Below are 72,089 nucleotides of genomic sequence, written 5' to 3'. Positions count from 1 at the left end.
TGGGGTTTTTTTGGGGTGGGGAGGGGTTGTGTTGTATTTTTTTAGTAGTTTATTGGAGAGTCTCATGGACTTTCCTGCCCAGGCTGGCTTCGAACTGCAATCCTCATATCTTACCCTCCTGAGTAGCAAAGGTTACAGGCATGAGACACTAGCACCGGGCTTTCAAGCTCTTTTTAATGCAATGTTCATAATGTTTTCCCAAATAAGTGAAAAATAAATTAAAAATGCATTATGGAGATTTTTTCAGTACCTCATCTAAGTAAGCAATGCTTACAGCTTTTTAATTTTGTGTATTGATTTTTTTTTCATTTCCCTCATTTAATTCCAGGTCTATGTTTGAATCATAATTGCTTCTTAATTGCTACAAGTCTCCCTTCAAGATCGAGGTGTTACTGTCTTGTAACACAGTGATTCTTTCTAGTTGTCAAGGGAGGTGTACAGAGTAACTTAATACTTTCAACAAGGAACTGTGTAAAACTAGATGGAGAAAACACACTCATTCTTCCAGAAGTTTAGGTTTTGAATATTGCATAATAAAATGTCATAAAGCTACAACCTCAATGCTAAAGACCTACCATTTATTGAAATTTTCCTTTATCATATTTTTGTGGATCCTATAATTACTCCTTTCCAAAACAATCTTGTCAAATAGCAGTCACTCCATACTCCAGGATTTAATATGAATTTATTTTTCCACTATCACCATAAAGCAGATTTTTGTAATACTATTCATTTATATTCTTCTTCTTGCTTGCCTTGCATTTATGTTATTTATTCATATTACTTTTCTTGCTTACAAGCATTTATTCATCACACAGGATGCTATTTTTAATAATGATCTTCATTTATATTAGTTTTCTTACTTGCTTTTTAAATCACTGGAAAACTAGTAGGCATTTATTAAATTAAGTACATACAGTATGAAATGCATTGGACATTGTGTGTTTAAATATATATTTTATACACACACATTTATATACATATATGTATATACTTTTCTTCTAGATCTAAAAGTAATTTCAGAAAGTCTGCATTTACCCTGTATATAATCTGTTTGTAATTCACATGTACTTCTTTTTTCCATATCCTCTAACTTCATGATTATCCTCTAGTCCCATTATCCACTCTGGCTGGTCTTGATAAGAAACACAACTTAGTAACCCATGTCCTAATTTTCAGTTCTTTGTCCTGTTTTCTAGGGTAGGGAGTGGTGGTGGTTGTCTTTTGTTTGTTTTGTTTGAATTTTTTATTTTTGTTGTCAAGGTTAAGTACAGAGGGGTTACAGTTACATACATTTGTGACTACATTTCTTGTCCAACTTGCTAGCCCCTCCCTCATTTTTCTCCTACCTTCCCTCCTCAATTCCACACCCCACCCCAGTTGTACAGTTGGTTTACAACATATTGTCTTGTAAATATTGCTGTTGCATTGTTTTACCTTTTACCCTTTGTCTCACTGTTTTGATGTTCCCCTTCCCTTCCCTTCCCTAATTCAGACAGACATATATAAAATACTCAGGGTACCAGAATCACATACAGTGACAACAGAGGCTAAATCATAGGGAAGAAGAAAAAAGAATTTCACATAGTATGTTGAAAATAACCACCTCAATGATAAACCACTTGTTTCCACATTTTGGAGGTCATTTCTCTTAGCGTCATCTTATGTGATCATATGTACATAGCTATTGAGCGCACTGTTTACTACTACTAAGATATGGAACCAACTCTGATGCCCTTCAGTAGATGAATGGATAAAGAAAATGTGGTATATATACACAATGGAATCCTATACTTCTATCAGAAAGAATGGCATTGCCCCATCCATAATAAAATGGAAAGACACGGAAAAAAAATCATACTAAGTGAAGTGAGCCAGATCCAAAGAAACATAAACTCTATGGTCTCCCTTTATGGCAATAAATAGTATATGTCTTGGATAGTCCTAGCAGGTGGTGGTTTTATTGAAAATGCGCAATCCTCTGTGTTCTGATAACCATTCCTAGCTACGATTCTACTTATTTAAAGAACTCTTGGGTTTGATGAGATCCTCGTACATCTCTGTGTTCATTCTTGCTATCACTGTGATCACCTTATCCTGTTTTCAGTACCTCCCTGTCCCTTACACTCTTTCTCCCTCTCCCTTTCCCTGTCCTTCTCCCTTTCCCTCTCTCCCTCTCTCCCCTTCTCTCTTCTCCCTCCCTTCCCACCCTCCCTTTTCCTCTACCTCTCCCCCTTCCCCTGAATCCTAATGTAGCATATTATGCATGCCTCCAACTCTGCCAAATTACTTGTACTATAATAATATGAATCCTAGACTGAAGGAGGACTCTAATAAATATGTTCAATTTAATTAATGAAAGACTTCCTGGTATTTCACACTTCCCTGACTTTTCACATTCACTTTCTCTTGCATGGAACAAATCTGCCAGCTGACTGGCTAAAAATCCCAGTCTTGACTTCTTTGTGGAGTTAGAACCTCCTTTTCTCTCTGCCTTACATGATATTCCATTAATAGCATTACAGATGAGTACATTAAACACCTGAATTAAGGAAAGGAGTTATTTTCATATATTATAATATTCACTTTTAATCTAATGTACAAACTAAACATTCTTAAATCATTTTTGTTGCTGTTGTTTTGGTTTGGTTTGGTTTGGTTTTGGTTTTTTTCAGTCATGGCTTGAACTCAGGGCCTGGGTGCTGTCCTCGAGTTCTTTTTGCTCAAGGCTAACGCTCTACCACTGGAGTCACAGCTCCACTTCTGGGTTTTTGGTGGTTTATTGGAGATGAAAGTCTCACAGACTTTCCTGCCTGGTGGGCTTCAAACCACAATCTTCAGATCTCAGTGTCCTTGAGTAGCTAGGGTTATAGACATGAGTGACCAACACCTGGCTTAAATAAATCTTAAACTAAAGATAACGGTAGGCTAGGCATAATTTTGTTATTATCCACACATTGTTGACTTTTGTTTGTTTATAAAGTTCATGTGTGCCTGAGTGCAATGATATATTTCTTGTTTGTATTATATTTTTGTTATCTATGCATAGACAACAACCAGTACATAGAGGCTCTCAAGTTGCTTGAGGATTTGAATCAGGCCAAATCAAATCTGATTGGATATAAGAAGTTGATTCTTACAGTAACATCTAGAGGTAAATAAGACCAAAATATAATAACAAAACAGAAGTGAACTTGTAGGGAACAGGTAGAAAGCTATTGCATCTGATTAAAATGGTACTCCGTTGACTAAAATGGCACTCCAAAGAGGTGTTATGAGGCAGAGAGAAACTGGCAAGAGTTTGACTTAGAGTGAAGAAAGGGGAAGAATGGAGCATGATGGGAAATTTCCAGCTCTCTGCAACTTTGACAAAGGTTTGCAGCTAGGGGACTCCTGCTCTATACATATAAGCTCCTTGGGATGAAGAAAAAGATTCCCACCACGCATAGTGAGAGAATGACCCAGTTTACATTACTTAGCAGTAACAGTGATTAAAATGAGTAATGAGGGTTCTGATATTCCTCTCCGCTGGGTATGCCACACCCAGGAGATGCTTATAAAAACAATGATCTAGTTATTAACTCTACACATTTGGACAATGTCGCAACTACCATAATGCCTAATTATAAACAGTTTTCAGTTGCCTCATCATTTAGTCATCCTGGTATAACAGCAAGTAGGGCAAGCTAACAATGTATGCATGTGGCTAACCTGACTGTTGTTTTAGAAACGACCGTACCAGTTAGATAGGCAAGGATTCCTGGCTGAGTGTCCAGATCCCCAGCAGAAGGTAATTGGTTAACTGTCTGGGAAAACATAATTTTGGGTGGTAACTGGTCACTATTTCCTCAACCAAAGGAAAATGCAGAAACCAGTGCCGGGCTCTGCTCCTGATGGGTGTAGTCTCTAGCTGGGCGCTGTCTCCTGGCCTGAGTTGTGTGCAGGCTGACGTTAGAAAAGCTAGTGATGCTTCTTTCATAAGCATTAAGTCTGCATTTCCCACCACTGTCTTTCCAGACTCATGGTGAGATAAATGACCACGTGTTGACATTTTTTGTGCTCATTACGTAATTTTTCTGGACATTTCAAGAGAAAAGAACCACAGCATGAGATGTTGAATGAAAAAAGTAAGCCGCCTCAAATAAGATACAGCCGTGAAGCAACAGTTGATCTGAAACTCACACCCACACGTCAGCATCGGGACCCTTGCAAAGACCCACAGTGACCTGCCTTAAAAGTAGTTAGCAATGGCTGAATGTGAGCACACTCCTGTCACACCAACTCTGCAGGAGGCAGAGGTCGGGAAGATCAAGGACCAAAGCCAACCCACGAAAATGTGAGACCCTAACCTGAAAAGCAAAAAGGACTGCGGGCTTGGCTCAAGTAGCAGAGCATCAATATAGAAAGCTTAAGACCTGAGTTCAAACCTCAGTGCCACTGGAATTCATTAATCAAACCCAATAGCAAGAGGGTTAAGCATCAGCCTGTCTGAACTATTCATGCCATGTGGTAAACTAGCTCAATATTTTATTTCTCGGGCTGGGAATATGGCCTAGCCGTAGAGTGCTTGCCTCATATACATGAAGCCCTGGGTTCAATCCCTCAGCACCACATATATAGGAAAAGCCAGAAGTGGTGCTGTGGCTCAGGTGGCAGAGTGCTAGCCTTGAGCAAAAAGAAACCAGGGATGGTGCTCAGGCCCTGAGTTCAAGCCCCAGGACTGGCAAAACAAAAAAAAACAGAAAGAAAATATTTTATTTCTCATAAGGTTATAAGCCTGCAGCTCTTATGATCATATCCAATTTCAAAAGTAAAAATTATGTAAATGATAACAGCAGAGCAAAAGAAAAGCTCCAAAAGATTTTAAGACACAATAATTTCAAATATTTTCAGTAAGTTTCTTTCTGCAAGACTAGGAATTATACACACATACAGAAAGAGAGAGAGAGAGAGAGAGAGAGAGAGAGAGATGGTACAGCTACAGCTTGATACATTCTGTAGCATGTAATATAGTGCTTCCTAAATTTTTAGTCTAAAAGATTCATCGTAAATTTTCATCCTAAATTTTCAAAGGAGCTTCTGGTTGAGGAGTCATGAACACTTGATTCAGCTGCTCAAACCCCGAGCACCCTGAAGGATGGCCCTGTCCATTTGTCCATCTTTTGCATGTCTCTTCCTCAGGATTTCTTTCTCCAAAGATTATCCTTTCTCTAGTGTGGCTGAATAAAAATTGCAATTGTCCCTTCCTTAAAAAAAAAATAGACAAGATTTAATGCTTTCAGCTTTTCTCCTCAGCAGTAAGCTAGCATTCTTAGATCGCCCATATTGTCCAGAAAAGTCTAATCAACGGTAATGGTCTGGTACTCAATTGATTGCATTCTTCAATGGCCTGAGGGGCTCATCAGCAAGTGGGGGGTGTGAGGGCTGCTGTCACATGACATCCGCTGAATGAGACTTTTGAAAAATGAGAATTAGAAACATTTTTAAATGTAGGAACTTCTGTGTCAAAGAACTAGACAGTTAGAAGACTGAAAGTAGATCTCTGTATCTCGCCCTGTACTAAAATCAACTCAAAGTGCATTGAAGGCCTTGAGATGGGAGCTGGGCACTGAAACTACACATGAAAGCACCAGGGAGAGAGGTAGGGGCAAGCACTTCCGGAGGAGGACTCCATCCAGCAGCTTCAGGGGGAATAGAGCAAGAACTGACTTAACCTGATTGCATACCATTTAGAAGTTTCTGCATATCGAGGGAAACAATTTCCAGAACTGTGACAACCCAGAGAATGAGAGAAAACTCTTTGCAAGCTATTCATTGGGCAAAGATATATCATATATTCAGAATATAAGTGACTTGAAAATTAAAGATGAAGTGATAACAAATTAATTAAACCAATTAATTAATCAATAACCAATTCATAAATGGGCACGTAAATTGGACAATTTACAAAAGAATGCAGATAGCCAATAAATACATGAAGAAATGTTCAAGGTCTTAGCCATAAATGGAAAGTACACTCATATTTTATCTTACTTCAATCAGAATGGCAGTTATCAATTAAAAAAAAAAAAAGAAAGAAAACAGCCAGTACCGGTAGCTCATGCCTGTGATCCTAACAACTCAGGAGGCTGAGCTCTGAGGATTGTAGTTCAAAGCCAAGTCACGTAGGAAAGTCTGTGAGACTCATATCTCCAATAAGCTCCCAATAACAAAAATGGCCAGGAGTGAAACTGTAGTTCAAGTGGTAGAGTGTTAGCTTTGAGAAAACTTTCTAAGGGCCAACACTCAGATCCATCACATCATCATCATTATCATCATCATCATCATCATCATCATCATCATCATCATCATCATAATGCTGGCAAGGATGTGAGGGAATATAAATTAGTGCAGTCACCATGGAAATCACTAAGACACTAACAATAGAGCTCTGTGATCCTGCAATGCCGCTCTCGAGGACGTATCCAAAGGAATGTAAATCACCAACGTACAACAGCCACCTACAAGGGAGACGCCTGCACGCGTGTTCAGAGCATCCCGATTCCCGGCAGCCCAGCCATGCAACCAGCCTATGTGTCCACCAATGACTAGATAAAAACATTACGATTCATATAAAAAATGGAAGATTATTCAATCATAAAGAATAATGAAATTTGTAAGGAAATAGCACTGGAACTCATCATGTTAAGTGGGGAGAAGCCAAAGTAAGAGACTCATAGGTCACATGTGTACATTCCTGTGCAGAGCTAGACCTAAAGAATAATACAATGGCATGATTATTAAAGGGGGCTTTTATGACCTAGGGAGGAAGTTGGTGGGAAAAGGGAAGGAGCAAGTGACTGGTGCTGTTTTAAGAAGGGAATAGGTTGAGGGAGAGGAATGGAAGGGGTTGAATTGAAATATTTTGTCACAAGTGTGAAGAAAGTTTTCAAGTAATGTGCAAACTTGGATTTCCCCCAAGTGAATCTTAAGCTCAAAATAATTGTTTGGTGTTTGGTGTGTGTGTGTGTGTGTGTGTGTGTGTGTGTGTGTGTGTGTTATGTCTGGGTGTCTGTATCTATGTATGTGTATGTGCACACATACTGCTAGAAATTACACATAAAGCGTGATACTTGTGGAGCAGATATTTTTACCCCTTGAGCTGTATCTTCAGTCTTTTTGCCCTTAGTTTTGTTCATCAGTTAGGGTCCCTCCCTAACTTCCACTAAGATTGGCCATGAACCATAATCCTCCTATTTCTCTCTCCCAAGTAGCCAAAATTACAGGCCCGGTTCACCATACCCAGCAAGAAGTTATCTGTTACAAACCTAACCCATAGCTTTGTTTCGTGCATAACCAGCAGTGTAATATCTACTATGGAAGTGAGGTCCTACAATGTGTGAGAGCTACAACAGCAAACCCTTCTGCCTGTTTTGCCCTCGTGCTGTTGTAACCCAGACTGTAAACTTACTTCTTCCTTACTGAAAGTTAACATGCTCTGCTCCCACAAACGCATAAAACCTCAGGGGCACAATTATGTGTCTACTGCTTTCAAAACAACATGCAACTGGTATAAATAGGCCATTAACTGCCATCAAAGCTATAATTAATTGACAAAAAGTTACGTACTGGTAGCAATGTATTTATTTTATTCTCTGTGTTACATATCATCTGTCTAACTTTTTGCTATTAATAATATTTTGAGCACTTATACAGCCATTGTGTGATTTTTTTAACATTCTCTATTAGTTAAAATTCATTCTGAAGTCCAAGTCTAGTAAACAGAAATTTCATACTTATCTACATATCCTCCAACTTTCTGCCTTCTCTTCATTCTGTTTCTTTTTCAAGAAAAAAAAATCATCAATATTTTTCTTTGCTGAGTCAAGTAAAGAGATAACATAGACCATAAACAAAATACATGTGCTTAAAATACATTATTGTGTATATTAGCCTATACGATATGGTGGTGTTGGATATGTATAGCTAGTAAAAAAAAAAATGTTACTATAGCAAAGTAAATCAACCACCATTACACATAGCTAAGCCATTTTATTAGATTACTGTTATCAGAAAAACTAAAACCTGCTGAAAGCATGAATCCTAAATGCAGTGCAGGTTTATTTCCAGCAGCCTCATGATAACCATTAGATGTCCAGACTTGCTCATCATCTATATATCCCACATTTATGCCCTACTTGCATCCTTCTTTATTTCCTTCCATCCAACCAATTCTCCTGGCAACCACTGCCACATTCTCTATCTGCACATCTAATCGTTTTAGACCCCACATATAAGTAAGGCCATATGCTATGTCTCTTTCTGCATCTGGCTCATCCTCTACAATAATGTTCTCCAGCCTCACCCTCGCTGTGATGACCCCAAGTCCTGTGACTGAGAGATAGTGCGGTCACAGTGTTATCACGGGGGGCAGGGGGACAAATAAAAGAAAGCACGTTGCCAGCCTTAACTCCAAAGCCTATCAGCCTGGAGGATAAATTACATCCGAATTCTAGTATCCCTCACTCAAGTGCTAACCTGCCTCGGTTCAAATCCCAGCTCTGTCATTTACCATTTGTAGAATTTGCCAGACTTAACCCTCTCCAGGCCTCAGTCCCCTTATTTACTATAAAGAGCAATAATCGTGACTCAATGTTAAGCCTTAAAATGAGTTGAGATATGGAAAGTAGTGAGAGTGAGGTTGAGAATGACAGTTATTGTAGTATTATTAGATGTAAACCATGTTTTTACTGTGTAGATTAATACCAATAACATTCTAAAACAGAGACAACATGTCTGTCCTTATGGCACATAGCACTTTAGAAGTGAAACAAATATGGTCTACCAAAACAATTAAAACAATAGTATTTGGTTAAACAGCATTGAAAGAAAATGTTAATAAAGACATTTGGGATTTTGATGATTTGGAAGGAAATAGTTATTAACTTTGCTGTGTATCTACTGAGGCAAGAGTTATGCAAATATTCTGTTGAATGTTATCAGTTGGATTTGAATACTCTTTTTGGTTTAACAATCAGGGACTATAAGTAGATGCTTATAGAAACTTCCAAGGTTAAAGCAGATAGAAGTAAGCTACTGCTAATAAGAATAAGGCAATGTTTAATTAAATGTTTTGTGTATTATTTCAGTTTTGAAAGAAAAAATGGGAAAGATTTCTCCTCCAGGGTTATGAAAGCATTGTAGAAAGTAAGAGATAAAATGCATTCACTTCCCAGAAGTTTGCAGTTTAGAATAGGATAATATGATCCCCACAAATGTTCCTAGAATCTGAAGTATGGGCATTAAAGAATGTGATTTAGGAAGTCATATAGTATATTTTGGAAGGGGTTATTTAATTCTTTTAACATTTACATAATTTGCCTTTCTATAAGTAATACAGAAATAAGTCATCAGTAGAACATGCATTTTCAGCAATTATTTCTAAGAGCAACAAAACTGTGGTTTTGAAATTATTAGCTGAAATTATTAGTGATTTTGAAATGATTCCTTCATATTTGTCCCTTCAGAAATGTCAATGTAAATGCAAATTAAAGATTATTCTCCCCGATTGCAAGCCAAGCCATGAATACAACATGCATCCCACTCAAGATGCCCAAATCAGAGCGAGACTCAACACCTCCACATGACTGACAGAGCCATGGACAAGAATCACTAACTGAACAGGTGTGTTTCTATTCCATACTTTTCTGCAAAGCTGAGTTCTTTCCAGCAAACACCTCAATTGCACCAGGACATGCAACAGTCACAGTATAAATCAGAAAAATGCCCCAAATTCCTAAACTGATTTGCAGGTAGAGTATGAAAAAGAAGAGACTTTCTCAGAAGTGGTGGGTGTGCCTTAAATAGTAAAGCCCCAGCCTTAAGCAGAGAAAGGCAAGTGAGAACACAGGGCCCTCAGTTCAAGTCCTAGTATGGGCATGAAAAAATAAAAGACTTTCTTCTTCCAGTTAGCATTTAAAGGAAGATGTTTTTCCCATAAGAACCAAAAACCTTAAACAAATGAAAATCATACTCCTCCATGAGATCAGCAAAGAGCAGCATACATGAAGAACTTTTGTTGAACTGAATTGTTAGAGAATTCAGGTTTAAAGAAGAGGGAGCCAGCTGAATGAGGTTGTACACACCTGTAATCCCAGTACTTGAGAGTCTTCCACAGGAAGATCCTGAGTTCAAGGCCAGCGTAGACTACATGTGAGACTCTGTCTTAAAACAGTAAAATGTAAAAGACAGGAAGCCATGAGAGCTATTATTGCTAAAGGCAGCTATATTTAAGAATCATCTATATGTATTTCAAATATGAATGAGGCCTGATTTGTTCTCAGCTTTGTGAAGCGCTTGTGTTCTGATTCCCAATCAAGGATCCATCTAGCTCATGCCAGCTGAGCGGCTGAGCATGTAAGCTGGTGAGTGCCACAGGGAGGAAAACAAGCTCCAACTCTAGAATCCAACTTATAAGCTTCCCCATCTCATTAAAAGTCCAGTACTACTCTCTTTTAATCCACCGCTGACGTCATGGTGATATTTTGCTCTGAAGGGCTATAACTGACAACATATAAAATGTAATAGCAGCCAGGTAAAGCATTACAGTTCCTGAAATGAAAGATCTGCCATAAGAGAAACTCAATTGCCATATGCTACATCAACCGTAAGTGGCAGGCTGGAACACAGCACACTCTGGTCATAAACACACCTTATCTTCATACTCAACACCTAAGGCAGAGGCAGGTTGCTAATGTATGTCTCTCCAGATAGACCAATAATAATAGTATTTTACTTTTATAGTGTTTTAAAGTTTACGAAGTGTTTTCCTGTGTGTAATCTAGTGTGGCAATTTTTAAAAATATGAGCACTGGTTTACAGAAAAGAAAACCACAGCTTAGAGACATTAAACTATGTCCAGATGGTTAATCAAATAGTTAATGGAAGAGAAAATGGCAACCAATGTTTCCTTGTTCTAATTATAGGCCTCTTTCTATGTTCTTTCAAATAGTTCATGCCAGTAGAACAGCTTGTTGGATTATTGAATGAAAAATGTTTGTTCTCATTTTTTTAATAAATTTCCTTCTTCTAAGTACAGATTTCTTTCTAAAGTCATTCAAATAATGAATGCCATAGAAACAACCTGTTGGATCATCAAATTAAAAAAATCTCTGTTCTGATTTTTTAAATTATGGAACCATGTTAAGAAGATCTGGTATCTGAACAAATGCATGTATTCACATATGTAATACATACTGAATGACTTTAATGCATTACATCCTGGGCAGGCAAAATAGGCCTTGTCCTTAAGAACCAAACATGTGATAAACAGGTAACTAATCATCTCCGTGTTTGTGGGTTTCCCAGCACTGGAACAAAATGCTGAGTGAATTGGCTTCGAAGAAGGAAAGAGGCTTTCCTGTCTCAGAGTTTCACAGGCCTGGGTATGGTCACTTGCTTCCTTCACTTTGGGTCTATGCTGAGGTAGCACATCATGGCAGGGAGCATAGGGCAGAGGAAAGCAGTTCACCCCACAGTAATGCTAAGACCCTGACTGGTAAAATAAAAGAGGAGGCGGTACCTAGAAGGAAAATAACAATGAAGAAGGCAGGTGGGGGGGGGGGGAGGAAGAGAGAGGAAGGAGGTAGAGGAAGAGAGGGACAGAATGGGAGCAAGAGGATGAAGATGAGGAAGAAGAGGAAGCCCAAAAGGGGAAGTGATTTAGGGCTCGTATGGCCCTTCAAGAGCACTCTTCCCAGGGCCTTGTTCCTATCAGTAGTTCCTACATTCAAAAGTCTCCATCTGACCAGCTGCTGGTGGCTCCTTCCTATAAATCTAGGTACTCAGAAAGATGAGATCTAAGGATCCTAATTCAAAGCTAGCTCAGGGAGGGAGGGAGGAGAGAGAAAAAGAGAGAGGGAAAGAAAGAAAGAGACAGAATGGAGGGAAGGAGGGAGGGAGGGAGGGAGGAAGGAAGGAAGGAAGGAAGGAAGGGAGGGAGGGAGGGAGGGAGGGAGGGAGGGAGGGAGGGAGGGAGGGAGGGAGGGAGGGAGGGAGGGAGGGAGGGAGGAAGGAAGGAAGGAAGGAAGGAAGGAAGGAAGGAAGGAAGGAAGGAAGGAAGGAAGGAAGGAAGGAAGGAAGGAAAGAAGGAAGGAAAGAAGGAAGGAAGGGTTTCCATCATCTTCCAAGAGCATCAGCTAGGGACAAAGCCTTCAACACCTGAGCCAAGATCCAAACTATACCAAGTGCCAAGATAATCTGACCAAGTGTGGAGGGTACTAATTCAATTTTGATGTTTCCAGAAAGCTCTAGGAGATGAAAAAGGACTTTAAAATATGAGCTGTATCATTTAGGCATGGTGAGGCCAATAAGTCAGTAAACAACTGTACTGAGAAGACAGTTTGTTATCCTAACAGATCACACAAAGGAAAGGCCTGGCACCTGCCAAGCCCCCCCCCCCCCCCCCCGCTTCCAGCCCCCAGCCAGAGCAGCACTGCAGTCAATCAGAAGCAGGAGAAGATGGAAGAAGTGGAAGAAGGAGCCTCCATTGCACTGTCTGTGGGAAAGACAGAAAAGGCAGGGTAAGCAGGTTTAAGGGTGCCTAATTTGAACCCTTTCAATGAGTTCTGGCACATTGGCAATGCCTTGAGTTACCTGGGGATTGTCTTAGTGAGTGATCTAGAGTGTTAGAGCCCGAGGAGGTCAGTTATAAGTGTATATGAAAACAGAGACAGAGATGTATGTGCATACACAGAAAAATGTTCACTAAAAGATGTTATCTGCAAGGGAGGATCCCAATGGTGTAACTCCTTCCAACAACTAACCTAACAGTTTAACAAAAAGAATATCAGGAATCAGAGACGTGTTGCTGGGAGGGAGGATCTGGAGGTCAAGGAGAGAGAGAGAGAGAGAGAGAGAGATGTCAAATGGAGAGAGGGAAGGCGGGTGCATGAACTCATAACAATGTACATATGTGAAAATGGAACCCGGTGACTTGAGGGTCTGGATGGGGTGGGAGAGATGGAGGAGAAAGAAGGAAGGGGTGACATTGATCAAGATGTGTTGTAAGTACAAAGTGACAGGTTGAATACAAACTCCTTTGCACAACTACTTAGTGATCATTTCAAAAGATATATGAAGAACCATATGATTTTTGTAGGAGTACAGGAAACGCCATATTGTGAATATCATACTAAATACGATTTTTCTCAACACTAGCATTTGTGTCTTTACTCAGCCCTGCCTCTATGATCAGGTGGTAAAAGTTATTTATTGTTGCTTGCACATGAGGCAGAGTGTTTAACCTGTATGTTATGTTGCCCCGAATGTTGACCTCATCGTTTTACTGATTGACAAAACAATGTCTTGCTCAGCCAACCAGTTGTTTTAGGGGCAAGGTCACCACTATTTTATTACCTTCTCTTCTCACCTGATTGGCACTCATACTGGGTTTTTTTGTTGTTGTTTTCCATGCTATGAGTACTGGCAAGAATCTTTGAGGAGAAACTTTCGTAAAATAAAATAGATTTAATGTCAGAGTATACAATTCATAAATGCTATATTTTAAAAGGAAAATCATGAGCATCTATTCTTGAGGATTTTATTTAGTGATAAAACTATATCTCAAAAATTACTCCCACCAAATAGAGTGGCTCATACCTGTCATTCTTGCTACTTAGGAGGCTAATCTTCAGAGGATTGCATTTTCCCAACAGCCCAGGCAATAAGCTTACATGACCCCATCTCAACCAGAGAAAGCTCATCAGAGCATGCTTGTCATCTCAGTTATGGGGAGGATGATCACTTGATGCCAGCCCTGGGGTGGAGAGGGAAGTGATATCTTATCTCAAAAATAATGAAAGCAAAATGAGCCGGGCTAAGTTGGAAGAGTGCATCCCTGGTCAGCAAGAAACACTGGGTCCAAACAGCCTCTCCATAATAAAAAAAAAATGATTACCAAGCCAGTACCTATATAAAAAAGCATGCTGAAAGGCTCCACCAGTGGCTCTGTGCTTCTGATCATCCAAAATAATATTTATCCAAATGAACTCCAGGAAATGGAAACAAGAGGCTTTGCCTTTGTTGCTGTTCTTTTCTCTTCTTTGTGTCTTGCTTGTTCATTTATCTGTCTTCAGGAGTGCAAAGGGAGGCAGAGAAATGGAGAGACAAGGGGACGAATAAATCCAACAGTGGTATTCACTAGACACTATGTGGAAAATGAACTATACAACTTGAGTGGTGACAGGAGGGAAAATTGGGAGAGAGGGAGGGAAAGGGGGTGACATTGTCCAAAAAGAAATGTACTCCTTACCTGACTTGATAACTGTAACCCCTCTGTTATATCACCTTTATAATGACAAGTTTTAAAATTTTTAAAGGACTGCAAATTAGAACTGCATTAACTATCCATAGCAAACATGAAAAGCCCAAAGAAAATGAAGCCTAATTTTAATGAAACTGAAAGAAAATGATTGCCCAACCCAACAAGAGTGCCATCGATAACAAACTGTCAGGGTAAAATAATAGTATTCCCAACATAGGCAGGGTTTCAGATTGGCCTGAAGATCTGCGGTGAAGAAAACTGCAATCGGTTCTGCTCCTCCTGAAAGCAAGCCCCAACACACACACACACACACACACACACACACACACACACACACACACACACACACACACACACACACACGATGGCTACCAGAGAAGGGCAAAGGGGTTGAGTCCTGCACTGAGCCTAGAGGACAAGAGTTCACTGGGGACGAGGACAGGCCAGAAAGCTCCAAGAGGAACTTGATTGCGGGTAAAATGGAATGGATACATGTCATTAATTGGTATGGGGCTGTAGTGAGCCACTTTACAGTTCTAGCAACACATCTGGCGAGCATTTCACCATGGAAAATGGAAGCAGTTACTCATCCCTGGAAAGAAAGGGTAATTCTGCTCTGCCAGGGTTTTCCGATGAAGATGGCTCACACGGCTCACATTAGTGCGTGGAATTCCCACAGGGGAAGATAGGAGGGGGAAGACTGCATGTATCTGGGATGCACAACACATTGAAGAAGCTAGTTCCCTCTCTCACATGTAATAGAAGTCAAGAAGTTATGTGCAAAACTGAACAAAGAAGAAATGCAGTATGAAATTATCACAAAGTGATTGAGTATGGAAGGAATGATGGCTCTTGAAGGGGACTGCCACTGTGTAGAACAAAGAAAATATGATAAGGTTGTATTGCTCGTTCCTATTCGTTCATAGCAGTTACTTTTGAATCCATAAACACCTGGATCATTTTTTAAGTTAGCTACTAAATTCAGAAGAATTGTAATAAATACCATGAGAAGGGTCATAGAGGTAGAGGCTTATAACAAACAACTACAAAAGCAATACTTGCAAAACTGTTTGGTGTAAATGAACTGAACAACTCATGGGGGGGGTAGGGAAGGGGGAGGGGGGAGAGGGAATGAGGGATGAGGTAACTAACAGTACAAGAAATGTTTCCAATACCTAATGTATGAAACTGTAACCTCTCTGTAATTCAGTTTGATAATAAAAACTTAAAATAAAAAAATTAAAATAAAATAAAAAAAGACATCTCCAGAACCCAACAGGACCAAACACTTTATTTTTGTTTCAATGGACTGACATAGAGGATAACAAATGCTTTGAACCTTAAAATATTTTTAACCTTTGATTTCAGATCTTGCCTCTACATAGAATGTGAAATGGGGAAATGGTCAAATGTATGAATGCTGTTTATTCAGTGAAGTTCAATTCACCCAAACAGGAGTGATGGAAAACATTCTAAATAGGCAAAAACTGAGATTAAGTAAAATTGTAGGCTGGGTTTATAAAATATAATTTAATACCATCATTTTTAACTGATGTATAGTAATTATATTTATATGAGTGTTCAAAATACAGCATACATAAAAATGCCTTGTACATTTTTTATAATTACAATTTCACTAACACAATAAATTGTGAGTCATAATTATGTTCTTCCTAACTTTATTTTCCATTCTATGTGCAATAAGTAGGGAGAAAAAAATACAACTTTTTATATAAAACAAAGTCCAGGTTCCCGTCATCTTTCCCACTACCACTCACTTCCTTTTCTATGTAACTCCTAATGTTCTTCAATAAACTCATCTTCCTCTTTGCACATCCTGAGTAAAATCCAGATGATGAAACAGAACAATAGTCTAATAAGGGTGCTATATAGCGGAAGGATTAATTACTGCCTCCAGATGTCATACGTCTACTAACACATATACAGAATTCCTCATTAATTGTATATTAAATTGCTGATTCACTCCTAATGGTTACTGAACTAGTGTCCACAACAGTTTATTCAAGAAAGTATTTCTCTATTCTTCCCCTGGCCTTCTTTCTCCCTCTCCCTGCCAAGTTGCATGCTTCCTGGTTATGCTTTAAGGTTGCTTTTATATTTTTTTAATTTTTTAAAAATCTTAAAGTAGGCGCACAATATATTTTTATCCTTAACCTTCAAGGTTGGCTAATACCACTCAACTTAGCCACATTATCTGGGTCTCTATTTCTTTTTCTTTCTTTCATTCTTTCCTTTATTTTATTTTATTTATTTGTTGTTGCTGGTTGTGGACCTTAAACTCCGGTTTTGGGCTGAGCTCTTTTTGCTCAAGGCTAGTGCTCTACCACTTTGAGCCACAGAACCACTTTGGTGCTCTAGTGGTTAATTGGAGGTAAGAGTCTCACAGACTTTCCTGCCCAGGCTGACTTTGAACCATGATCCTCAGATCTGTTTCCTGAGTAGCTAGGACTACAGACATGAGCCTCTAGTACCTGGCTAGGTTTAAATTTCTTAAAAGGAGATTACTGATACCATCTACTTGGAGTGCATGTATCTTGTGTTGGTTTAAAATTCAGATGAAAAGGAGAGGTACCAACCTGTGAACTAGAATCTATGGTAGTACAATCCTGAAATGTGCAATTTCAAAACTGAGCTACCTGTATGATTGCTTTGTACTCAGTTGTCATCTGACATTGTCACCCAGGCTTACATTGAGGGAGATGACTAAAAATATACCTACAAAGCTGGGTATCAGTGCCCCATATTTGTAGTTCTAGTTACTCAAGAGACTGAGATGTGAGTATTATGGCTCAAAGACAGCCCAGGCAGGAAAGTTCATGAAACGTACCTAAATACCCATTGGCTGGCATCTTGTTAATAGTCTTTAATCCATAATCATTTGTGAATTAGAAGCCTAGTGTCTGTGCATTTTATTAACTGGGGTTGTAAAAGAACAGAAATGTAGTGTCTGCATTTTGTATGTTGCAGTTATGTGAGAACATCATATATGAAGTAGAGTTTCCTTCCCTACTTTACCATTAATAATTTCTCCTAAGAGCAAAACTATTATATGCATATTAGAGATAACTATTCTTAATTAAGTTGAAAAATTGAAGGACACAGTTTGAATTTCAAAAGTGTATTATTTACAGAAGAATGAGAGGAAAGTGGGTAGAGATGGAGAGAGAGAAGGGAGAAAGTGACTGGAGAGACTGTTTCTGTTTGTTCTAGTTTTTGTTTTTTTGGTTGTTTTTTGTTTTTGTGGGGCTTTTTTGCCAGTCCTGGGGCTTGAACTCAGGACCTGAGCACTGTCCCTGGCTTCTTTTTGCTCAAGGCTAGCACTCTGCCACTTGAGCCACAGCGCCACCTCTGGCCTCTTCTAAATATGTGGTGCTGAGGAATCGAACCCAGGGCTTCACGTATACAAGGCGAGCACTTTACCACTAGGCCATATTCCCAGCCCTGGAGAGACTGTTTCTGTTAACATTATTTTAGGTTGATTTTGAGGACTTCTTTTTCCTGGGTGGAAGGTAAGGCTACATAACATTTCTATATACTTTCTTGTGATAAAAGTTAGAACTAAGGATTGTGCTGATAGAATAACATTATACATCTCTCTCTTGAACTCAGAACAGGGTTATTTTTACTCTCCTTACTATTTTCTTAATGAGTTATTTTCATAACAATCTTGGTCTCATAAAGGGAAGATTTTGAATACTGAAGCTTTCATTAAATGTTTTTGATTGTTTGTTTGGGTGCCAGTTTTGGGGCTTGGATGCAGAGCCTGGGCTCTGTCTTTGAGCTTCTTTTGCTCCAGACTACCACTCTGCCATTTGAACCACAGCTTCACTTCTGGTTTTCTAGTGATTAACTGGAGGAAAGAGTCTCATCGCCTTTCTTACAAAGGCTGGTTTTGAACCATGATCCTCAGATCTCAGCCTCTTGAATAGCTAGGATTACATGTTGAACCAACAGCACCCAGATAAATATTCTTGTATTTTTTAACATTTTTATGCTTACATATTAAAAATTGTATTCTCCTGTCTTTCACTAATGTCTACCTTCTGCTTCAGGTTTTTAGGCCACCCTAGTAACACCATCAACTCTAATCATTATACCTCTCAATTCCTTGATTACCTAGACGTAATCTTTCACCAGGGGCAACTGGATATAAGAATGCTAATTTATATTTATCCATTTTGTTCACAGGGGAAGTCTAATATCCTAAAGAACTTTCCAAGGCTAATTGTGATAGAAAATCTGCTGCAGGATATCCTAGTAAACATTTCCCAAGTGTTCTCTGGAGGCTATTTTGAAAGCAGTTAACATCTGTCCTCTGTCACAGGTTGGTGAGAAAACATTCTCCAAATGATGCTCCATATGTGACTGGCATCTTTCATGACACTATCCAATATAAGTGTTCTCCATAAACTCATGGCACTAAGGGATATGAAGATGGGAGAGCCATAGTGAGTCTATTAATGGAGCAGATACCATATTTACCTTATTTGTGCATATAAGCAATGGATCAAGAAAAATGTAGTAAATATACACAACAGCATTCTATTCATCCAGTAGAAAGAATAGCGTACCATTTAGAAAGAAATGGGAAAAAAAAAAACAGAGGGAAAAATGTTAAGTAAATCAGACCCAGAGAGACAAAGGATCCATGTTTTCCCTTCTATGTGGAAGCTAGGCTTAGCTTGTAAACTTATAAGTAACTATGTTGGGTGGTATACAAGTGTATACAAATGTATTAACTGAAATATGGTAGCTTCAAGGGAGATCTCAAATAGCGCAGTCCCTTAGAAAGGCCAAATCAGAGTTCAGCAAAATAAAATGCCAGGAAGTAAGACACTGAAAACAGGTGGAATGGGTCCTGGAAAAGGGGTAGACAAATGAAGAAGAGAAGGGAGAAATGCAGATAAGAATCCAATGTTAAGGGACTCAGGGACTTTTCGGCCCCAGGAACCTTTGAACTATGATCCTCAAGACTCAACCTTCTGAGTAGCTAGGATGACGGCCACCAGTGCCTGTCTGAGCTGATGCTTTCATGACTGCTTTCCAGGGGAGAAAATATGGTTTCACATTCTCTGTATGTTGAATATGCTAAGCAGAGTTTTCATGAGCCCGGTGAGCTGTGCCTTAACAGAAGTCTTTATTTTGCTTGAGAGAAGACACAGCCTTAAAAAAAAAAATTTGCAAATAAATAAAAACTTTTTTTCCTGAGAAATTTGATTTTCATGTGTGCTTGTAAACCTCTGAGAGCTTCTAATTGACTTTCACATTCTAATAAATGTGTTTAGCTTAGCTCTATAAATGTGGGTTTCGATTTTGTCTTTTATTTCCCCTTGATTCAGTCTTTGTGGCTTGCAGGGAAGTAATGGCTCATCTGTCCTCGGCGCTCTTCAGAATTTCAGGCTGATGCAAACCATGGGAATTTTACACGAGCTTCTTCTCTCACTCTCCTTTGCTCATAGGATCCTCTAGAGGAAGATATGTCGGGGTTAAAATCAGCCCTAACCTGTCTCATCTCTGGTGTGTCATATGTCTTAATAAAGAGGTTTAGTTTATGCCGCATACTCCATTTTCCTGTTGTCTTTATTCTGGCTGTTTACAATGACACCCTGAACCAGTACATGGAGACTATATGAAAATTTATGAACCTTTATATATTGCAATTTGAAATGACATGGAGAGACCTGTAAGACTTGCCAAGCACAATAAGTCAGACACAGGTAGGACAGTACAGTAAGTCCAGCTTACTCGCAGATTTATTACATACACTTTTGACCACATCTGGGAGAAAAAAATTTAAATCAAAAGAACGGTGGCTCACACCTATAAATCCTAGCTATTTAGGAGGCTGAGATCTGAGGATTACTACTAAAAGCCAGCCGGGGCAGAAAAAGACTCTTCGATGTCCAAAGGAAATATCTGCTTCTCTATGACTGGTTTCTCCAACGTTGACTTTATTATCACTCTAAGTGTCGAGAGAGAGAGATCAGAAAACATTTCATTTATGCCAACCTGAATTAAAGGAAATGTCCCTGCTGTGTTGGGTTTTCTCAGGGACAAGCATGGATAATGAGATGAGAAGACAACACCATCCTATTAATGGAACACCATGCTTTAATTCTGGAAAACCTTTCCCTTACCATTCCAGATCCTAGTCTAATTTACATACTAAGTTCATTCACACAAGGATCATCACCAGTATCCCACCCTCCCAACCACGGAATCAAGGGTCATTCACTTCCTCTCTGCTTTACATGCCCAAATTGAGAACAACACACCTCCCTCCCTCCCCACTTGACCAAAGCGAAAACACACACCCACAGAGGAAGGCAATTCCACCCAAGCATGAAAACATCCAGTGAGTTCAGAAAAAATTTATTGAGAATTTGACAGGCATATCAGCAACTCCATCAAAACAAGAAGCACGTGGGAGAGGAAAATCGAAGAATATAAGTCAACATGGTTGTCAAGTTTCAGGAAAATGTCCCAACCAGTATCATGCAAGGAAGGCAGCTTAAAGCGTCATCTGTATTTTTTTTTCTTTTTCTTCCTTTGAAACTTTGGTGCTACGTGTCAAAAGCAGCCACGTGGAGGTTGTGGAGCCAATGGTTGTTGATAAGCCAATGGGGATGAAAGAAGCAGATAAAGGAAGAGCCTGGAGATGGACAACTCAGCCTTCGGGGGCACGAAGATTCTATCCTTAAGGTTTTCAGCAAATCAGTAGAGAGCATAAGGCCAGTATCTTCTGTAAGCACCACAGCCATTGTAACCAAAGCCAAGGCCATAACCTACTGGGGTGTAGGTGCTGCCGAAACCACAGCCAACGCTGTACCCCAGAGGATAGCCGTAGCTGCCCCAGTAGCATCCGGGGAAGACAGAGCTGCCAAAATCGTTGTAGAACATGATGGAAGGAATGGAAGGCTGAGGTAGCAGGGGAGAATGAAGTGTGATGGATTCCCTAGCCCGAGAGCTTCCTTTATATACCCTGGCCATGAGGTGTGGTTAAAACAACAAAAAACAAGACGGGCTTTATTTTCATTCTTGACACCAATTTGTACCACCAAAAGCTCGTTAATTTGCTTTGCTCTTGCTTAAGAGTCTTTACGGTTGCTTAAGAAAGCTTCCATGTGATATAATGCAGGGAGAAGATTCCTTCAAACAAATTACGTGCCTTCTAAAAGAAATTATTGCGGTGGCTTCAAAGCACTCGGTCTTCTAGACCCTCTGCATAATTGTCAGTAAGCAGGCTTTGCAACGCCAAGGAAGTTTGAGCCCTCCTTAGGTTTTCTTCCATCCTCTGGCTCTTTCAATTTCCACAACACACAGTTAAGATTAAAGAAACGTGTTGAATGAAATAGTAAATGAAATAATAAATAGATGATGAGTCAATCTCAAGATCAGAGTGGATCTTAGTGGTTGCTTGCCTAAAATGTTCTGTTTGGGGGAGAATATAAGACAAATGCCATAGGCCTTTTCAGAAACATCCATTATTTTTGTTTTTCCTGTCCAAAATTACTCTACTTAGGAAAAACTGGTCAAAAAAATCATCTTAATCATAGTCCACACCTGAAATATATCTAACATACCTAGACACATTCTTGAATTATTAATATTACATGAGCAGACAAAAATAGAGTTTGTGGATTTATTCCAATATGTCAAACAAGTGTAATTTGTTGGTCTGATATACTTTTCTGGGTATCGTATACATGTTTATCTGAATTAGAGAAGGGAAAGAGAACACCAAAATGGCAAGACAAAGGATAAAAGCTGAACCAATACAATAGCAATACTCACAAGACAATATGTTAGAAACTAAGTGTACAACTCAAGGTGGGAGGTGGGCTGGGGGAGGGAAGGTGGGAGAAAAATGAGGGAGGGGGGTAACAAGTAAGAAAAGAAATGTACGCATTACTATATATATATATATATATATATCTGTAATCCCTCTGAACATCACCTTGACAGTAAAATTAAATTAAAAAAGAAAAAAATAGCAAGGTAAAATACAAAAAATCAATTAAAATGAGTAGGAAAATTTACACAAGAACATAGACACACTTTAAAAACCAGACAATATTAAGTCAATATTATTTTATTTTGAGAATGCATCCCATGATATGAAGGCAAAGAAGTCATCCCTCTTCTAATAGAAATTCACTTCTAAAGTCTGAGCGAAAGGAGGGATAGGAATACACATCTCCATCGTGAATCATGCAAGACCCGATAAATACCCCCCAGAGGTCTGCATTGAGATTCCCCACTGGAGACCTTGGTGTAAAACTTAAACCACACATGACAGACAAGGTACACTGAAGTAGAAAGACTGGAAGGAAATACTGCAGGAGGTGATATCACAAGTAAGAATTACACGGTAGCCCCAATTCTTACTCAATATCCCAGAGTCAACTTTCCTCTCTTCTCTCACAGCTAGAGGGGTAGGCCTGGGTTGAATCCAAGGGCAAGGTTAGACTTCTGGAGAAATACAAAACTATGCCAGCATTCTAACCACTAATTGTTTAATTACAGCACAAGCGTTTTTGAAAACACCTACAGTACTGCCCCACCACCTTGCTTCATAAAGCTGCGCAGCTGCCTGTAGTGACTCAATATTTAAAAAATCAAACAGTGGCTTGTGATCTATAGCTAAACAAGGCCAAGCAATTGAAATCAGCTTCTTTTTTACCTATTAAAAAATTCAACAGAAGATCATTACTTAACAATGGATGGTTTACTTAACAAAGGATCATTTACACTATATTTCTTCCACAATTATATTGTTCTGTTTCATAACAAAAAAGAAGAAAAAAATTGAAACAATTGAAAAAGAGAAAAATATTAAATATCATTGTATAATGCAAAAGGTTTAGATGAATGTCTAAGTTCATTCATGCCTAGTTTAAACATTGGATCTGAACTATCCTGGCCAGTCAAATGGATTGAGCAAGATATACGCAGAATACTGCATTTAACAGAAGCAGATTATTGAATGTTCTCAAACACACACAGGCTATTCTCTAGGATGGGTCATATATTCAACCACAAAGTGAGGATTGAATTTTTAAGAACATTAGCAATATAGCCGGCATCTTTTCTACCTACAATATAAAAGGAGAAACTGATCACAGGAAGGAGACTGAAATTTGCACAGAAATGTAGAAATGAAACACACAGTCTTCCAACAATGACCCCAAGACCAGCCACACTGAAGAGAAAGCAAAATACTAAGATACATGGAAGGAAGCAAAAGTTCTGAGAGAAGTTTGTAGAAACAAACCCTGCCATAAGTAACAGAAGAATATCTAACAAATTTACCTTCTTTGTTGAGGAACTGGAATGGACTGAAGAAAGGAAATCAAGATGAAAGCATAAGTAAGTGACATAGTCTGGAGAACAGTACAATATTATGAGCTGTTTTTTTTTTAAAGATAAACTTACAAACCTTTATCAACAGAAGGGAGGAAAAGAAGACTCAAATAAAATGAGAAATGTAAAAGGTGGTATTATAATTGAAGCCTCAGAAATATTTTTAAAACCCTGTGAGAGCCATTACTATGCATATAGGTCAAGTAAATTGTAATAAATGGGTAAATCCTAGAAGCACCCAACCTACCCAAAATGAATAATGGAATAGTGAAGAAAATATGAACAGTCCAATAATAAGGAAAGATATTAAATCAGAAGTTAAAAAATTACTTTAAAAGCTCAACAACAATAATATACCCAGTGGCTTCACTGCTGGATTCTACGAACTAAAGAACTAAAACCAATGCTTCTCAAATCCTTCCTCAAAATTTAAGTAATAAGAACAAGGTCCACATTTCACCCTGAAAATTGTGGTCCCAACAAGGTCCAGACCCCAAAAGGTAAAAACATTATGAATTAATATCCCTGATGAGTGCAGATTTTAAAATCCTCCATAAAACATAAAAAAAGAAAAAATCAACATTATATTAGAAGGGGCACATACCAATGGCTTAAGTAAAATGTATTCCTCATGTTCAAAAATGGTCCAATTTACAGAAACCAATTAATGTGACATGCCCTGTTTACAGAATGATTATCTAAGTACACTTAGAGAAGAATTCAACCTCTTTTTTTTTTGTTTTTTTGCCATTCCTGGGGCTTGAACTCAGGTCCTAAACACTGTCACTGTCCCTGGCTTCTTTGTTCTCAAGACTAGCACACTACCACTTGAGCCATAGTGCCACTTCTGGCTTTTTCTATATATGTGGTGTTGAGGAATCGAACCCAGGGCTTCGTGTATGCGAGGCAAACACTCTACCACTAGGCCACACTCACAGCCAGAATTCAACCTCTTTGGCAAAGAAGGAGTTGTACTTCAACATAAATAGCACTCTTAGAAGGAAAACAATCTAAAGGAATTTCAATTAACATCTATTGCTTTAGCCTAAGATCAAGTTGGTTTTGTCATTTAAAAAATTATCTGAAAGTATACAATTTGTTCAACTTAAGAACAACTTCCTCCTCCTCCTCCTCCTCCTCCTTCTCCTCCTCCTCCTCCTCCTCCTCCTCCTCCTCTTTTTCTTCTTCTTCTTCTTCTTCTTCTTCTTCTTCTTCTTCTTCTTCTTCTTCTTCTTCTTCTTCTTCTTCTTCTTCTTCTTCCTCCTCCTTCTTCTTCCTCCTCCTCCTTCTCCTCTTCCTCCTCCTTCTTCATCCTCTTTCTCTCCCTCTCCCTCTCCCCCTCCTCTTCCTCCACCTCCTCCTCCTCCTGCTCCTTCTTCTCCTCTTCCTTCCTCCTCCTCTTCCTTCCTCCTTTATTAGTTCTGCAAATTTATAATGTACCTCTTTGTTCTTAAGATTGCACATGGGCTATTTGTTCTACACGGAATCACTTTCCTTTCCTTCTTCCAACAATTCCATTGTAACTGTCAGAAGCTGCTCTATCACGTCCTTTAGGACTATCATGGCTGGTCATCATCTTTCTCATGAACGTAGCACTTACCAAAGCTGCCATTTTACCTTTGACTGTATCACCCACACCTTTCTCCCTTCCCAGCATGCATGTTTCCGTGAAAACAAAACTCACATTTTTTTTGGTTTGGGTTTTGGGGTTTTTTTTGGGGGGGGGAGGGGTTCATCCTTCATTCCTCAACACCTTAATCGCTGCTGGACACAATGTGGGCTTTCAGTAGATATAAGCTGAATAAATTAATGAAAGGACATACTAAGCCTAGGTTAGCCACACACTTGCTTAAAATGTGAGAATTTAAGCAAATCACTTTTCAGGGCTGAGTTTGCTCAACTATAAAATTAGATGAGTTGATCTCCTGGGACTTATCGCCCTCCACATTGTAGGAATGTAGCATCAAAATCACCCACAAGCTGATGCAGCCTTCTTTCATTAAAATTTGTTCAATTAAGCATGTGAACTAGAGAAGGTACTTTTGCTCACCTTATCACCTATCCTGCTAAGACAAACTAATAAGCTCCCAGCTGCCATCCCTTGATAAACGAAACACAGCAAGGCAAATCCCAGCAGAATCGCTGAGACCCTGAAAGAGTGAGTACCCTAATCATCTTAACAATCAGACTGCACAGCAACCTCCCAAGGTCCTTGCCTGCAGTGCAAATCCCTTGAGGATCCTGATTCTGTTCGTCTAGGCCAAGAAATGCTCATTCCCAACAGAAGACCAAGAGATCCCATAAAGACCATGCCTGGAGAAATTTGTAATGTTCTGTAGTAAGGCAACTGAAACACCAGACCCTTTAACCAAATAAAGGACTCAAATTCATTGAAAGTAAAACAATGAAAGGCTAAAAAGAGTCCCGTCCTCCGGTAGATAGGCTTAACAAGCAGCCTTGGTGGGACTTATCTTCAACAACTGAACTCAATGGAGCCCAGAGTAATTTTTTTTTATTTTTTCACAATGATTAGGAGTAGTTTGGTGCCACTTAGGCCCTAGAGATACTTCCCAATAGTCCACAGAACATAGGACCCCCCCGCCAGATTTATCTGGTTTAAGAGAAGGGGAAGGAAGGATGAGGAGAGGTATAATATACCTGGAAGATGATCCCGAGGATCGGGTATATTTTATACATATATTATATGTAATATAGACTATATAACTTATAATATAATGTATATCTGCATATGAGTATGTATTTCATACATGAATATAATATATAAAGTTTTATATTTATTGTATATAATAATAAGTCTATATACACAAAAAATAGCATGATAAAACCCACGAAAAACTGCTAAAAGGTAGGGTAAGAAAGAGTAATGTAGATGGGGTGAATTTTATTAGAGGGCATTATATATGCATTACAGTATCACAACAAACTCCCTTTGTACAATTAGCCATTTTTTTTAAAAAACAAAGAATTAACTGGTTCAAAATGCCAACAGAGTTGAGATCCAGAAACACTACAGCCTAGCCTACGGACTGTAGGTGATGACTAGGAAGTAGACCCCAAAAGTGTCAGCTGACAAAGGCAGACATGGAACTGGATCTAATTTAAGGCTCAGATTCGATCTTTTGTTACCTCAGCGCGTTGGGGGCTCAGCCACACTGCTGAGCCGGCTTTTATGTTCAAGCCAGAACCTCATTTAATGAAGCCTCCTATTTGAAGTGGAACTCATGTGGTTTTCTTAGGAAATAAGAAACCACAACAATGCCTGTGTATGTAATAGGCTCAAGGACTCTTGTCAGAAAACACCTCACGTGTGATTCATAGCCAACATGAAAAGTAATTCCAAGGCAGGTGAGTTTGGGCTACAAGGTCTTCATCTCTGGTAGCAGGGGAAGGTCACCTTTGTTATCCAGCCTCTCTGCTTGGAAATGCAAATGAAGAAGTTAAGGTCTTCTTCTGCAGCATTAAGTCAGAAGCTGGAAGCATGTATAAATTTACAAAAGCCACAAGCTGAGTTAGTTGAAAGGGCAAAGGAGAAGATATAATGGTCTGTTATTACTACCTTGATGCTAAAACAGACTCAAGGGATGAGTGAAGCTTGACCTTCAGTCATTCATTGACCTCTGAAAGGTCTAAGGAATATCATGACCTTCTTATAATCTCCAAAATAATGTTTCTGTGACTTTCCATCAACAAATACACGCCAAGCTTATCCATTTTTAAAAAGCATACTTTCTTTCATATCTTTGCTGGGGAAAAAACTAAATTTAAACTTAAAACCTGCAGTGTTCCAAAGATTCTCTTAAAATGTAAAGTTGTTTATAAGGGAAGATCATAATTCAAAGGTTGCATCCAAGGTCATAGGAACTTCCAAATGGAAATACTAAGGCTCATTTGGAAAGCAAATTACCAAGAGGGGAGCAAAACTGGGATGGGGAGAAGAAAAACAGGACATCTTGCAAACACCACTGTCAAAGATAATGGCAGAGCCTCAGTGATAAGTCACTAAAAGAAAATTATGTATGACAAAAAACAATGCATTTTCAGAGACAACAATACATAGTACTTTTGGGTTTTTAATGGACTATCCAAAAATGTTCACTTCCTGGCAAGTCTTAGAATAAAGAGGTAATTCCTTTTATCAAAGGGACAGTACTCTTGATACAATTTAAGTGGCTCTCCTCTGTTCTCTATACAAATATACATATGTGTGTGTCTCCCACCCTCTGTATATGCATATATAAATATATGCATGGATATATATATATATATGTATGCATGCATGGATGTTTTAGACCTAGCATTCACATATAAGACAAAACATATACTTTAGTTTTTCTAATCATATAATGCATCATTCAGCATAATGTTTTCCATTTCCAACAAATGACAGAATTTCATTCTTATGTGTGGTTAAATAATGTTCCATTGTGTATATATACCACATGTTCATGATCTATTCATCAGTAATAAGAGAAATACCTTCCCCCTCATCCTTTTCAGTCTGTGTTGTTATCTCTGGTGTAGTTGACAGCTATTCCCACTGGGATGCAATGAACTCCCTATCTCTGTGATCTACATTTCCTTCATGGCCATGGATATTAGAGATGTTGAACATGTTTTCATGTACTTATTACTTATTGTGCCTCTTCTTTGGAGAATTATCTATTTTGTCCATTTGCACATTGATTATCTAAGTTGTTGACTCTTTGGGGGTTTGACTTTTTGAGCTCCCTGTATATTTCCAATTATTAAGCCTTTGTCAGATGGATAGCTGACAAAGATTTTCTCCCATTCTGTAAGCTGTCTCTTCAGTCTCATGACTATTTCTTTGCTGATCAGAAGCTTTTAGCTTAATAAACTCACATTCATCCATCCTTGCCTCATATCTGCTAAACTATTAGAGTTTTATTTAAGAAGTGATTGCCTGGGCCAATATGCTCTTGTGTTTTCCCCACGCCTCCCTGTAATCATTTCCTCTAATCAGATCCTTGATCTGCTTTGAATTGTTATTAGTCCAGGGCCTGAGACAGGCACTAGTTTCAGCCTTCTGCATTTCTCTTCTGGGAAAGCCTTCCAGTGTTTCCAGCAGCATTTGCTGAAAAGACTGTCTTTCCTATGACATTAAACTCAAAAATCAGATGACTGTAGCTGTGTAGATTTGTCTCTGCCTGGGTTGGCTTCGAATCATGAGATCTTAGCTTCCTGAGAAGCCAGAAATGTAGGCATGAGCCACCACTACGCAGCTGACATGAGGATGTTGATGGACATTAAATTTAATGGGGATAGCTTTTGGTAGTACAACCATTTCACAATATTAATTCTGCCAATCCATAGGATTCACGTGTCTTTCTATAGCTAGTGTTACTTTTTATTTCCTTGTTCAATGTGTAGATGTATTGTGTAGGTATTTAATTGTGTGTATATATTATTTCCTTGTATAACTTTATTCTTAAGTATCTATTGGAGGCTGTTGTGACTAGAATTGTTCTGCTGATTTCTTTCCAGTCAGTTCATTATTTGTGTACAGAAAAACTATTGATTTGGGGCACAGATTTTGTACCCTGCCCAAAATGGTTATAAGATGTAGGAATTTGGGGTAGAATCTTTAGTGTCCTTTACTGTCATATCCCCTTTTTATGATCCAGTCATCTGCAAACAGATAATTTGGCCTCTTTCTTACATATTATGATCCTTTTTATTTCTTTCTCTTGCTTTATTGCTTTTGATAGAAATTCCTAGTAGTATATACTGAATATGAGTACAAAGGGTGGATATTCTTGTCATGTTCCTAAATGTAGAGGAAATAATTTGTTTTTCCCCACTCACTATAATTTGGCTGTTGCTCTGACACACATAACCTTTGTTATCTTGAGGTACATTCCTTCTATTCCTTGTTTCTTCCAAACTTTTATCATAAAAGGATGTCAAGTTTGTGAAAAGCTTTTTGTGCATTGAGATAATTATATGATTCTTGTCAGTAATTCTATTTATGTGCTACATTCCCTTTATTGCCTTACATATATTAAACCAACCTTTCATAACTGGAATAAAATTAACTTGATCATGGTGTACCATCTTTTTAATATGCTGTTAAATTCTCTTTGCAAGTATTTTATTGAGAATTTTGGTATCAAAATTATACCCATCAAAGAGATTGGTCTATAGTTCTGGGAATCTGTGTCTCTGTTTGGAATGAGTAAAATACTCTCTTCATAGAATGAGTTTGGAAGCAATTTTTTTCTTTCTGTCTCATGGAAAAGTTTGGAAAATATCCATGTCCTTCTGTGAGGTCTAGTAGAATTTGTCAATGAATCTGTCATTCCCCTACTGGGAGATTATTATTGCTTCAATCTCAAAGTTTTTTACAACTCACTGTTCATTCAAAGTTGTCTCTATGTTTTTATAGTTTCTATGGATTCTCTTACTATTAATTCTTAATTGAATTTCATTATGATCTGAAAAGATATAAGAAATTATGTCAGTTTCTCTTATTGGTTAAAATGTGCTTATAAACCAAAGTCTGACATATGTTGGCAAAAATTCCAAGGGCTGGTAAGAAAAAAGTGTACTCTCCTATTGGGAGATACAGTAGTCTAGCATTGTTGTTAAGTCCAGGTGATCTATCATACAATTTAATTCTGAGATTTCTTTGGGAAGTTTATTTATCTGGATGATCTGTGTGCTTAGAAATCTAAGTTCCTCCTGTACTTAGATGCCTATTTCTTTCCCTATGTTTGGGAACTTTTCTACAATAATTTCATTGAATAATGTCTATTGTCAATACAAATAAAAATTAATTTTGCTTACCTGTAAACAATACCAACAGAACTAGGATAGAAGTATAAAGATGTGTATGTGTGTGTGTACGTGTGTGTGAACTAGTCCTGAGGCTTGAACTGAGGGCTTGGGCGCTGCTTTTGAGCATTTCTGCTTAAAGATAGTGTCTTGCCACTTGAATCACAGCTCTATTTCTGGCTTTTTGGTGGTTAATTGCAAATACCAGTCTCACAATCTTTTTGGTGGGACAGGGCTTGAACTCAGGGCCTGGGCACTATCCCTGAGCTCTTCAGCTCAAAACTAGCACACTACCAATTGAGCTACAGTACCAATTCCAGTTTTCTGGTGGTTAATTGGAGATAGGAGTCTCACAGGCAAGAAACTGCCCAGGATGACTTTGAACCATGATCTTCACATCTCAGTCTCTTGTGTAGCTAAGATTGCAGACATAAGCCACCAGTTCTTGGCCTTAAAATCATTTTCAATACACATATATATGTGTATTGGAACTCGAGAAGGGAAGGGAATATCAAAATCAAGAGACAAAGGATAAAAAGACAAACCAATGCTTACAAAACTGTATGGTGTAAACCAACTGTACAATTCATGGGAAGGAGATGGAGATGGGGAGGGGGGAGGCGGGGAAAATGAGGGAAGGGGTAACAAGTTGGATAAGAAATGTACTCACTGCCTTACATATGAAACTGTAACCCCTCTGCACTTCACCTTGACAATAAAGAAAAAAAATAAATTTCAAGTGCAAATTTTCTATTTTTTTATTCTGAATAATTACTTATTGTCAAAGTGGTGTACAGAGGAGTTACAGTTTCATACGTAAGGCAGTGGGTACATTTCTTGTACAATTTGTTCTTTTAGATGAACATATTATCAATATTTCATATACACTTTAAGAGTCAACGCATGAGGTACTTCTCTCTCTCTACTTCTTAGAGATGAGAGCCAACAGGAATCAGCCAATGTTCAATTTTTATGGGCCAAAAATCACCTTAGAATCTTTTGTCTGCTATGATTTCTTTTTATTTTTGTGCCACTACAGAGGCTTGAACTCAAGGCCTCATACTCTTGCTGGGCTTTTTTTTTTTTTTTTTTTTTTTTTTTGCTCAAGGCTGGCACTCTGCCACTTGAGCCACACCTCTACTTCTGGCTTTTTGGTAGTTAATTGAAGGTAAGAGTCTCAGACTTGCCTTCTTGGGCTAGCTTTATTTTTAAGTTTTTTAAATTATCCTTAAACAGTTTTCAAAGGAGTTGCCATTTAACAAAGCAGTTTATGAATACAGTACATCTCGATCAATATCAGCCCTTTCAACATTCTCACCCTTCCCTCGCTCTTCTTAATATCTTAGTATACAGACTGAACTCTTGTCTGCACCTCCCCACTTCATTCCTTTACCTCTCTCCCCTTAATCTCACTCCCATCCCCATCCCCTTTCAAATAATGACTACCTGGTGCTTATTTAGTTGAACGATGCCTTTGCCTTTTTAAGGAATTACACTATGTGACTACTCCCTTGAATCGACTACATTTCAGTGAACATCTTAGAATTTTATTAAAGTGCACTGTTGAGGAGAAGCGTAAGATTCTTCACTTTAGACAAGCTCCCCAGTCATATCTATATTTCTCAGCAAACCATGTTTTACATAGCAAGCAGTTAGGTCTATTCCCTAGGGTTTTCCTATAATTATATTAATTCAGCAAATATTTATGAAGCTTGCAAAATAACGTTAAATAAAACATGGTGCTTTCCTTGAGGAACTTCTGCAGTACACAGCACAGTAAAGCAAGCTGGGCCGTCAGTTAATGAAGGCACTGGTGAAAAAGATAAACAGCAGCAGGGAAGAGTGAGGGAAAGGGGAAGGAGGGGAGGGATGGGTAAAAACATTGAAAGGAGTGATATTGATTGAGATGCATTGCATTATGTCATTTCCAGGGACCTAGATAGACCTAAAACAAATCATGTTAAGGGAAGTAAGCCAAGCTCTGAGACACAAATGGCACATATGTGGAAGTTAGATCTAATATACACTGGAGCGTGGTAAATTATACAGGATTCTAGACATTCACATACAGTTAGACCAAGGGAGGATATTCTTAAGAGAGGAACAAAGATGCAATGTCTATGTGCATCTAAAATAATACAAAAAGTCATATAAAATAATTATATCATATGAAATAATATTTATCCAAATGAACTTGAGGAAATGGAAACAAGAGGTTGTTTCTTTTTCCTTTGTTGCTGTTTTCCTTCTCTTTACTCTTCTTTTAGTCTTGCTGTTCATTTATCTGTCCTCAGGAATGAAAGGGGAAGCACAGAAACGAGGGACAAAGGATGCTACTCATTAGACACCACGTGGAAAATGAAGTATGTAAGTTAAGCATGGGGACCAGAGGGATTCACAGGGAGAGAGGGAGGGAAGGGTTGACACTGACCAGGAAGAAATGTACTCTCTACTTGACTTATATAACTGTAACCCCTCTGTACATCACCTTTATAATAACAATAAAAATATTTTTCAAAAAAGATGTACTGTTTCCATAAACTGCTTTGTTAAATGGCAACTCCCATGTACAACTACTTGAAGACACTATTTTAAACCAAAAACAGAAGAACACGGTGGAAACTCCAGCTGTGCCTTATATATCAATCTTCAGCAACTGTGGTTTCTTCATTAACTGCAAATTTTGCCTTCTTCTGCCTTCTAAATTAAAGTTATTAAAACGTCCAGTCATGGAATTAGGCTTGCTTCTTGACAGGACCTGTGACAGGCAGAAGAATGGTCTAGGAAGCTGTGGATGTTCTGCTACTCAACATGAAGAAACGAAGGTTGGTGTATCCATTGAGCTGGAGATGTGGGGAGTGTTCTGATAGATCCAAGTGGCCCAGGCTTAATTACATCAACCCTTACAAGCAAAAGAGGAAGACAGGGGAGTCTTGAAGAATGAATACGGGATGCTATTACTGCCATCCTTGAAGAGGGAGAAGGAGCACAAGCCCCTGTAGAAATCAACCCCTTGGAGCCCAAGAATGAATGTAGCCATACAAACCCCTTTGTGCGGGTGTGTGGGGGTGTGGGTGGGTGTTTCAAGATGGCAAACTAAGATTCCTCACCCCCTTTCCTCACCTCCTCACCCATTAAATTATAGTAAAAGAGTGAAAGGGTTTATAGATGTCACCGTGTCAGGAAGAATCGTGTCAGTATTATCTGTTGAACAAAAATGGACTCAATTTCTAGATGATGGGAAAAAAAAAGATGTGGGCAGAATACAGAAAGAACAAAGAAAGCACTGCAGCCGCCATGAAAAGAGCAACAAACACAGAGGAAGCCCACCGTCCCTTCTGACTCTCTGCCAAAACAGATTCGCAGTCAATGTTAAGAGAAATGTGAAGATCAGCGCCAGACCAGAAAAGAAAAAGTGGTTCCATGGAAATCTACGTGAAGCATATGGACTGGAATAAAAAGAAGCACACGTCTGACCACCTCCACTTCACAGTGGTACTCAGAGACCACAAGTCAGTCTGTCTCATACCTTAAAGGAATTCTGTCAGAAGATGAAACTCTGTCACCATACACAGAGCTCCAGGGCACCTTCTCAAAATGTGTCATTCTTCCATCTGAAATGTGAGTAACAACCATGGCCATAATTGTCTTTGGATACTCATGTGTAGCTCACTTGGTAGGAGAAAAATAGAAAAATACCAAATGCCCTTTAAATCAAATATATAGTCCTGGGAATAAGGATCATGTTTTATTTACCTGTGCCACTTATATTAAGAGATAGCATGGTAGGGATCTGTTTAATTAGTAAATTTCCTCTTGGAGACAACTCCTCTCACACCAGTTTATATCCGCTTAGGCGTTTTAATAGGCTCAGAATTCTTAACACAGTGGCCAGAGACCAATAATTCTTGATGTATGAATAAATGGAATTTACAACGGACTATACAAGAGTTTGCCCCTATAAAGAAGAGATTTAACAACTCAAGTCAATGGACAATTCATCTAGCACCTTCTCAGAGGCAAAAGCACAATAAACACCTGACACATGAAGAAACTGGCATTAATTCTAAGTATTTTTTTTTAATTCAAAGTAGTTTTGCTTCGACAGAAGAAAGGCTTCCCTATATGCTAGGAATCATTTGTTAAGTGCAGATCACATCTCATTGCAAGTGCTTTCAATAGCAACTGTCATCTGAAAAGATCAATGCTTCATTTTCATTACTAGCTCTCTTTATCATCAGAGGTGAAGAAGGTAGGGAAATCAAAGCCATTGTTGAAAAAAATGTGCTCTTTAATTTTAATAATGCATTTCCCCTTATTAGCAACAATCTTGGGAATTCCTAAGGAAAGATCTGCACAGCTAAGTCCACTGAGTTGTGTTTTGGGGGGCATATGCACATTTTTTAATCTATTGCTATTGTAAATGTGACCTATAGAGGGGTTACAGTGCCATAGGTTAGGGAATGAGTACATTTCTCTTTTAACAGTGTCTTCTCTTACTTTCTCACAGTTTTCCCTCCAGTCTTCACCTCCCGCAAGTTGTAGAGTTCATTTTCAACACAGGGTCACTGCTACATTTATTCACCCATTGTCTCACCATTTCTGTGCTCCTCCTCGCCTGCCCCCAAACAGATAAATTTAAACACAAGACAAACGATACAGAACACAAAAACGACCACAAAGGAGAGGGGAAAAACACAAGACAAATCCTCTTGTAGTTCTTCCAACCATCTATGGGGTTCAAATCTCACCAGTGCTGAGATTAGAAACAGTAGGAAAGGCAAACCAAAATAAAGTCATATCACTAACTCAGGAGAAAAGGAAACTTTTATTGTGTCAGTCTTCCAACAACTTAGAGATGTTCCTGTTCATAATCGACATAGTGAAATACCAACAATTGAATTATGTTTAAGAATTTTTTTACAGTCTTGGGGTGGGGTCTGAACTCAATTTTTTAAACTTAATAGACACTTTTCTGCATTAGCCACACCCTTAGACCTTTGCTTCTTTAATTATTTTTAAGATCTCACATTTTCCTCTGGACCAGCCCTGTCCACATTCCTTCCTTTATACTCCTTATTCTAACTATAACGATAAGCACGTACTTTTCTATTGAGATGAGATCTCAAACGCATATTGCCCAGGCTATCTTGGAAACACAGTCCTCTCGATCTCAGCCTCCAACACAGCTGGAATGATAAGACATGGCTATTATACCCAGCTGTTGGTTGAAATGGAGGTCTTATGAACATGTACCTGAGCCAGCCTTCAGCCATGATCCTTCCTATCTCAGCCTCTTGAGAAACCAAGCCAGACACCTCACTTAAATTTGGGACATTTCTAATAAATGTTTACAGTTGATATCTCAGTGTAAAAGAAAACATGATTAGCATCACCTTACCCAGGTTGCACAGTATAAAATCAGCATCAAATCTGGTTAAAATTAAAAATTTCAGCTGGGTACTGGTGGCTCATGCCAATAATCCTAACGACTCAGGAGGCTGAGATCTGAGGACCACAGTTTAAAGCCAGCCCAAGCAAATAAGATTGTGAGGCTCTTATTTCCAACTAACAACCAAAAAAAAGAAGCCAGACATGGAGCTGTGGCTCAAGTGGTAGAGTGCTAGCCTTGAGCAAAAAATGCTCAGGGATAGCACCCAGTGCTTAAGTTCAAATCCCAAGACCAGCACCCCCCAAAAAAGTATCACAGATTGAAACTTGTTGATTAATTCAAGAGCACAGTAAAATAAAAACACAGCAAAATAAGTAACCAAGACAAAAATATGGGTTCAGAATGAAATAACGTTTATTAGGATACTAACAGGAAAACCGATTCCTACCCACATTCAACTTGAAATGTGGATATTGAAGATGATAATACAGGAGCAGAGCAACACTGGGGAATAAGGCACTTGCTCCATTGTTAAAGTTCGAGTATGTTCCAAAAATATATGTATCTTCTTTTTTTTTTCTTTTGGCTGTAGATGACACTTGGTTTGGTCTCTCAATTCTGGGTGTCTTGCTCAGCATCATGGAAGAACAGGACCACAGTCAGAAGTCAGCTCTTCCAAGCACATCTGCAGGCGAGGTGGGAAGAGAGACATTGTTCTTGAGGTTGCTCTTTGCTCACATTCGTGGAGGAAATTCCTGTCGTCCTCTGAGCCCTTGGTTCAGTAGGAGCTGTAGCCGAAGCCAGAGCCGGAGCCCCAGGGCCTGTAAAAGCTACTGCCGTAGCAACAACCGAGATTGTTGAAGTTGCTGCCACCAAAGCAGTGGTTCCGGGAGCTGTAGATACTGGATCCACAGCCGTAGTTCAGGGGAGAGCCCAGAGGGATAACGCAGTTGAGAGGGGTGGCTCTGTAGTTCCCATGGAAGTTGGTTCCATAGCAGGGATAGCCTGGGAAGTAGCTACCACAGCAGAAGTAACGAGTCATGGTGGCAGGTGTTGAGAGGGATTTGGCTAGATGGGAAAGAGCGAGTTACTTGAGTTTTGAATGAAGGTCTCCTCTTGCACAGAGCTTTTTATACCTGGAGCTCATGGGCCTGGCACCCACCAATTTGCATAAGTAGTCCTATTATTTTCTAATAAAGTGCATATATAGAAACCCACAGATTCATTGCCCATGTTTTTTGTGGGTTCTTTTTTTCTGTTTACAAAGGGTTGCGTCCTATCTTCAAAGCCAGTAATCATCCTGGACTTGTCATTGAATTCTTTTCATCAATGGTCCATCATTTAACTGCTGTCCTCCGTGCATCATGTGAGACTCTATCATTTGAGTCTCTAAGCCCTCTGCTTATAAACACCTCCCAACTGACATAGCTAGAAGAGAGAGATTGAGAGGGAGGACTAGGAGGAGGGAGGAGGAGGGGGAAGGAGGGGAGAGGAGGGGGGGCGGAACAAAGCGCTTTGGTAAGAATATACACACTTCAATTTGAGTCCAGGCCATTGACTGAGCTCTTTTGACATAATGTCATTTTGAAACATTAGGCTGAAATACTATAAACCTCTCAAAAGTAATTCAGTCTATCAATCCAGAACACTGGTATGCCAAATTATTTATGAGTAGAGAGTTTTCTTTGGGGATGAAGAATATTTGAGACTTAATGAGGTCATCTATACAAAACATTGTGAATATCTAAATACTACTGAATCATTAGCTGTTAAATGGCTTGTCTGGGGTTATGTAAATATCACTTCAATATATTGAGTTTTTGGTTTTTTTTTTTAAAGCACTGCTACAAAGAAGCATCAGATCCAGTCTTCATAAGGAAGTTACACGGGCACCAGGTAAAACGGCTAGGGACAATTTACTGGTAATTTTCTTCTCTTCTGTTTATGAGCTTTCATCTCTGTCGGCACACATTTCATTTTTTATGGCAATCATATGATCTTCAGATGTAAATTAGACATTGCCAAACTATTTTCTTGTGGAATTGCCACACTCCTACCAAGTAGAATGATGCCCAATTTCAAAATCACATTATACCTTACTCAGTGTATACTGACTCCTGGAAAAAAAAATAAGGCCGAATGCCATAATCTACTATAAAATAAAAATGATGCTTAGGAGTTCAGTGCTCCTTCTTGGCCCTGTTTTTCTCTGTATGATGATTTATCTTGCAGATGCTAACCCAAAAAGAACTGGAGCTGAGAAAAAAAAATAATACCTATTCCAAGTTTCATATGTAAGAGTAAATCGTTTTTACATGTGAATAAAAATTCTTGATTCCCTAAAAGTAAGAAAAGTTTCCACATATAAAGTCATCTTGCTTATGTATCCTTATTCGACAACTACAGGGTCCAGTGGGGAAACAATTATTCCCATTAGACATCTCTTTAACAAGGGCACCTGACAAAAGAGCTACCTATGGAAAATTCAGTGAATTGGTATGACTTCTTTATCTGTATGAATTCACTTTATCTGTATGAACTTATAGGGAACCAAAAGTAAAAACCTATTTTCAAATTCAATTTTTTTAATTAAAGGAATAAATTTAAATGGCAAGAGGCATTGTCAACTCAAGGGTGTGAACTATAGAGACTGTATATCAGATGCTACATAATTTTTTTAAATAGGACTAGACAAGGGCAGTAATGACTCCAAATTAAATGTAACTGCAGGCCAGTTATTTGCCAATAATTTCTGGTCCTATCAGGCAAAAAAAAAAAAAAAGACACTGGAACCTGTAATTTGGACATGTTGCCATAAGGTGGCAGTGGTATTTCCACTGCCTGCTCAAGGATAAGACTGGGGGTTGTCAAATGGAAAAGGATGGAAGGATCTCTCCAGAGGAACAGATTTGACATTCAGAACTCCCGGAGCTTTCCTCTCCCAGCATTGCCATAAGAGTCTGGAAATCTTGATTTTTTTTTTAATGAGTATCTCACAATGGTTCTCATGAATAAACCATCTTGATAAATGCCAGGGCCAATCTTTCATGAGATGTCAAAGCAAACTGCCTTTGTTTGACTGTGTGAAATCACCCAAAGCTGTTTATCTCCTATTGGCAGGAGTGCTCCTCCTCTGTCACAGGTGGCCTATTTCCTTTGACTATGGGTCACAGCGATAAGGAAAGGAAATGCCTTGGCTTATCTTTCTTGTTCCCCTGTGCTCAGTGCTTCTTGTATGACTAGACAGAGAGGGTAAAAGCTAAGTGTCCAGTCCTCTTCCCATTTCAGGAACAAAACACCTGAAGAGTGTCTTGCTTTGTTACCCAAGATCAGAAAGAAAACTATACATAGGCATAGAGATATTAGCATATACATATATTTCTCCCTTGTTTTTATTTGCTTCTTTTCCTCTCACACTTCCCAGGAAGAAATTCTTAATCAAGTACTTGATTACTTTGTAATGGTTTATATTTTAAATATTAGTAATAATAAATAGCCATGCTATGGACTCTATGGTCTCTCTTATTGGGAATAATTAGTACAGGTTTAGGCAAGTCACAGCAGAGGATCACAAGAGCCCAATAGCTATACCCTTATGAACACATAAGATGATGCTAAGTGAAATGAACTCCATGTTATGGAAACGATTGTTATAACACAGTTGTAACTACTTTCAACGTCCCATGTATATCTGTAGCTTCTATTATTGATGATGTTCTTGTATCACCTTCCTGTGGTTGTACCTATACTATCTCTGTAATCTTATCTGAGTATATTGGAAACCATGTATACTAGTATTAGAACTAGAAAATTGAAAGGGAATACCAAAATTGAGAGACACAGGGTAAAAAAAAAAACTATAAAAGCAATACTTGCAAAACTGTTTGGTGTAAGTGAACTGAACACCTCATGGGGGGAAAGGGAAAGGGGGAGGATGGAGGGGGGGTATGAGGGACGAGGTAACAAACAGTACAAGTAATGTATCCAATGCCTAACGTATGAAACTGTAACCTCTCTGTGCATCAGTTTGGTAATAAAAATTTGAAAAATAAATAAAAATAAAAAACTAGCCATGCTAGGTTTGCTCTGTGCAAGGCTGTATTCTGAGCATAACAAGCACTTTTCAGTGATTCATTTTTCCGTACATATATATGTATATATGTACATATATATGACTTTTGCTGTATTCACCTAAGCACTTGCAAGAGTGCTGAATTTTTATGTTGTGACATGATCTCATGATGTGGATATGTTATTAGAAAAGTGGTTCCAGGAAATTTAAGCAAGTTGCCCAATAGTACATGGTTCATAGTCAACAGGATCAAGCTCCTAACCAATGCTACCAGGCTCTAAACATGTTCTTAACTGCTTTACTATGCTACCATCAAAATGCCATTAAAACTTTTAAAAGCTTTGGTTTCTAAAATGCCTTGGGTATACAATTTGCTATGCAGTTCTCTTAAGGAACACACAAGCCAGGAAAGGCAAGTCATAACCTCTGAAGTAAGCAACCAAAAATCTGCATGCTTTGAAAGATCAGAGCTTTATGTCATGAACACACTGCATATCTTCTCAGACTGGTGATGTCTCTAGTTTACATAATGCTCAACTAAAGACTTAAGGTGATTGGGCTTTCATTATCTGAAATAGCACATGCTGGGGAGGAAAATGTAGTAAATCACACACACACACACACACACACACACACACACACAACCTCCTAAAGACAGTTTGAAACATCACACCATGTTACTTCATTTGCTATATAAGTCTAATTGTGTGGTCACACCTCACTTTCTAGGACAGACAGTACAATATTACTATTTATGAGGAAGAAGAAAATTCACAAGTTTCAGTATAACATTCATAAATTCCACTAAGAGTTTAGATTCTTCACAAAGACTAAAATAACTTTGACATGTTTTTAAGGAAGGCAGAGCAATATGGCAGAGGAGAGGAGCACAAGAAGGAAACACAATGGTAATAAAATCGGAGAATCTGGAAGAGAGTACTAGAGTGCACCCCAAGAGTGCTAGAGACCTTCTGAGTATGCAGACTTGGAAAGCCCACATTGAAAAAGGAAACAAATTTCTCCACCACTGTGACCCCATTTCCAAAGCCAGAAATACCTCACAACTGGGTGGGATGTAGGAGCATCTGGTGCTCTCCACAAAAAGGTTGGACACCTACAATCTTCATTGCTGGAGAACTGTGCAGTCCTCACAAACCTTGAACACAAGCCACAGAGCTTCCTGGAGTGTACATAGTTGGATTGTTCCAAAGAAGGACACCACACTGTTCCCAGTCCTCTCAGGACCCAGGCAGCTCCTATACACTGCCATCATGAGATTAGGGCCATTACTAGAAGGTTGTCCTGAGCCGGATACCAATGCATCACCTCATCTTTCAAGCTATCCTGATGTAAGTGGCCTTAGTATGGTGACCCTGGATGTGGGGTGCCTAAACTTTGTGGAACAGCATGGCCCTACATCAGGACCTGCAGGGTGCCCTGCCCTCAGTGGGAAGAAAACTGTGTATGACTGACTCGGCTGGCCCCACATGGCCATGAGCCTGTAGTAATCTTATCCTCATGCAGAAGACAGGACTCACTACTCAATGGACACAGCCAGCTACTCACCAGTACCAGTGGGGAGGTCACATTGACTAAGTAGAGGGTTTCCTCTGCATTTCCATAGCCCCAAAGAGGAAGAGAAGCTACATTCAACCCAGAAAGCAGAGCCATGACACAGAGCCCTGTAAGAGAGACCCTGGAAGCATCCACAGACTTACTGATATTGCCTAGAGCTAAAGAAATTAAATGACCACTGTAAAACTACACCTACCTGGAACCAAAGCCAGCATATCCCACCCAACCAACACCTTAGAACACATCCACCAGTAAAAATCTTTCTGGAACGTATTGCTCCACCAATGTAGACACAATCACAAGGGCACAGAAACATGCAAAGGGAAGGAAACATGCCAGCCCTAAAGAACTAACACAGCTCTCTAGTAACTGACCCCTAAGAAATATGTATAGACTGGCAGAAGAAATTCCAAATAGTGATCCTAAGGAAATTCAGAGACAAAGAAGTGAACATGTCTCAAAAAAGTGAGGAAAACAATTCATGATCTGGATAAAAAATTCAGTAGAGAGCTAGACACATTTTTATAAATGCTGAAGCCAACAATTTCAATTAATGAAATAATTTTTAAAAAGATGAATGAGAACATCAACAGCCTAGATGAATGTTCTGAATCTGAAGATATGGCTTTGGAATAACCTCCTTAAAGGAAAAAGAAGAAAGAAAAGAATGGAAAGGAGCAAAGAAAGCCTAAAGAACTGTGGCACCAGCAAGATAACAAATATTCACATTATGAATCCTCCCGAAAGAGAAGAGACACAGAATGACAATTTCATGAATCAACCTACAGACATCCTCTCCAGGGAACATTATAATCAAGCTGTCAAAAGTCAAAGACAAGGAGAAAGTACTAAAATTTGCAAAAGAAAAATACATATGCAAAGTCATACATAGGGGAATCTTCATTAGATGTTCAACAGATACTTTTCAGGGCAGGTGCCATGATATATGAGAGTATATACTCAAAGTGTTGAGAGAAAAAAATACTAGAATAAATGAGGAATAAAGTCTTTAGACAAGTGAAAGTTTAGGGAATCTATCACAAGTAGATCAGACCTATAAGAAGTATTTCCTGAAGGAAATGCTTCAGCAAAAAAAATTGCTATGATGACACATAAAAAAATACAAAGCTCACTAATGGAGTAATTCATAAACTGAAATTCTTCCATTAGGTAACCATGATATTCATATCTCTGAATCAAAGGTTAACATTAAAAACAATCCAAAAATCCTTAACTACTACATGTTCAAAAATAGATATACAAAAAGGCGGAAATCAAAATAACAAAATAATCAGTTTGGGGGAGGCAAATACAAAGGTCTAGAGTATTTGTATGTGGCTACAGCTGAGTTAGCAACTAAAGACAGGTTTTTTTTACAACTTTTTAAATATAAGGCCCAGAGTAACCACAAAGCAAAAGTTTCAACTCATACATGAATAAGAAAGATAATTAAGTGAAAGCTCTTCACTTAGAAAAAAAAAGAGCAAACAAACGACAAGTACAAACAGCAAGAGAAGGAAAACAACAAAAGTTCTACAAAACAACCAGGAAAGGGGGGTTGAGGGAGGTCAATAATAAGATGGCAGGAAGAATAAGCATTTCCCTTTCAGAATAACCTTGAAGGTAAGTGGATTCAATTCTTCACACAAGAGGCATAGAGAGTTTAAAAAAAAGAATAAAGCAAACACAACTCTACGCTGCCTACAAGAAACTCAAGTCACTGGTAAAGACCAGTTGTGATAAGAGGGAGGGAAGATAGTCCTCAACAATAGAAACCAAAAGACAGTCGGGTGGGTAGCTAGACTGAACGCAAGTGAATACAATAAGCTTTAAGTGAAACGCTATAAAACAAAAAAAAAGAGACAAGGGGAACATTCAGCAAGAAGGTGAAACAATGTCAAATACGTATGCACTACTAAGGTTTGGCTATGGCTTGTACCTGCAAGTGTGATGGAAGTTTGGGCTTCATTGTGGCAAGAATCAAGTACGGGAATCTTTCAAGTCAGAGCCCAGTGGAAATTGCCACCAGGGCTCCATCCTCAGAAATGTCTCCCAGGAGTGGGGCAGGTCTGGGAAGAATTCATCAGTTCCTCCAAAGTGAAGGTATTACTAAAACCACTGAGCCAGGCCCCCCCTGCACTGGGGTTTCCTCGTGGACACCTCTACCCCTCAAGGCTCAGCCAGAATGTCACCTTGAATGCCACCAGAATGCCAAAGGCACCTTGGGGCTCCTCATTCTCTGCTTCAGCCTTGAGGTGAGGGACTCCTGCCCACTGTTTGCCACAGGCTGAGCCACCAAGCCACTCCAGAGTCACCATTCACTCCCATGGTGCAACTCTTCAGAACAACTACTGACTGTAGAAGTGACCAGAACCATTGCCAGGAAGCTGAAACAAGCTTGGACGATGGGAGGGAGATCACAGCGGGGTGCAGACAAAGGGAAAGCGGAAGAATGGGAGAATACAGTCATAATAGATATAATATTATATGTATATCTGTAGAAATGGGACCAGGAAACCTGAGGGGAGGGGTGGGGTTGGGACATATGGGAGAGATTGATTGAAGGAGTGATCTTTGAAAAGGGGGTAGGGAGATGCATTGTGCCCCTACATTGGCATGTTGAACTGAAATCCCTTTGTACAACTGTTTAAACATGATACTTGTAATAATAACCATTTTTAAAAACAAAGCCACCACTCCCACCTTGCGACAAGATATCAAGACTATCTCCCCCCACCCCCCCCACCCCGCCATGCACATGCCCAGTCCCATCTGCTTCCTGTCTTTAAGGGACTCCACATCGCTGTTCTCTTCTGACAAGCATCTCTTTTTTTCCACACTGTTATGACTTACTGCTTTTAAAGAAATCCTCGTTTCTATCATTTCTAGCGACATGGAGAGGAAGTGGGAGGCAGACGCTGCTGTTCAGTCTGTCATCTCCATACAATATCCCCTTCCAATGTAATTTTCACAGTATTAACGCCCCTCCCTCAAAATCCACTTACAGGCCTTTCTTTCCCCTGAAACTGAAGCCTGGCAGGAATTACAAGTACTGTGGAGCTGATAGAAATCGCATGTATGAACAACAGGAAATGATATTACTAAATTTCATACCATACTGTTATAAGACAGGGAAATAAAGAAAAGAAAGAGAGAAAAAATGATACCAGAAAAACAAAGGCATTAGACATCCCAGAATGCTCCCAGTGGTAGGATATGAGTGAGTCAATTGTTTCTTATTAAGTATGTTTTCTTTAGTAGCAGAAAGTAGAATCACTCATTGGTAAACAACAAAACTGTGAGGAATTAGCTAACTACCTAGGTCTATGAAAGTCCCTCAGACCTTCCAAGGGTCGATTAAGACTTAGAAATCTCTGACCACTTGATTTCTGATTTGAGTTTTGGATGTTTCCTTTCTTCAGGCACACCTAGTAGATCTGGGGATGGAACTGTAGGGCCGAGCAGAACCTTCCAGACACAGATTTTCAGCACACACCAGGACTTTTCGGGGAAGGACCGATCTGTTATGGCATCCTGACTTTATTCTACACACTAACAGCATGACCTTAGCAAATCTGAGCTCACAACTGCTTCTTATCAGTGAAAGCTGAGTAAATAACAATAGGTATCCTACAGTGTTCTTGAGGAAGTTGGCCCATGTAAAGTACTTAGTGTTTGGGATAAAGTAAGTACCTAATAAATGCTGAGGCCTCTCTCTGTTTCCCTGTCATTACAAAGCATGTTTAGCTTCACTGGACAAATTCTTAAGGTAGACAGGAAGGAACCAAGAGAAGACAGTGAAAAGGAATGGAGAAATGTATTTTGTGCTTAGCCTTGGAAGCAATGATATCAGAGTCTGGCACGTAGAATGTCTCAAGAAATATTTTCATACATTAAAAATGGGTGCTGGCTTATTTTTGAAAAAAAAAATCAAACAAGTTGTTCGAAATGAATTCAACATTGCAGATGAAGCCACAAAGCCGTCCATTCCTAGGGGAAATTCTTGGCACTCTGCTGCCCTCTGTTGGCGGTCACCATGTCCTGCACGTTTGTGAGCAGCCTGGGAATTTGACAAGCTCTGTCCATGGAGGAAGGACTCACCTGGTGTGTTCTGAAGCAGTCCGGTGGTCCCCTGCCTTCACAGGCAGGATTCAGGCTGAGGCCAGCAGTAGTGCCAGGAGATGAGGCTCTCCAAGCGAATTGAGAAAATTTTGATGAATACCTTTGATTAAACTCAGCTGTTTTTCGAATCCTACTCTACTTGTCAGAGCAGAGATTATCCCAGTTACAATTATAGTGATGCTACACCCTTTGGAGCAATTTGTTCCATTCTTCTGTCTTTTCAAAGAAGCATGTGGAGTGGAGTTTAGGGAGAAACTAAGAGATACCTTCTGTCTCTGTCTCGTCCAAGACTATCACTTTCCCCAGATCCCAAGCAAAGAAAGAAACTGATAAACCTTTTTAAGTTTACAATGGCAGAATGCGCTCAGAACTCAGAAGTATTTTTCATTCAATTTGCCATAGTTCAATAAATACTCATAGATCAATAAAATACTCATAAGGAAAATAACCACTTAAGAACTGTCTTAAGACAGAGTAAGTCTAGTTACATTGCTGCTTCCAGAACTTCTTCAGAACAAAACATTAACTATTGATAAATTTCCCTGGTTTAAACAGCCATTTATTTGTCTTGAAACACATTACTTTTTAAGTTACATCTAGATGATACCTTGAAAAGCCAAAGCAGGAAGTAAAATCAGACAGCCAGAAACTTCATCAACACATCTAGACAGAGGTTCGCTTGCAGTTTTTGGTATCCAAAACTATTTGCCACACATTGCACCGATGCCCTTTGTGTAGGCACAGACCTGGCAATAATGAGAGCCTGGTTAGTGTACAGAACTTTTACAAGTTCTGCAAGTGAAGAATTTGTTCTTTCCATGTGGATCAAATCTTGCTTTGTTGCTTTATTTTCATTCAGCTTTCTTCCACCACTTTCTGTGGAGTACCTTGCACCATCCTTCCATGTATCCAGAGTGAGGACAGTACCAAGTTTCTCTTCACATCTTTCACACACCATCCTTCTGCCCACAGTTTCCCCTTCAGCAACAGAAGCAGTGGGCAGCAGCTTGAAGACCTACCTAAAGAATCATTTAAAGACCATTTTGAAACTTCTTTTTCATTCGGTCACACTTATTTACCCTCTACAAACATTTAATCAGCATTCTTTACTGGCAAGTACTTCCCTGATATTGAGAATGCACAGGTTAAAACACATAGCTACAGTCATTTAGAAATGTGTGCATGGTGAGTTTGAAATGAAGGAGATGGGTATAAATTGTGCTAATACCAAGAACAACAAATGTCATTGGAAAGAAATCTCATTGGTCTGGGGTGACAGTGACGTTAGAAAAAAGATGAGATTCATGAAAATGGATTGGAGACGCTATGGTGAAAGCTACCATGGTGAAAACCACACTATAAATATCACTTCTGTGAGGCAGATAAACAGTAACTCACTGTAAACACTGAAAAGCTGTATATTAACAGTTGGAAGTAGAGGGTGAAACTCAGGTGACTGAGAGTGCCTTGAACCAAAAAAAAAAAAAAAAAAAAAAAACAAGCAAGAGTGTAGGCTGAGTTCAAGGCCCACTATCAGCACAAAAATAAAATCAATGATAAAAATAAAATTTTAAGATATTTTATTTTATCCAAAAATCCATATAAAACCACAAAGTGTCCTGAGTTACAAAAGAAATCCTGGGCAAAAAAATAAAATAGTACTGGGATGTCAAATTTTACTACAAAGCCAAAATTATGAAAATAGCTTGGTACTGGCACAAAAATAGTACAAAGGATCAATGAAACAGAAAAGAAGATGTAAAAATAAAGCTAGGGACCTACAGCCTTCTAATATTTGATAAAGAAGCCAATAACATAGGATGAAAAACAGCTTCTTCAATAAATGGTGTTCGGAAACCTGAATATCCACATGCAGAAAATTGAAACTGGACCCCCCCATCTGTTACCCTGCACTATTATCAATTTTAAATGGATCAAAGACCTCATCGACCTAAACTTTGAAAGTAATAAAGGAAGAACTTGGAGAAACATTAGGACTTCTAGGCACAGGCAGGAACTTTATGAGTAAAGATCCAGGGACTAAGAAAATCAAAGAAAAAAATTGACACATGAAATTATATCACTCTAAAATGATTCTAAACAGCAAAGGATATATTGACTAGGCGAAAAAGACAGCCTTCAGAATGGGAGAAGAACTTTGCTGGCTGTACATCAGACAATGGCCTAATATCCAGAACAAACAAAGAGCTCCAGAAACTAAACCCTTAAAGAATCCACAACACCATTAATAAATGGACAAAAGAGCAAAATAGAGAGGTCTCAGAAGAAGTAAAAATGACCAATAGACACATGAAGAAATGCTCCATCTCTGGCCATAAAAGAAATGCAAATCAAAACAACACTGAGTTTCCATCTTACCTCAGTTAGAATGGCCATGAAGAATATAAACAACCACAGGTACTGGCAGGAATGTGGGGAAAAAGGAACACCAAATTCCTGTGCGTGGGAACATAACTGGTGTGAACACTTTTCTGGAAAGAAGTCTGGAGAGTCCACAAAAAACTAAACATAGAACATCCTATGATCTAGTGATACTTGATATAGCAAAGCCACCTGCACAACCAATGTTCATTGGTGCGCTATTTGCCATAGTCAAGGTATGGACTCAGCCCAGATACCATTCGATCGACAAATGGATCAAGAAAATATCATACATAAGCACAAAGGAATTTTACTCATCCATTAGGAAAAATGACATTACATTATTTGCAAAGAAACGAGTAGATCTTGGAAAACATGAAACTATGTTGAGGGAAGTCTTTCAGGGCCAGAGAGACAACCGAGGCATGTTTTCTTCCAAATGTGGAAGTTATATTTAATTTACAAATATGCAAATAACACATATGGACTCAAATATGCTGTCCAAAGTACAGTAAGTGCAAGGAAGAATTCAAATGGCCTAATTCCTTAAAAGAACTCACAGTCTGGGGCTGGGAATGTCCTTAGCAGAATGCTTGCCTAGCATACATGAAGCCCTGGGTTTGATTCCTCAGCACCACATAAACAAACAAAAAAAAAATCAGAAGTGGCATTGTGGCTCAAGGGGTAGTGTGCTAACCTTGAGCAAAAAGAAGCTCATGGTGAGTGCTTAGGTCCTGAGTTCAAGGCCTAAGAGTAGAAAAAAGAAAAAAAGAACTCACAGTGTAACAAAAATTAGCACCAAAAAGGTGGTACTTGAAATGTAGAGGGTGGGACAATTTGAAGTAGACCAGAGTAGATGAATGAAAAGAAGAAACAGGGAGAGCACAATCATAATACTTAATCCTTAGCCTATGAAACTAGAAAAGTTGAGGAGACAGGTAATTGGGGGTAAAGGGGTGGTAAACATCAGATGCATTGCACAAACATACTGACATGTTGAATATTAACCTCTGTGTGCAACTACTTAACAGTAACTAGAAAAAAAATAATAAAGGACATGAAACAATAACAGTTGATGAGTGAGCCCATAGCAAAACAAAATATTAACATTAAATTTGGAGCATGAAGCTGCCTTTCCAGAGCTAGAAAACTGAGACTTCTCACCCATAACAACATACTTATTTTTAACTAGTACCAGGCAAGTTGCCCAAACATTTTTCATAAACAGACTATTCTTACTTTTTCTCTTTTGAGTACTTGCATATGGTAAAGACAGAAAATAAAACTATTCCTTCATGGAGAGACTTCACATGGGTATATTTTAAAATAAAAATATATGTAACATTTGGAAGCATCTTTTAAGAAGCTATAAAACTCAGATTATTTTCTTAAGCAAGGGAGTGGAAATACAGTATCACCAGTTCAATGGATAGGAAGAAAGGCATAAAGAGAAGTAAAAAGCTAAAACTGTACTCATTAGTCAAAGCTAAGATCTAGATTTGGGGATTTACATAAACTGTAATTTTCCTTCAGAACACAAATGGCTTCAACTTCATTTGGAGCAATAGTAGAACTCCCACAGACCCAAAAGAGACAGATCTGATTTTAGTGATCTTAAAATCTGCATAAATTAATTTGCATAAAATCGCACAATTTGCATAAAATTTGCTATTTCTTAAATACTTACTATTGAGACAGATCAGAGGGCCCAAACCCTCTTAAGATCATCTGTCTGGTGATTAAGCACTGTAAAGTACCATTAATTAGTGCCAGCTTTGAGCAAAAAGCCAAGATACAGAGCTCAGGCCCTGAGTTCCAGCCCCAAACCTGAAATAGGAAGGAAGGAAGGAAGGAAGGAAGGAAGGAAGGAAGGAAGGAAGGGAGGGAGGGAGGAAGGGAGGGAGGGAGGGAGGGAGGGAGGAAGGAAGGAAGGAAGGAAGGAAGGAAGGAAGGAAAGAAGGAAGGAAGGAAGGAAGGAAGGAAGGAAGGAAGGAAGGAAGGAAGGAAGGAAGGAAGGAAGGAAGGAAGGAAGGAAGGAAGGAAGGAAGGGAAGGAAGGAAGATGTTGGACTAACACAAAAATGAAATTGAACTGGTGAACAAAGATCTCTAGATGAAACTCACTTCTAAATAAACTTGCCAGCACAGAAATTGAAGGTCTTGGCTAGGCGCTGGTGGCTCATGCCTGTCATCCTAGCTAATCCTGAGACTGAGATTGAAGGATCGTCGTTCAAAGCCAGCTGGGGCAGGAAAGTCTGGGAGACTCTTATCTCCAATTAACCACCCAAAAGCTAGAAGTGGAACTGTGGCTCAAAGTCGTCGAGTACTAGGCTTGAGCAAAAGAGCTCAGGGACAGTGTCCAAGCCCTGAGTTCAAGCCCCAAATAAAGAAAGAAACAGCTTATTGTTAAATGGAAGATTATATTTCTTATATTCCTGCTAATAATGAGTAATAAGCCCTGTAAGTCTTCAAATTTTTTTTAACAAAGTCTATTTTACAACAGCTTTATTTCACAAATGGATGAATACATGGATCTTGTCCCTTTCCCTTGAGTTACTACAGATAAAGCACACAGGTAAGGAGTAGAAGCTGTCATTAAGCTGTCCATAGCTGACCACAGGCTGGCCTCGTGAGCTAACGCCAGCCACACTGCTGCTGGGAACCTTGGAGAGTGACATGGAAGGTGTCCCTAGGAACACAGGATAGCGCAGGGTGTCTTTCCACACAAATGCTCGAATTTCAAAGTGACATTAACAAACGAACCTTCACAACTTACAACCTAGGTGTGCTCTAATCACATGGTTAAAACAAGAAAGAATGAAAACCTCTTGTTTTTACTTTTGGTGAAGAAATATTTTTTAAAATGTGGGAAATCATTAAAAATTGTTTTTCTTATGATCGTTTCTATCATCTGCCTCCAGTCTCTCATCTTATTATCCATTTTCCAAATAAATATTTATTAAGCTGCTCATTGCAATATTCAACAGCTCTCATTGGCTTCTCATTGCCGCTAATGTTCACATTTTTCCCTGCTGAGATGTTTTAATCTCATGCCAGTCAAATTTTCCCAACATACCAAGCACTATCCTTTTCTGTGCCCGAGGCAACGAGAATAACCGCTACTTCCTATAAGTGAATTTCTATTCTAATCCATTCTATGGCTGTTCCCCCTCGGAAACCACCTCTGCCTTTGAAATTCAGTTAAATGCTACCAATTCTAAGACAGTAACCTGACCAACCCAGAAAAACTTATTTTAGCAGTACCCAAACTGCATTAGCTCTTTAAGCCACTCGGCACAAATGGACCCTTTGTGAGTGAATTTTTTTTTACCGTAATTAGATAATGAACTCTTTAAAGCAAGGCTTGCAGAGTTGGAAGAGGCAAGGATGGTCTCAAAATGGAAGGCCATGATCCAAAGGAACCAGTACAGCTGTGGAAGCTGTTTATCGGTGGTCTGAGCTTTCAAACTACAGATGATAGTTTAAGAGAACATTTTGAGAAATGGGGCACACTCACAGACTGTGTGGTAGAGATCCCCAGACAAAACATTCCAGGGGCTTTGGTTTTGTGACTTACTCTCTTGTGTTGACGAGGTGGATGCAGCCAGGTGTGCTAGACCCGCAAGGTTGATGGACGTATTGTAGAACCAAAGAGAGCAGTTTCTAAAGAGGATTCTGTGAAGCCACGAGCCCATCTAGCAGTGAAGAAAATTTTTATTGGTGATATTAAAGAAGATACAGAAGAATATAATTTGAGAGACTACGTTGAAAAAATATGGCAAGATTGAAGCCATAGAAGTTACGGAAGACAGGCAGAGTGGACAAAAGAGAGGATTTGCTGTTGTAACTTTTGATGATCATGATACAGTTGATGAAATTGTTGTTCAGAAATACCACATAACTGTGGTATAACTGTGAAGTGAAAAAGGCTGTTTCTAAACAAGAGACTCAGCCTGCCGGATCACAGAGAGGTCACAGAGGTGCATCTGGCAACTTTATGGGTCATAGAGGAAACTTTGGAGGTGGTGGAGGTAATTTTTGGACATGGTGGCAACTTTGGTGGAAGAGAAGGCTATGGTGGTGGAGGTGGTAGCAGCAGAGGAAGCTACGGAGGAGGTGATGGTGGGTACAATGGATTTGGAGGTGATGGTGGCAACTACGGTGGTGGTCCTGGTTATAGTAGTAGAGGAGGTTATGGTGGTGGTGGACCAGGTTATGGAAACCAAGGTGGTGGATATGGTGATGGTGGAGGAGGAGATGATGGTTACAAATGAAGGAGGAAATTTTGGTGGTGGTAACTACAGTGGTGGTGGAAACTATAGTGATTTTGGAAATTACAGTGGACAACAGCAGTCAATTTATGGACCCATGAAGGAGGGCAGTTTTGGTGGAAGAAGCTCTGGTAGTCCACATGGAGGTAGTTATGGATCTGGTGGTGGAAGTGGTGGATATGGTAGCAGAAGGTTTTAAAAGCAACAGGAAAAGGGCCACAGTTCTTAGCAGGAGAGCAAGGAGTTGTCAGAAAAGCTACAGGTTACTTTGAGACAGTCGTCCCAAATGCATTAGAGGAACTGTAAAAACCTGCTACAGAAGGAACAATGACCCATAGTCAGAAAAGTTACTGCACTAAAGGGTTTTCTAAACAGGAAACCCTTCTTGTTCAGGACTGTCATAGCCACAATTTGCAAAAAGTGCAGCTATTGATTAATGCAATGTAGTATCAATTAGATGTACATTCCTGAGGTCTTTTATCTGTTGTAGCTTTGTCTTTTTCTTTTCATTACATCAGGTATATTGCCCTGTAAATTACGGTAGTGGTACCAGGAATAAAAAAATTAAGAAATTTTTAACTTAAAAAAATAAAAGCAAGGCTTGCAGATATTTTCTTTAGGCCTATCTTGCTGTGGCTTTTGCTAAGCATCAAGGAAGGACCTTACAAAAATGTAAGGTCCACCCCCAGGAGGGCTCCATGAAGATGCCCCCCCCCCACCTGTTTGAGTCTTCGCCCAGTACCTGGGTTACCTAGGTAACTGGCACACCTGGAGGCAGTTACCTCCCCTTCTCTGAGGTCACATCTAATCCACCTGGCCATACCTCCCACCTTTTCCTATATAATCCAGCTCAACACAAGTCCCTGCTCTCTTTTTCCTTTTCTCTCTTACTCTTTTCTCTCTTTTCCCCTTCTTCTTTCCCCTCTGTCTCCCCATGCCTCCATCTTGTATGGGCTGGAAGTTTGCTTTTCCCCCAATAAACTTCTTCCTCTCTGAACCATTGGTTTCCTTTCCTTTCTGGTAAACCTTACATCTGGTATTCCGGCCTTTCAATAATTATGAAAAAGGGTGTTGACTCTCTCTGGCAAGGGGCCTTGACAGTAGGGGTAAAAGGTAGAGATGTGGCTCCTCCGGGAGAAGGCAAGTAACAGTTGTCCCTTGGTGGCAGATGCCAGTCCTTGAATGAAGCCTGGAAGAAGTCTCATAAGACAAGCTGTAACTTACAGACTTAGAGAGGACATGGTGTGGTGGATGCATAGCCAGCAATGGTAAAGGCGAGAAGTCCAAAGTGAGTTTCTTCTGGCTTTGGGCAGTTTGGTCTAGGGAGGGGTGATCAAGGAGGGAGGAGGAGATCCAGCCACACCTGACTCTTCCCCCTCCCAAGTCATGGCATCAAATGTAAGGTTCTCCAGAAAGGAAACCCACCAAGTGGTTCAGGCAGAAAGGTGTTTATTGGGGGGAAAGCAAACTCCCAGCCCACACAAGATGGAGGTGTGGGGAGACAGAGGGGAAGGAAGAAGGGAAAAAGAGAAAGAAAGTAAGAGAGAAAAGGAGATAAAGGCAGCAAGAGAGAAAAGGAAAGAGAAAGAGAGCAGGAAAGAGTAAGAGAAAAGGAAAGAGCAGGGACTTGTGTTGAGCCAGATTATATAGGGAAATGTGAGAGCTATGTCCAGATGGGTTGGATGGGATCTCAGAGGAGGAGGTAACTCCCTCTAGGTGTACCACTTATCTAGGTAATGCAAGTACTGGGCAAAGACTTAAACAGGTGGCGGGGGGGATCTGACTGGAGTCCTCCCAGGGGTGGACCTTACTAAAAGGAAGGGAAAATCCACTGCTCACTTGCCTAACAAAACTATAGATACTTCTGAATGATTGGTTGTTCCCTTTTTCAGAGGAGTTCATCAGATATGATTAAGTAGTAACAGTAACTTAAGTGCAGGGAATTAATTGACATTTGTAATCACGTTCCATCTACCTTTTCTGATCTCAGAATCATAGAATCCCCTCACAGACTGGACCTGGACAAAATCTATATTCAGATGGGCTGTAATTTACACCCACAAGGAACAGTACTTTTGATTGATAGGGAAATAAAAATAGGAATAAAGTAAAACTCCTTTGTCTCTAGTCAAGATTATAATTGACATCAGAAGAAATTTATCAGTGCATTTTTTCCATTGTTAGATTAACAAATTGATATTTTGTCTGCTAGGAAGGCACGAAGGCACTGTGACTCCCCCACAGAAAATTCTTTATAGTAACAACTGTATTCTAAAGTTACTTCTCTATTTCCAATAAAAATTCTAGTCTTCCGGAGCCAAAGCTACACTAGTTTTGAACACCACAAGATGTGGCAGTCAAGGAATGAATGGAAAAATAAGATGATTCTCAGATATAAGGAGATTATATGGCTGTCGATCTGGGTGAAATTCAGTCAGAGAGGAAGGGGAAAACTGGGGTGAATAGATTAAGAGCACCATAAACCCATCCAAAGGGTTACCTTACCTACAAGAAAGCCTACTCTAACCATATACTCACTGGAAAGAAATCCTTAGAATCCATCCCCCCACACACACACTTTGCTTCTAGGAATACCTCAATCTTCCTTGGCAAACACTTGGCTAATGAAGAATACTGACATTAGAAACAGCATGCTTGCTTCTACACTTCAAGGGTTAAAGTCTTCTGATTGAAACTGAGTATGAGACAATAAACACAAATCTCACCAAGTGCAATTGTAAATTAATATGCACCCGCACATCTTAGCGAAAGCTGGATCATTCACAAAGTATATACTTTTGACACAGCGCTCATTATTATCATCACCTGAGAGTAAATGCTTTGGAGGAAGTAGATAGGAAATTAATTCCTTGAGCTGTCTGCAATTGGCAAGCCCAAGCTGCTCGCCGTGAGGCAATTTCACTAAGTGAGAAGAGGTGAAGCCGCAGCGCTTTGCCAGCTATGACTGCTCATTAGAAAACAAAAGAACAGAAAATCTTTACTTCCTTTAAACAGAGCAAACAGAAAAGAGATAAACAGGCATGTCTTCAAATTGAGCAAAGCTTGTCCTTCAGCACCGGATACCGAGGGAGATCATTCCTGGATAAAGACAAGCTGGATCTCTTACGAATTGGGCATGCAGCTAATGGTCTGATGGCAGCCATTCACTCAGAACTGATCTTGGAGGCTTAGCCGGATTGGAAATAGTATTGCAGGCAACACATGGCCACAAGGAACTTGTGTAAGAACCTTCTCCATGACCTGAGTCCCAGGGTCATCAGATCCCACTCTAGGCTACGGAGGACCGGGCTCCTTAAGTAGTAGACAACGATGTGGTCTTCCCACTGAGGACCACTTGACTGAAGAACTTGAATCACATCCTGACTGGTGACAGAACCACAAGGGGAATGTATACATGTTGATTTGGATGACCTGGGCTCAAAATCTTGCTAACTTGAATATTTACCACGGTTTGCACATTGCTAATATGAACACAACGGTTAATATGAAAGGATTTGCTTGAGACTAGATCAGGTGGTAAGGGAGAATATATCTCATAAACAACAAAACATCACTTACTGTTGTTGACTACTCATAATTAATGCAAATACACCTACAATTCAAACGAATATTATAATCTTGTGAATAAAATCCCATTGTTTTATGTGTCTTAATCCTAAAGATAAGGGAAAGTGTCAAACTTATTATAGAAAATAAGATAGGAGGTCAGTTGCTAGTGGCTCACATATATGTAATCCTAGCTATTCAGGTGGCTGAGATCTGAGGATCTCTGTTAGAAGCCAGTCATAGCAGAAAAGTCCATGAGACTTTTATCTCCAATTAACCAGCAAAAAGTCAGCAGTGGAACAGTTTCTCAAGTGGCAGAGCACCAGTCTTGAGCAAAATCACTAAAGGACACTGCTCAGGCCCTGTGTTTAAGCCCAAGTACCAACACACACACACACACACACACACACACACACACACACACACACAGAATATATCTCAAAGTCAATTTCTGACTATAACATTGAATGTGATACAAATTACCCAGAGGTGATTTTTTTTAATATTTTAAATCATATAAAGGTAGCATAAAAATGAAAGTTGAATCACTGAACACAGTTTTAATAAATAATATTTATATAATGCAAATGACAGAAAAACAAAAGCAATGAAATTTTCATTGAGTTAGAAAAGCCTTACTGAGAGCTTTGATAATATGAAGATAAGACGAATGTACAAGGTTTCTAAGCATTTTGTTAGCTCTCCTTTAGGTTTTATTAATAAAATTGCAATGTACAAAATAATAATGTGATCTCACCCATAATGATTGTAGCACTGTAGTAGGATCTTAGAATTATCCCCTCAGAGGAAAATTAATGAGCATTGATGTGAAATAGAAAGACAGAGCACTTGAGACTGCATTTATATGCAGAGAATTTAAAAGAACCGGGGCTATTGAGCTTAGCTTTTAAAAACAAGGAAGAAATAACAGTTACCTCCAAATATCTGAATAGCCATTATTATCACCCAGACAATAGAATTAGACATAATTGCAGACAAATAGATCTCATCTCTTTCTGAGAAGGGTGAATGATACTGAAAAATCAAATGGACAACAACTTGAGTATCTGTTGAAAGGATTTTAATATTTGGAGTCATAAAGACAAAAGTTATCCTATCTCATATATAAGGAAGGCCCCTCAAACCCAGATTTTATGTCTCTATAAATTTTCTTTTGCGGTTTAATGTGAAAGAGATATACGGAAGGAAAACATTATCAACTCTACATGGTCCTGCTCACGCTCTGTTTTACTGGTGTGGTTCTACAACTTAAAGATGAAATTATGCATTGAACCTAGAAAAACTTGACACAGAGAAACTGTCTCCTGACAAACTTAAAATATGATGAAGTTGTACATCTCACACACACACACACACACACACACACACGACATGTTAACTGTGTCATGGAGTCCATGTTGATATTTCTTGCAGAGTTTCACTTCAGAGGAAGGTCAGGCTGTTAAAAATAGACAAACATCACTCAGGTGGGTGAGCTAGGAGGACTGCAAGTTCAAGGTTAACTAGAGCTATATAGTAGTGAGACAGTGGCTTAAAAATCTAAATGTATAAATAGATAATCCATTGCACTGAGTTTTAGAGAGAAAAAAATTATCCTCTAATTTTCCTGTTTCTTTTAAAACAATAAGACATTAATTAACTACTTCAGAGGGGTAGAGATAGGAATAGCCCTTCTTCCTTCTTTCCTCTCGATTATATGATAATGGTACTGAGAGGAAAAACTATCCAAGTGTAGCTCAATTCCTTCTTCTTTGAATATAGAATATAAATGCACACACATATGCTGTACACACATACATATACATTTCTCTTTGGCACTGTAGTCTTCTTCTGTCCCTGGTGCCATTGTCCAACCCTTGCTGTCACAATGCCATCAGTATTATTATCCATGAGCATTAGAAACCAGCTATGGGAAAGCTGTATTTTGAATTTCTATGTAACAGGTAACTGAGCCAACACCTTTGTTTCAATCACCATCTGCTAGAAATCTATTTACTTTCAAAAATTGGCTTCAAAGGCTGTGATAAAGAAAAAAAGGAATTGTGATTATTTTCTTTTAAAACCAGCACACGTTTTGTCCAAATGACAGGAAAATAACGCATTAGATGCAAGTCCAAGTTAGCACTTTCTAAATAAGCATATTTGCTTGAAAAAGAAAAACATCCAGTGAACTAAAAAAAAAAAGAAGAAGAAGAAGAAATCAGGAGAGAGATAGATACTAAATATTAAAAGAAGGTAAAAATCCTTGACCAAAATAGAGTGCATTTTGTTCTCTATATAAATAAAATTTGGATTATGGAATGCTACATATGGTAAGTATTGCCTAAACTAAGGGAGAAGGGTGTAGTGAAAATTTCTATAAATAAATGGACAAAACACTCAGCTGAAATCTCTACCACCAAATGAAATGATTTTCGCAACCTATGCAAAGATTCCACAACTAATGACAAGAAAATATTACACCCAAGGAGAGGAAATAAGATATTTTAAAGATTTTTTTTTATGGATTAGAGAAAATTTTAGAAGATTGCACATGCCTTGGCGTCAATAAAATCCAGTTATATAAAAACTCTAGGAAGTAAAAAATAAAACTAAGATTTAAAAAAATGACAAAATGAGATAAATGGGAAGCTTTTTTTACATGAAAGTTGTGCTGAAAAACGTTACAAATAGCATTGCAAATATTGCAAACAGTAGTAGAATGGCAGATATTTTCACATGAAATACAGAGCAGAATTAACTCAAAAATAAGTCTAAAATTATAAAATTACGATGGTTAAAAAAAAAATGAAGGGCCAGGCAGGAGCTCATATCTGTAATCACAGATGCTTACATGGAAAAAATTCAGAGAATGGCAGTTTTAGGTCAGGAAAACCACACACACACACACACACACACACACACACACACACGTTCCCTCTCCCCCCACCCTGCTATCTCTCAACAAATAAGCTGTTTCTCTATCCCAGAGACACAGTGAGTACAAATAGGCAGATCATAAACCAGGTGAGCCAAGCCAAAAACTTCAAGACCATCTCTGTAAAATAATGAAAGGAAAAAGGGGTGGGGGCAGGGTTCTGGTGGTAGAGTGCTTGCCTGGCAAATGCGAGGCCAGAGTTCAAAGAACAGGAACAGAAAAACTAATGAAGAAAACTAGAAATAGTTGGTTCCGATTTCCTTCTGGAGATAAAGGGAGCACACGGGAAGGGTAGAGGTGAGAGGTAAATAGAAGACATAGAGCTCTAAAAATTCTAGCAGGGATACTTTCAAAATGAACAATGTTTGCTGATTGCATTACAAAGTCTAAAGGAATGAGGGAAAACGTAAATGTCTCTGAGAGCTATGCAAGAATATAAATATCTGAATCATGGCACATTGAAGGCAATCAAGACATCGGGTCTGTGACAAACAAAATACACGGAAATGATTCTAAAACTCAAACTTTAAAGCAAATATGTATGCTGAAGCATTCATATTAACATATTAGCTACACTGGGCTTGCTGTCTGCTGGTCGGTAATGCCTCTGTTCAATAGCTCTTATTATTTTTTTTCTTTTTTTGCCAGTCCTGGAGCTTGAACTCAGGGCCTGAGCACTGTCCCTGGCTTCTTTTTGCTCAAGGCTAGCACTCTATCACTTGAACCACATTCCCAGCCCTCTTATTCTTATTTTAAATCCTCTTACCTCTATTTTTCATTGACATTTTCTTTCTCACACACACATATACACATGCACACACGTATCATATATGTATATTCTATTTAATGTATTTTATATATTATATAATTATATAGTGAATATCATTAGAAATCATGGTAGGTACATTTTCTAGTAATAATATGCAAGATCCTACATAATATTTAAAATATAACATATTTGGATACATGTTAATATTATGATCATATGTATTGTATATTTAACATTATATAATCTAATATGCTCATACCACTGTATAACCTATATATAGTATGTTATGTGGATTGTATATTACATAATATAATATATATTAGATATTAGATTATATATAAAAACATGCCCACTTCTAAAATGATGAATGAATCAATTAATTCCAAAATATGCACAGTTGTATTACAAGGCCCCTCAAATATCCATTTGGAAGCAAGAGTCTCCAGATGGAGTCAAGGGAGCAGCTTCTTGCAGTTAAGTTCATGGATAACTAAACCCAGAGACGAGCTTTCTGGCAGGCATTGTGGGAATTGGACTTCAGCTTGGAATCATAGAGGCAAAATCTACAAAGATATGTGGGATTGAATGCACATGAATAGTTTAACAAAAAGAAGCATGGGTCTGAAACCTCATTAAGTGTTTCACTCAAGACAAATTAGCTGTACCTAATTTAGTGAGAGGGAGGGGGAGGGGTTGCAAACTCAAACAAATGAAAACAATTAGTAATCCTGATAAACACTAAAAAAGAATTCTAGGTCCAAAACCATGGCCCTGTGAAGTGAATGGATGGAAGTTGACAAGAGACTGACAAGAGAACTCAGTTTCCACAGAAGAACACAAATAACCTGGATTACTTTGAACTATGGATGGTGGAATTGTGGGTACCATTTTGACAAGACTAGAAAAAGAACTTTCTACACCAAAATCTGGGAGAACTTGAAGCGTAAGCCAACAAAATTGTTAACTCCCAGGGGGGAAAAAAAATGATATTTTTGCTCATCTTGGAAATAAATGTTAATCTCGGGGTTCTTACTAAATCTAATAGTATGGCCCAGAAGGGAAGACAAGACACCCTTCTTTTGAGTTTTGTGGTTTCCCCAAAGAAATCAAAGTTATTTCTTCCTCTTGTATGAATTTTGGATCAGTTACTATGCCATCTCATCAATGGGCAACCGCCCACTGACATTTTCTTTAAATAGCAAAGAGAACCCAAACAAATGATCATCATCATAAACAAAAAGCTCTTCCAGAATTTTAGTTAGCAGCTCCCTGTGCATGTTTTCATCTCTGTCAAGCAAACTGGAAAACCACAAAATCTGGTACATGTACCACTAACATAAAAAAAATCCACAGACACTTCGCTGAATTATTGAGAAAGACATTGTGATTATTTAGGTGGTACATCAGAAATAACAACCAATGGAGGCTTGTTCAAATTCCCCTTCCAGAAAAGCAAATCCATCACCAACAGAAAGAGTTTGGGCTCAAGTAAATAAAAGCTGGCATTCTGGCAGCTACGTGTGGCAACTGTTGTAATGGCAGTAACAGGAAAACAATTTTTTCATTAAATAAAGAATGATTATGGATGCTTAGGAAAACACACCACAAGAAAACAAATGTATGAATTCGTGATTCCTAAAACCCAGTTCTGGGCTTAGTAGGTACTCTGGGTTCAAAGTAGTGTATTTTCAGTTTTCAAAGAACAGCTACAAAGTTGCTGTTATAGAGTCCAGGGGTAGGTACCCCAAGTGGGACTCAAACCCATGTCCCTCCAGAGTCCACCACGCAGAGACAGTCTCAAGCAAAGATGGATTTATTGGGGAAGTAAAAAGTGAACTGACCAGCCAGGGATGCAACACTCGAGAGCTGAAACTGAGACCCCTACAGTCCTCGAGCTGGGGTTTATAAAGGTTAAAGCATAGCACAGATGTAGAGGATTGACACGGGGTAGAACACGCAACGAACAAGTTAAGCACGCCATTTACAGGAGCAGAATTTTGCCATTAGGTTGACCTAATATTTAACTTCATTTTAACATTTGCTACCATGTTTCCCTAATCAAGATGGAGTCAGCTCCTCTACTCCCTAGAACAGAGGCAGCTCCCCAAATAGATTGAATTCCCTCGAATAGTGCTACCATTGTTTCTATTTGTGTTTTTTTCTGCAATCATCATTCATGGGCCCAAGGGCTGTGCCATTGGTACAAGAGTGGGTAAACCCAAAAGTAGAACCTAGGGAAGCGCAATCACATGGCTAGGCAATAGCATTTCTACAGAGAAACCGGAGGTAGAAGAGACCAAGAACACAGCAAGAGTTCCCAGAAGATAGTTTGGCGCATGGTATCTAGAGCTATGGTGAAGCTATGGACGAATTGGGTTAATATGGACTAATATCTCTTCTATCAAACACTAGAGGACCATTTTCCTCCTCAACATACACATCTGTCTATTCCACGCAAGCATTCTTCTGATTAACACAGGTGTGCCTGTGTGTGTGGATGTGGGCGTGTTTGTGTGTGGTGTGCATGTGTGATTGTGTGCACAATAAAATTTTGCATGAGAGAAATCAAATTATCAATGATAAATTAGCCATGTTACAATGTGTAACCCTGCTGCCAGTAGCTTATACCTGTAATCCTAGAGACTCAGGATCAAGGTTCAAAACCAGCCTAGGCAGGAAAAGCTGTGAGACTTTATCCATAATCACCAAAAAGCTAGGAAAGTGAAGCTGTGGTCCAAATAGTAGAGTGTCAGGCTTCATAGAGAAAGCAAAGGGATGGCACTCTTAGTTTTGTCAAGCTATGAGTTCAAGAGTTCAAGCCCCAGTACTGGCACAAATACATGGCCCTGTGAATCTGAGCACTAGCTGAGATCTGTGAATCACAGTTCAAAGCCAGTCTAGGCAGGAAAGTCCATGAGAGTCTTATCTCCAAATAACCAGCAAAAAGCCAGGAATGGAGCTATGGCTCAAATGGTAGAGTGTTAGTGTTAGGCAATAAAGCTCAGCAACTGCACCCAGATCGAGTTCAAGCTCAGGACCAGCACAAAAAAGGGGGTGAATGTGTAGAAACAGGAAGGAATGAGTGCATGGTTTTGGAACGGATCCTCCTCTGGTGCTTTGACTGCAGTGTTGGAGTGCAGGCTCTGTGGGGGCATTCCCACGAAAATTGAAACTCGTGTTACCATACTTCTGTGTGTTTTATTGGCTTTCATGTAATATTTCAGTGAAATTTGCATTTTAAAAGTGAATGGGCAGATGCAAACTTGCAATTCATTCCTCACAGGGATAATTTGTGTAGATCAAATACATTCTTACTCATTAACTTCCATTAGCATTGATTTTATATGTTTGCTGTATATCTCCCTGGACTCAAGTCCTCCCTTATCACTAATAGTTTTAAATTAACACCTGACTGCAGCATATGGTAAAAAATAACTCCTGATTGCACTTAGATCATATGTGGAAATGCCAGTTAACACAAAGCGTTGCACAGAGAATACACAATATATGGAGTTTACTGAGAGTCTGGGCTTGGAGTCAGGCTGCCTGGTTGGATCTCACTCTCAGTTGCTGTGCCATGTGTATTTGAGCAAGTCATTTATCTTCTTGGCAAGTTTTTGATCTGCATGTAACAATAGTGTTAGTTCCTAGGTAGAATTCTTATAAAGACTAGTTAATCCAGGACTAAGGGTGTAGCTCTGTGGTAAAGGGCTTGCCTAGCATGCAGAAGGCAAAGGATTTTATCCATAGCACTGCTAAGGAAATATTAACTGATTTATAATTAGATAATACATCCCTTAGAACAATGCCATCTCATAGTAAATTCTATGTATGCATCATTAATCATCTCTGCTAGCAGCATGGTAATATTTCTTAGCTCAGTGTTCTATTAGTAAATTTCATACCTGCAGGAAATTGTATTTACAGTTGCTGAAACAAAGGCCCAATAAGAGTAATTTCAAAAGACAGCAGTTGATTTGTCTCTCGTCACCGCACATAGGTAGGCAAGGTTGCTAGGCAGTTCTATCATCCTCCAAGCAGAGATTCTACATAGAGGTCTATGTCAGTTGTTCTTAACATTTATCACATCTCAGAATGCAAGAAAGTTACAGAGGAATATAAGCCAGGATTTAAGACAAGCACCTGTACACGTGCATTTATTCACAACAGACAAGTTATGGAAGCATCCCGGACGCCCTACAACTGATGAGTAGATACATTACTCTAACATGAGGCAAGCACTCTACCACTAATATGAACATTATATATATAATATATATTATATATATTATATATTATATTATATATATTATATATATAATTATATATTATACAATACATTTATATAATGTATACATGTATTAAAACATCACACATACCCCCACAAATATGTACGTATATTATGTGGCCGTCGAAATTGAAAATAAAAGCAGAAAACAAGTATGCTTCCACCTAAGTCCTTTACTTCTCAGTAAGCATGCTAACTGATTGGAAAATCCCATTGTCCAGTTTTAAATAGCAATAATTTCTACCTCACTAAGAAATGCACTTCATTTACACAAGAATTAAAGCATTTCTCACAAACTATATGGAGTGTGCACTCTATTTTCGAAGAGTAAATAGCATGAATCTCTTAAATTCATACACCTTTAGAATTTCTCAAGGGGATCCTGTTTATGTAACAACTCTTCCAGTTTGCTAATTGTATGACTCACTGCCAATCCATTGTCAGACTAATTCTTTATTCTATCTGAAACATATTAATGATGGTGAAGGAAATCTGTCAAGATGCAATTAGAAATACAATTGGCCCTCTGTACCTAAGGCTCCACAACTAACCACAGACCAAAAAGACCAAGAGAAGACTGTCTACACTGGAAAGAAAGTTTTGTCCTTTCATTAGTGTATAAACAGCACAGTATAACAACCATGTACATGGATATACATTAGATTAAACATTATAGGTAACTTGGTGATGTTTCAGAGGGCATGGAGTATGTGCATAGACTATCTGCAAGTACAACAATATTTCATAGAGGGACTTGAGCCTCTGCAGATTTGGGTATCTATGGGGAGGGTTTCTGAAACTAGTCCCCCAAGAATATTGTAGGAAGATTATATTTAGGATTCAGACATGTGATAGTCTCCACATAAACCAAAATAAGGCTATAAACTGCTGGGACCTCAAGGATCCCTTTTCCCCTATCTCCTGGGGAAAATGCCTGAACCCCAAAACTATGAAAGAGCACTTGGCCTTGTCTTCCACCAGCAGAAGGCAAAAGCGTACTCTCATGGATTACGCTAAATTGAGGAAAGGTTGCCGAAGCCTCCCCTCCCCCCTCCCCTTACGTGTCAGGAGCGGCGGTGGGAAGTGAGACATCAGGCAGACACCTTGATGGTTGAATGGGTCCCGCCCACCCAGGGGCCGGGCAGAAGAATTTATTACAGTGACAAAGGCGGAAGGGGAGGGACTTGGGGTGATTAACTGATTGGATGAGCTGGGCTGCCCATCAGGTGATGTCATGAACCTTCCTCTGTGGGCAGAGACTACAGCCCCCCCCCCCATGGTGGGCCTCTGTAGACGTCCCCGCCATGATGGCACGCACATGTTCGCCCCCCAGGGGCGGGGGCTTCTCTTCCTGTTACAGACGGAAGGGGAGGGGACAAGCTAAAGCCAACTGTGGCCTCTTAAAGGCACAGCTGTCCCCAACAATAAACAAACCTATCCCTTTGCCCATAGAAAAATACAGATTTTTCTATGTCAGAATAATATGGTCTACACATCTGATGATCCACTTGCTGTTTGAACACAGCCACCCACATGTTCCGTAGATCCTCTAAACAGAGCTCATTACCCATGACCCACCTCGTCCTCCTACCACATTCTATACCTATTCTGCCTTCTAGAATGGGAATCCCAAAGCCATCTCTGAGATTCAGCGCTTTCTGTAACTCCTGCTTGAGCAGAGTAAGAGAGTTCTTTAAAACCTCATGTGACTCTAAACCAGTTAAATAAATGACCAAATTCATCATTTGACATTCAGGATAGTGACCACAGGGATTCTGGATTTATACTGTCTCCCATTCCTAACATTTATCCAAAATAATGGGGTTTGGTACATTAAAACTTGCTGAGCTGGGCACTGGTGGCTCAAGCCTATAATCCTAGCTACTCAGAAGACTGAGATCTGAAGATCGCCATTCGAAGCCAGCCCAGGCAGAAAAGTCCCCTGAGACTCTTCAATTAAGCACTCAAAAACTGGAAGTAGGGCTGTGGCTCAAGCGGTAGAGCACTAGCCTTGAGCCCAAAGAGGCTCAGGGACAATGCCCAGGCCCTGAGATCAAGCCCCATGACCAAAAAAAAAAAAGAATTCACTGCTTTCTGAACCCAATGTAAGCTTTCATGCCTCGATAGCTTGGGGTCCACTATTCAGTCTGTGGTACTCTCATTTTCCTTCCTTCTTGCTACCCCACCCCAAACCAGTGCTCTCTCTTCCACTAGCGGGGCTTGGGATCTCATGTTCCCCTGAAGAACCACTTCCACTTGCTTTCCTTGGAAAATCCCCCTGTACATCTCCACGCTGGAGCAAAACTAATCTTCCGTGTGTATAAATGCGCTATGGTGTGAATGTGCATTGCTAGGACGCACAAGGTTCCTGTGAGCTGGCTGGTCATGCATCTGCTCCCCACTGCTACAGAATCCACGCGAGAGAAATATCTAGTTCCTATTAGATATTCAATACACATTTGCTGTATGAGTAACTAATGAACTGGGCGATTGAGCTGTGGCTATACTGTCATTCCAACGTGTGTGATTTTAAATGTGTCAATGAAGCCTAGGGGTTGCTGGAAATTCCTTTACAGCAAACCTCCAGGGGTCCTGTGATGCATGGTTCCTCTGGAGGATATGCAAAGTTAAGGGATAAGATGGAAACTAAAGCCATCAAGGAAGAGACGAAAGAAGGAAGTCGGATGCTGCTGACTTAATGCCTGTCACCCTAGCGGCTCAAGAAGCTGAGGGCTGAAGATCACTTTTTGATACCAGCCCAGGCAGAAAAGCCCATGAGACTCTTATCTCCAAGGAACCACCAAAAAGCTGGAAGTGGAATTGTGACTAGAGCGCTAGCCTTCAGCAAAACAGCTCAGGGACAGTACCCAGGCCCTGAGTTCAAGCCACAGGACCGACACAAGAAATAAAATATTTTAAAAAGAAGAAAGAAAGAAAATGTAGGCAATGAATCTAATCATAATTGTTAACCAGCAGATTTTCACAGGACCCTGATAGAGTCTACTCAGGCATAAGTTCTCTAAGGGAAAAATACATATTCTAAGATAATAGATTTTTTTTTGGTGTTTGCAATGATTTTGTTTGAGCCTAAACTGTCACACCTCACTTTATAAAAGCCCAAACTGGGCAAGGTGCTGGTGGCTTATACCTATAATCCTAGCTACTCAGGAAGCTGAGATCTGAAAATTGTGGTTCAAGGCCAGCCTGGGCAGGAAAGTCCATGAGACTCTTATCTCCAATTAACCACTGGAAAACCAGAAGTGGAGCTGTGGCTCAACGTGGTAGAGCATTAGCTTTGAGCACAAAAGCTCAGGGACAGTGTCCAGACCCAGAGTTCAAGCCCTAAGACCAATAAAAAATAAAAAATAAAAATCCCGAACTGCCTTCAGAACATCACCACATTGCACCTGCAATATTTGTTCATAAACATAATCTACATTTTCAATCACCATTGACTGCCCCAGAGATATGAACAACCTTGATATATTTTGCTAGAAGCTACTCATATAAAGCATGGTCTACATAGGTTCATGCAGCAGCACACACAGAAAATGGAGCTTAACAGCCTTCACTCCAAATGAGAAAAGAGTTTGACCCATGGGGCTGTTCCAAAGCATGGGTGACAAAAGAGCAGAACAATCCCAGACTGTGCCGCATACCTTCCTGTCAAGTCCTTGGGGACAGTACTGTTCCTCCCGAGAAATGTACAAGGGTGTACTTGTCTCTTCTTCCCTTACTTTCAAGAGAGAATGGAATCCCTCTTCTGAGCTGAATGCTCAAAGGTGCTCTTCTGGTGCTCTTCCAGAATGTCTTTCACAGAATAACAGTCCCATTAGATGTTCCCAGATAAAAGGGTTCTTGGTTCTATATGGGGGGGGGGTGGAGGGGGGGGGGAGAGAGAGAGAGAGAGAGAGAGAGAGAGAGAGAGAGAGAATATAGCACGTTCCTCTAGCAAAGAATCCTAGTACATGGCAGCAATATTAAATAAGTGAGAAGCATAAAGATGCAAATCACATTAAATTAACTGAATCTGCACGTCCCAAACATCTGCTCCTTAGAATGTACTGTCACTATTAATAGAGAACCTTTTTTACAGTACCATTATAAAAGTGGCATCAAACAAGACTTTCACAGAATTTTACAAGTTAAATCCAGAACCCCAGTTATCATGGAGTTTCAGATATACAGCAGTTTGTTTTAGGGAATGTATGCCCCACAAATACTTGTCCCAAATGAGACATACCTATACAAAAAATAAAATAAAATAAAAAAGACCAGCGAGGCATCAATGGCTCACGCCTATAATCCTAGCTACTCAGGAGGCTGAGATCTGAGAATTGTACTGCAGAGCCAGTCTAGGAAGACAAACCCAAGGGATTCTTATCTCCAATAAACTAGGAAAAAATCCAGAACTGGAGACATTGTTCAAATGGTAGAGTATCATCCATGAGCTAATGGATGAGTAAGAGTGGAAAACACTAAGTTTAAGCCCCACTACAGTATGTATACATAAATACTGTATGTATGTACAAACACATACATACATACATAAATACATACATACATAACCAAAGCCAGCAATAGAGAGACTTTAGTATAATACTAGAGTTATTAGACCCTGTAAAGATGTCCTGAGATGAAGGTTAGAAAGAACACACATGATGAATAGTACCTGGGCAGTGGTGGCATCTTTATTAGAACAAGCCTCCAGTTTCCAGGTACTTATTTGAATGACAGGTGAGCCCTAGCATACCATCACCTGCCCTGAGGACTATCAGGCCCCTCCTAACAGGACTAGGCAGACATGAGGAGGAGCCAACCAGCCATTGTGTTCAGACAACTGCTAACTCCTCCGCAAGGAAAGAAGTGCCTTGCATGAAGTCTTCTTAGCTAATCTAGATAGAGGACTCTCCATGACGTCTAAATTTCAGAAAAAGACCAATAACTTTTTGAGGAATGAAACAAGTATGGAAGCTGTAGTGAAGGAGTCCAAAAATCGAAGATTGTTCAGATATAACAATCTACTTATGCAATCAGTTCAGAAATGAGAATGATATAGATGCACAAAATCTGAGCAGAGTTCTCCACATCTTAGAGGTCATTTAGTGGTTCCATTGCTGAGTGTGTTTTCTTGGAGAAATGAATCATAAGCTCTCTATTTCCTTATTCATTACTTGAGGAGATTATGGAAGTTAATTCTAAGGTCTCTCACAGAATAAATGTCTTAAAAATATACTGTTATATCACGGAAATAAGAACTAGACTAGATAATTTGAAATGAAATTATGTGGGTTGTGTACAGTGGAAGGGAACATAATAATTGTGTGACTAAGTTTCATTTATGGAGCTGTTGTCTGGTTAATTTCCATATTATTTCAAGTCAGAAATCACTAAATGATTTCCAAGTATTGCTGTCAGCTCCTTTATATAAGTGCAATAATGATTCACATCTCAATTTTTTTGTCTAGGAATATTTTCTTTAGGATTTGAAAGCAGCATCCCCTTAGAAAGATGGGTTCTTAAACACTGCTAGCGATCTCTGACTCTATTAGATTAAGGGCAAATGAACCCTTTCTCTGTGTTCTGTTCCTAATATGGAAAGAGCGGATTCACATGACACTAAGTTCAGAGAGCCTCGTATGAGTCAGACTTACCTTATAGCCTCTATCCTCATAACTGAGTTCTGAAGCATGGCAAGCACTGATCAACTACTCACCACACCATTTCCTTACCCATGGAACATGACCCCTCTCACTGTATGTCCATGGAACCAGAAATTTCCAGTACCATGGGATCACAAGCAAAGGCCCACTTTCAGATGGATCCCATATAGTATTTGATTTATTTATGGCTGTTGTTGTTTTTTGTTTGTTTTTTTTTTGTCAATTTCAGACCTTGAACTTAGTGCCTGGGCCCTGTCCCTGAGCCTCTTTGTGCTCAAGGCTAGCACTCTACCACTTGAGCCACATCACTTCCAATTTTTGAGTGATTAATTGGAGTCTCACAGGGACTTTTCTGCCCTGGCTGGCTCTGAACTGTGGTCCAGATCTAAACCTGAGTAGCTAGGATTACAGACATGAGCCCCCAGCATCTGGCTTAGTCTTTGATATTTTTGAAGCTACCTAGAACCCATGTAGAAGAAGAATAAGTAAAAGCATTGATACCCCAATTACTTTAAAGACAAAAGCTACTCATTAAGCAGAAACACTCCAAGACCTGATAGTAGCAGGAAATAAACCCCTGTTTTGTTCAGGCATGGAGACAACATGCTTCGTCATTTGTGTGTGTGTGTGTGTGTGTGTGTGTGTGTGTGTGTGTGTGTGTGTACCTGTTCTGGGGCTTAAACTCAGGGCCTGAGAACTGTCCCTGAGCTATTTTGTTCAAGGCTAGTGTTCAATATATTACTTGTGCCACAGCAACACTTGCAGCTTTTTGGAGATGAGTCTAATGGACTTTGCGGGGGGGGGGGGGGGAGACGGGGGGAGCGGGAGACAGGGCTGGATTTGAACCATGATCCACAATCCTCAAATCCCAGCCTGATTACAGGTGTGAGCCACTAGCACCTGGCCACAGTTTATGTTTCGTAGCAATGAGTCATGCCTTGGCTAATGTCCCATTTCACCCAAGATACGCAAAGGACTCTGAGAGATCAGACCACTTAGTTTACTGCCAATCTGGTAGAAGTGAGCTCAGTGCGAGACTTTCTGACTCCACATCCTGGGACCTTTCCTAAGCAATGTTTCCCTTCTCTCAAAGCTTCTGGCTGTCAGAAAAGTACATATGCTTTGTTGGCCCCTCAAAGGTTTTACTTGAAAAAAAAAAAGAGAAAAAAGAATCTGCAGACTCATTTTCAGAATCTCATGCAGAGATCAGGGAAGAGTCATCAGTGAATTAATATCTTGGCAAGAGCCACCAAAGAGCTTGCGTTCTCTCCTCATTTTAATTAAATCAATTTGAAGATGAATGCATAATCCAAAGATTTATAACTGCAACTCTGGGGTAAGCTTGAGAGGAAATTCATTTCACTTTCCAGTGAGTTCGACTTTGATATTTCGTCAGTGACTCTGGAAGATTACACAGACTATTGACTTGTTCTTTAAGTCCCTCAGAGTTGAGTACTTTGTCATAGCAGCTCCAGCAGACTAATTCAGACAGATCTGACAGGGATGCACAGAGAGGGTGATACAGAAAAGAGAAACGGGGAAGGCAGGGAGGGACGCATCACCATACATTTACACTAGGCAGTGGCTGTCTCACAAGGTGGAGAAAGAGGAGATGCAGAAATAAGAACTATATTCTCCAGGAAGAAAGAATAACTCTTAAATATGTCATAGTGGAGAAAGAAAAATAGAAGGACTTCATTCATAGGCAATTTGAGAGATATCAGCAACAATAATCCGGAGAGTGGACAGTAAATAAATATGCATTCTACACACTGCCCAAAGTCTGTAATCCTAGCTAGTTGGGAGGCAGAGATCACAGGACTGTGGTTTGAGTTCAGCCTGGGCATACAAGTTTGAGAGACTCCATCTCAATCACTGTCTCGGATCTGTTCGTGTGAGCCTGCTGTCCCAGCTATGGGGTAAGCACAATGCCTAGGTGCCATGATGCAACATGTTCTTCCCAGTAACACAGGGAAACACGAGTAAAAACAAAATCACAGCGCAGGTCATCCTGAGCATGAAAAGAGATAAGTACAAAAAGGGCCTGAAAGCATGGTTCAGGAGGTAGAGCACCTGCCTAGCCAAGTGTGAGACATTGCTACCTCTTCCCCCGAAATCAATATGTCCTAATTCCTATCTAGACCACATTCTGTTCTTTTGTATGTGTGTGTACCCGTCCTGAGGATTGAACTCAGGACCTGGGCAATGTCCCTGAGCTCTATTGCTCAAAGCTAGTGCCCTACCACTTGAACTACAGATCCACTCCCATCTTTTTGGTGGCTAATTGGGGATGAGAGTCTCACAGACTTTCCTGCCTGGACTGGCTTTGAACTGCAATCCTTGGCTGTTAGCTTTCTGAGTAGCTAAGATGATGGGTGTGATCCACCAGCACCAGGCACTTCCAATTAATCTTCCAATGAATCTTTTTGGTATACACCAGCAGTATCATTCACATAATTGTTACATTTCTCATCACCGTTATCATTTGTTTTTATAATAAAGCACAAAACTACTTAGAAAAAGCAATTGTATTAGCTTTTAATAGCTTTGTA

At 39.4% G+C, this 72,089-nt stretch overlaps 2 protein-coding genes and 2 pseudogenes across 2 annotated transcripts; 1 reads left to right on the top strand and 3 right to left on the bottom strand.

Annotated features, from left to right (window-relative positions):
* Positions 1–21,037: 21,037 nt before the first annotated feature.
* Positions 21,038–21,223, bottom strand: LOC125351190 (keratin-associated protein 8-1). Its single transcript, XM_048345898.1, has one exon. The coding sequence runs from the start codon at positions 21,221–21,223 to the stop codon at positions 21,038–21,040; it is 186 nt and encodes a 61-aa protein (XP_048201855.1).
* Positions 21,224–36,669: 15,446 nt separating this feature from the next.
* Positions 36,670–36,933, bottom strand: LOC125351189 (keratin-associated protein 7-1). Its single transcript, XM_048345897.1, has one exon. It carries the CDS (start codon positions 36,931–36,933, stop codon positions 36,670–36,672), a length of 264 nt encoding a protein of 87 aa, XP_048201854.1.
* Positions 36,934–46,323: 9,390 nt separating this feature from the next.
* Positions 46,324–46,618, bottom strand: LOC125351188 (annotated as a pseudogene).
* A 4,821-nt stretch (positions 46,619–51,439) lies between these two features.
* Positions 51,440–52,512, top strand: LOC125351187 (annotated as a pseudogene).
* Positions 52,513–72,089: the final 19,577 nt, after the last annotated feature.

Source organism: Perognathus longimembris, chromosome 5 (genome assembly GCF_023159225.1).
Source record: "Perognathus longimembris pacificus isolate PPM17 chromosome 5, ASM2315922v1, whole genome shotgun sequence".
Lineage (NCBI taxonomy): Eukaryota > Metazoa > Chordata > Mammalia > Rodentia > Heteromyidae > Perognathus > Perognathus longimembris.
Note: the sequence above shows the minus strand (reverse complement) of the source record. Positions and strands in the feature narration are given on the sequence as shown.

Coding starts and splice junctions, on each gene's coding strand:
- LOC125351190 (XM_048345898.1), bottom strand. CDS start 21,223: ATGTTCTACAACGATTTTGGCAGCTCTGTCTTCCCCGGATGCTACTGG.
- LOC125351189 (XM_048345897.1), bottom strand. CDS start 36,933: ATGACTCGTTACTTCTGCTGTGGTAGCTACTTCCCAGGCTATCCCTGC.